Here is a 72,089-nt window from a genome sequence, read left to right as displayed (position 1 = left end):
TTCTTCTTTTTTTTTCCTTTCTCCTCCATTCATTCACAGTATAACCACAGGAGATTCTGATACAGCTGGTCCAGTGATCCCAGTGTGAGAAGCACTGTTTTAGGCCATTATGTCCCCAACCCACCAGTTCAGACCTGCCTAGAGTATAATTTTACTGGTGAAACAAAGTCAGCTCTCCTTTTGGGGCTGGGCAGCTCTCCCCTGGGGAGAGGGACACAGCAAGGCTGAGCAACTGTGATTTCTTCCCTTGCTTTTAAGCTAAGGAAGTCACCCAAATCCAGCTAAAATCCATCTACTTTTCCCCTAGTTTATCTTAAAAATGCTTCTTTTCTTTGTTTTGTTTCCATTAATTCTTTTCAGCTGATTTTATTCGGGTACATAATACAAAGCAAGGATCTAACTTGTCCCCTACACTATTTCACCATTGATTTGTGATATTTCCTTTATCCTATTTTGAGCATTTAAAAATTTTTTTCAGTTTCTTCCAGTACTCATTGTTTTATTGATCTGTTTGTTAGGTTTTTGACCAATGCAACACTACTTTAATTCTTGTTGCTGTTCAATTTATTTTTAAATTAGGAGGAACACATTACCCTCCCCGTTCTTTCTCTTTAAGAATATTCCGGCTATTTTTTACCAATTACTTTTTTTTCTTCCAGATGAATTTGTGGAATGAATCTATATTGACTTTCCTTCCCTTTATTTATTCTTTAAAACTACTCCAAATAGGCTTCTCAGACTCTTCATTTATTTCTTTTTGCCTTTTAGTAATCTCTCTTTCCTTCCTTTATACTGAGAATTAACCACTCATGACATATATAATGAATAGATTTTTTTCTTTTTGTCTTGAAAACTGTCTTCAGCAGTCATATTTTTCTCAAAAAAGACTGACTTTCTCTTGTGTCTCTCAACCTCTCTAAATTTTTCTATCTCTTTGACCTTGAAATAAGGGCAATATAAGTAAACCTTGATCCTTAGAGATATTTTTAATCACTTTTGAAAATTCTATCTTTTCCCTTACCCTCTTAAAACAAAGGTTATTTGTTTTGTCTTCAGTACAATAGATCTAAATTTATCTTCCCAACACCATTTAAATCATGCCTTCCTCTGCCTCATATTAACATTGCTTAAATATTCAAACGCAGCTCTCTTTGCTGTAAACACAAATCACCAGGCTTTTCCAGCACTCCGCAACCCATAAATCACCCATAAGCTAAACAAATTGCAATAAAACAAATTGAAAGTTGTCCAGATTGAGCTGGGCCATCGACATTGTCTGTGCAGACACCAAAGTCATACACAAAGATGCAGTGGTGTGCTTCGGCACGTGTGTGCAGTTCTTGAACTTACACTCTGTTTATAGCAGGCAAAGCCACAACCGCCACCATAACCCAGAGTCATAGGTATTTGGGTTCAAGTTTACCAGTGAAACCAAACTGGGCCAATATGTAGTCTCACTCGTAAGAATTTGGAACTGGAATTCAGAGATGCCACAATCCCTACTGAAGATTTGGTCCCAGGGTATCAGCTGTGACATGTTCACCATTAGCCATGAACACGGAGAGTCGGAGAGAAGATGTCTGCAGAGAAATAAAGTGAAGCAGACAGGCTAAGAAGAGACGTGAGGGAGGGAGAGAGAATTAGGGAGAGAGCCAACCAGCTGGCTTGCTCCTGAGACACTCCCCTCTGGGCCCTGTGACACCTGTCCGCTCTTCCTGAAAACAATCCATTAAGTTGCACTTCAATTATCCTTCCTTCGCTGTCCGTGTAAGAAAACTTGAACAATATAAGCTAAACCTCAGTAGTAGAATGATCCCCTAAAGCAATTCAGACTCCAAATATTCAAGTGTGTTCTTTTATCATACCCTACTGATAAATACACAAAACTCATCCATTTTTTTTTATGATCTAGCTTTTGGCATAAAACATAACAATAATCTGAGGTGAAACATGACAGAATTTCCAACACGCCAATTGCCTCAAGAGTGTTCCCTAACAGCAAACACAATTTGCCCACACCTGTATACCGTGACTGTTATTTTTGTTTTTAAGATTTTTTTTATTTATTCATGAGAGACACAGAGAGAGAGACAGAGACACAGGCAGAGAGAGGAGCAGGCCCCATGCAGGGAGCCTGATGTGGGACTCGATCCTGGGTCTCCAGGATCAGGCCCTGGGCTGAAGGCAGAGCTAAACCGCTGAGCCACCCGGGCTGCCCGTGACTGTTGTATCTTTATGTTTATGGTGTTAGTTGATTTTTTGGTGGTTAGTTTTGTTTCCAAAATAACACATAAATATGGCTAACATGTGAAAGTAGCAGAGAAGGGTCAAACTGCAAACCAGGGGTTTCCTGCCTCATCACTTCCCACTCCTCCCACCGTAGAATCCATAACCTTTCATTCTTTATCTTCTTGGCCCAACAGTGATTCTCTCCATGCTTTAAATGAAGTGATTATGTTGCCTTCATGATTCATCTTTTTTTTTTAAGATTTTATTTATTTATTTAGTTAGTTAGTTAGTTAGTTATTTGAGAGAGAAAGAGTGCAAGTGCAAGCAGAGGGAGGAGCAGAGCGGGAAGGAGAGGAAGGTGATGAATCTCAAGTAGACTACTCAGCTGAGTGCAGATTCCCAATGCCGGGCTCCATCTCATGACTCTGGGATCATGACCTGAGCTGAAATGAAACCAAGAGTTTGACGAGCCACTCAGGCGCCTCTTGATTCATCATCTTTTGACAGCAATCACTGAATTCCAGCTAAGAAGAATGACCTAGGTCACATGTCAACCACGCATCCTCCTTCTTTCCAATTTTTTATACTTACCTAACTGTAGTAGCATAATGATTGTTTAGCCTTCGTTACTGCATACCTTCCCTCATGGGAGGAGTTTGATGTGATTTTTGAGCTCATCAAGCAATTGCCTATTTGTTCTCCATTCATACTCCCACCCACCTGTCTTTGCTGAATATTGCAGATCCTTCCAACCACAATTGCTAGACTCTCTTCCTGCTGGCTTTCAGAGAGTTTTTGGTAGTGAGAAATAGTGGCAGGTTACTGGAAGCAGCTGGAGAAAATAAACTCTCTTCCTCATTCCAGTTTCAGGCTATATCTCTGGCCACAAGAATGACATTAGTGTTAATAGTGACAATATCAATCGAACAGTGGTGATGACAACAATGAGGGCCACAACAAGCTGAGATTCTAAGACACAGGGTTCCTAACCACCCAGTGACTTCCAATAGCAAAAACCTTTGCAGTACTATGCTGCTCTGGATGATTCTCTCAGGGCTCTTTTCCAATTAACCAATTTTCTCTTTCACTATTTGTAATATGTTGGTTAACTCATCTATTGGCTTCCTTTTACCTTGAAATTATTGTCTTGTTGACAGATAAACTAGATTTTTCCCCCTTACCCAAAGGTATACTTCTTCAAAAGTCCTGGCCATGTGAGAGTCTAGGATCAAAGTCTCCAAAGAGGAGACTAACACTAGGGATCATCTGAGTCTCTCATAGCCATTAAAATATAATTGCTTCGATACGCTAATACCAGTGAGGTTTCACTTCCCACTAAGCATCTTGGTTTTCAGTTTCCCTATTTTATCTTGTTCCCTGCATGTTTTTCTTACACTTTCTTGGGGAAATCATAAATGCATTGAAAAAGATATTTGATATATTTTTTCTAGGATTTCTAGGTATTTGGTAAATTATCCCCAAACTATATTTCCAGATGAGTTATGAAAACAAAAACAAAATCAACAATGTTTCCATCATTTTTGGCTAAGATTTAATTATCAGATTCCAACCCTATTAGAGCAGGAATATAAATAAATGTACTTCTTTCTCACTACTTGCATGTGTGAGTCAAGATTCTTGATCATGTTTACTTTGAAGCTAAAAATAAAAAACAAACATACAGAATTTATCTCAAAATAGTACTTCCTCTTAAAGAAAGCTACAGCTGGGCAGCCAGGGTGGCTCAGTGGTTTAGCGCCACCTTCTGCCCAGGGCCTGATCCTGGAGACCTGGGATCAAGTCCCACGCCAGGCTCCCTGCATAGAGCCTACTTCTCCCTCTGCCCGTGTCTCTGCCTCTGTCTGTCTCTGTGTCTCTCATGAATAAATAAGTAAAATCTTAAAAAAAAAAAGAAAAGAAAGCTACAGCTAACTTTTTTTTTAAAGAATAGGATTTTTATTTATTTTTATAAAATGATCTCCAAAATATATTTGTGAAGCAGGGTTACAACTGTTATATAAAGTATGCTATAATTTATGTAAAAAAGCCTGAGAGAGAAGTATATCTATATGTATTTGCATATAGATAATCTCAAAACAAAATAAAACAAGAGAAGAAATCTTTCTATCTACTGCCTAAGAATAACTTTTTTAACTTAATGATTTAAGAGTACAGTACAGTATTTTTAACTATATGCACATTCTTTTGCATTCTTTTGCATGTGGCTATCCAGGTTTCCCAGCATCATTTGTTGAAGAAACTATCCTTTCCCTATCGTACAGTCTCAGAACCTTTGTCAAAGATTATTTGGCCCTCTATATGTGGCTTTATTTCTGGGTTCTCTGTTCTGTTCCATTGTTCTATATTTCTGTCCTTATTTCAGTACCATATTGTTTTGATTACTACATTTTTGTCATTTGTAAAAAATATCTATTTTTAGAGAGAGAGAGCACAAACAGGGGGAGGGGAAGAGGGAAAGGGAGAGAGAGAATCCTCAAGTGGACTCCTTGCTGACTGCAGACCTCTATGTGGGGCTCGATCCCAAGGTCCCAAGATCATGACTTGAGTCAAAAATCAAGAGTCAGACACTTAACCAACTGAGCCACACAGGCGCCCCTATGTTTTAAAGTCAGAAAGTGTGAAACCTCCATTTTTTCCTTCCTTCTCAAGATTGTTTTGGTTCTCTGGGGTCCTCTGTGGTTCCATATGAATTTTAAGATGGATTTTTCTATTACTGTGAAAAATTCCATTGGAATTTTGATAGGAAGTACATTGAATCTCTAGACGGCCTCAGATAGCATGGACATTTTAACAATATTAATTCTTCCAACCCTTAAACACGGGATATCTTACCATTTGCTTGTGTCTTCTTCAATTTCTTTCATCAAAGACCTTTAGTTTCCAGTGTACAGTTCTTTTACCTCCTTGGTTACATTTATTTCTAACTATTTTATTATTTTTGATGCTACTATGAGCGGGATAGTTTTTCCTTTATTTCTTTTTCAGATAGTTTGTTAGCTGATTTATGAATGTTGATTTTGTATCTTGCAACTTTACTGAATTTGTTAATCAGTTCTAATGTTTTGGTGAAGTCTTTAGTACTTTCTTCATATATAATCATATCATCTGCAAACAAAGACAATTTTACTTCTTCCTGTCCAATTTGGATGCCCTTTACTTTTTTTTCTTGTCGGATGCCCTGGCTAGAACTTCTAGTATCATGTTGAATGGGAGTGGTGTATAAGAGTGGGCATGGACACCCTAGTCTTGTTTCTGATCTTAGAGAAAAAGCTTTCAGCCTTTTACCTCTAAGGGAGATAGCTGTGGGCTTGTTATATGGCTTTTATTATGTTGAGTTATGCTCCTTATATAACCAATTTATTGAATGTGTTGTGAAAGGATGTTGTATTTTGTCAGATGCATTTTCTGTATCTATTGAGATGATCACATGATTTTTATCTTTCATTCTCTTAATGTGGCACATCACATTTATTGATTTGGTATGTTGAACCATCTTTGCATCCCAAGGATAAATCCCACTCTATCATTGTGTCTGATCTTTTTAACATGCTGTTCAGTTGGTTTGTTAAAATTTTGGTAAGAATTTTTGTATCTATGCTTATCAGGAATATCAGTCTGTAGTTTTCTTTTCTTATAGTATCCTTACTGGGTTTTGGTATCAGGGTGTTGTTGGCCTCCTAAAATGAGGTTGGGAGTATTCCCTCCTCTTCAACTTTTTTTTTAAGATTTTATTTATTTATTCATGAGAGACAGAGATAGAGAGAGAGAGAAAGAGGGAGAGAGAGAGAGACAGAGACAGAGACAGAGACACAGGCTCCATGCAGGTAGCCTGACATGGGACTCGATCCCGGGTCTCCAGGATCACACCCTGGGCTGAAGGCAGTGCTAAACTGCTGAGCCACCCAGGCTGCCCCCTCTCTTCTTCAATTTTGAGAAGAGTTTAAAAAGAACTAGTATTAATTCTTCTTTAAATGTTTAGTAGAGGGCAGCCTGAGTGGCTCAGCGGTTTATCGGTTTATCGCTGCCTTCAGCCTGGGGCATGATCCTGGAGACCCAGGATCGTGTCCCACGTCGGGCTCCCTCCATGGAGCCTGCTTCTCCCTCTGCCTGTGTCTCTGCCTCTCTATGTGTTTCTCATGAATAAATAAATAAAATCTTTTAAAAAAAAAGATAAAAACCTAGAGAGGGAGGCAAACCATATGAGACTCATAACTACAGAAAACAAACTGACAATTGCTGGAGGGGAGGTGGGTGGAGGGCTGAGTTAAATGGGTGAGCTTTAAGGAGGGCACTTGTGATGAGCACTGGGTATTGTATGTAAGTGATGAATCACTAATTCTACTCCTGAAACTAGTACTACACTATATGTTAATGAATTTGAAATTTAAAATCTTGAAAGAAAATAAATAAATATAGCTACCTCAGCTTTCTACTATTTTGCTGATATCAAGTCAACTCATTATTATTGATTCAGCATTTTATTATTGACTCATCCTCAAGACAGCCAGCTTAATCTGAGAGGAATTACTTATCATGTGTATATTTTTATAAATTAACTTGATTTATTTTTATTATATTTTTTATTTTAAATTTTATTTTTAAACTAAGCCAACTTACTGCCATTATAAAAAAAAAAAACTCCTATTCATGGCAAAAATACTGGTTTTTCCTGTTTAACAGTGCTATTAAAATTACATGTTTAAGTAAAAAATGATGGCAAATAACAGAAAATTCAAGTAAATAATAATACAGGTTGCTTAAGATATGGCAAAACTCATATGAGTAAAGTTAATGGAATAGATTTGTCACCTGATACCTGAAAGAGCATTTTCTTATTTTATACACCTTCAAAAGTATGCCTTGACTTTTCTCTGGTAAAAGATGAGAGTATGAGGGCCCATTTTACTTCTTTCCACTGTCTTTCTTTTTCTGATTTCCAAATCCATTACCTATAGCTTTGCACTTTCAAGATTGATGAGATTTACATTCTGTTTTTTGCCTTAATTAATTTCCACTCATTTTACATACTTCATTCTAAAAATGTGTAACTACAAGTGTTTATATTATTATGTTTTTATTCCATCACACAGCCATGTAGCATACCATCTTTATTTTTCCTATTTTACAACTGTTTCAGCCAGAGAACACAGCTGTCAAGATTTAATGAATTATTTTATTACATCCTAATATTTTTAACATTATAGCAAATTTCAGCTTCCTGCATACTTGGACCATGACTTTCTTTTACAGTTTTCTGTATATTTTTCTAAAGTTTCTCAATACTCTTCTGCTTTTAAATTGTTCATACACACATTTCATAAATATCATTGAGCATACCAAGTACCAGGCAAGGAACAAATAGTTAATAATCCCTGACCTCATGGAGCTTACATTCTATAGGGGAAGAAGGTAATAAACAATAAACAATCAATTGATAAATTAATCAATCATATCACATGCTAGTAGAGCAGAAAAGGAGAGATTGGAAGAGCTGGCATGAAAGACAATTTCCAATTTTAAATATGATTATCTGGATAAGCTTCACTTAGATGACATCTGCACAAAAACTTAAAGGAGATATGGGAGTTAAGTGTATGGACTCCTGGAGTAAATGCATTTATGTCAGAGGAACAGCTGATGCAAAAGCTCTAAGGTGGGGGTGTGTTTGTTGTCTTTTGAGATGTTAAGGAAGCTGAGGTGGTTGGATCTGAGCGAATGAAGGAGAGAGAAGTAGGAGATGGGTATCCAAATGCCAGATTAAGCAAAGCTTGTAAACCATCATAAGGATTGTGGGGTTTGCTGTGAATGAAATGGAGAGCTACTGGTAGGTTCTGAGCAGAGGAGTAACAGGATGTCTCTGAAGCACTGAGACTAGAATGTGAGGAGGAGAGTAGAAGCATACATGTCAGGAGGCCATCAAAGTGATCCACGTGACGGATAATGGTGATTCAGACCAGGTGGAATTAGTAGAGGTGATGGGAACTATTCCAACTCTGGGTATGTTGTGAGGAACAACCAATGAGATTTCTGGCAGGCTGGATGCAGGGTGAGAAGGAAGACTCAAGGACAACTGCAAGACGTTCAGCCTAGAGATTAGAAGGCTGGTGTTGCCAACAACTGAGGAGACAAGCTGGCCGTTGAGCAGGTTTCCGCGTGGGTACAGTGGATACCAGACTTCAGTTTGGGACACGTTGCATTTGAGATATCTGATACTTCCCAAGGAAAGAATGATTACATGTCCTAAGGAAGAACATTCCTAGAACATTGCAGTTTAAATGTCAAAATCTCACTCATTATTGCTAGAAAAAGTTTTATTAGATCCTTCTACTTTCCTGTTCTAATTTAGACAAATTTCATGCTGACCCATAATAACTATCATCCTGGGATACATTTTCTTTTCATTTTTAGGATGAATTTCTGGTTTACATGTACCACATCCTCCTCTGTCTTGGTATTTACCATCTCCTTGAAACAAATAGTCAGGTAACTTCCTCAGAAAAGATACACAAAACTTTGTAAAACTATATGTATCTGAAAATTAATTTAATTTGACTAAATTCAATAATTACTTTAACTGTGAATAGAAATCTATATCTTTCAGAACTTTAAAGTTTTTGCATCATGCTCTTCTAGAATCCATTGTTGGAGATGAGAAGTCTGCTGACAGTCTAGGTTTTATTCTTTTATTGTAACCCTCCCTCCAAGATTTTACCTCTATCCTGTGTGTTCTGACATTTCACAGCAATGTGACTAGGACTAGGACTATAATTCTTTATTCTGCTCATTATCCAGTGGAACTCCTCTGCTTAAAGAATGTGTCTCTGATCAGCTCTGGGAAACTTTCTTCTGTTGTGTTTCTTCTAGATTGGCGCTCTATGCTCTTACCTTTCCTTTTATATTTTATTCTCTGTATTCTGAGTGATGCTCTGAACTATTCTTACAAACTTCTAAATATATGCTTTCTAAAAATATCAACAACCATATGTTTAATTTTCAGAAGTAATTTATTCTTTTCTGTTCCATTTTCATAGCATCCTGTTCCTGTTCTATGGATGAAATGTTGTCTCTGATTTCTTTCACAGTAATAGTTTGTTTTACCATCTCTTCAGTTTTTATAATTACCTTTCTTCTCCTATTAAGAGCTCCTCTATTACTTTCCATAATTCTCTTGCATGCCACAGGTTTTCTTCCAATGTCTACTTATGTTTGGATTTTGTTAATATTTTAAAATAAAGGAAAATTGGCTGGTAGTTCAGTGAATACGTGTGAGATTGATTATCCACTAAACCCTGGAGTGAAAATAATAAATAACTATGTTTAGGTGCCCCCCCCACGATGCCACAATAGGTATATATTTATTCTGAGATATGAACACCTGCCCCAGCTCTCCTAGTGTCTTTACACTTAATGTTCAATTCCTTTTGAGAGAAACCTAATTATATGCCTGGGGTGAGGGAGGGTAAACACGGGGATGTCTGAACTCTGAATTGGTGAGGGAGAGAGAGGGGAGTGAAGGCTGGACTCTTTGTGTTGCAATTGTTAATTAGTCCTCTTATTTTATCCCTGCTTCTCCACCTTCACATTCTCTGGTGCCCACCATCTCTGCATATAGAACCTATCCAGGTTTCCAGGCAACCTCTTTCCATTTATTCTGGTTGTGATTTTATCCACTCAGTTTTCTCCTCCACCTTGCATCCAACATATAGAAATTTACATCATTTATTAACTGCTGGCCAGACTCGTATTCTCTTTTATAACTGTCTAATATTATAATGGGTATCTCAGACTGAAGAAAGATACAGGAGAGGGCTCAGTCTTCTATGGTGAGATAGAAACTCTGATACATTAATTTGAAGGGATCCTGATCTCAGGAAGCTGCTCCTCCTCCAGCCTCCACACTATCTTACACAGGACTGGAGAGAACACTCACAGGTCTGTGTGCTCCCAGGTAAGAGCATCTGTTTTAGACTGCCTTAATCAGGTGGCCACAAAATACAGTAGCTTAACAACATAGGAGCTTATTTCTTTTACAAAAAAGAAGCATCCAGATAAGAGATTCAGAGCTGTCAGGGCACCCCAATAATGACAGAAATCTGGCCATTCTCAAGTTCCAGTTTTTATATTGTGCTCTGGGTTATGGTATCTCGTCTGCATTTAGCTGATAGGAAAGGAGAATGGGGGAAAGGGATGGAGGATGGAGGGCATGGCTCTTGCATTTTAAAAGTAAACTAAAAAGCTGCACACATCAAATATACTCACACATCAAATTTACTAAGTCTAGGACTTAGTCATGTGGCTACAACTGATTGCAAAGAGGCTGGGAAATATGATTCACTGAATGCTCACATTTCTAATTTCTCCAATTAAAAATTCTATTACTATGTAAGAAAGGTGAATAGATATTAGCCACATAATCATTCCTTCATCTCCACACCCTGCTACTACCCCTCCACCAGTCTTGGCATTATCCACAGCACTGTTCAAGGACTGCAATCTCTAGAACCACTTTCCTTCCCCACTCCACCCCCAACAAAAGTAGCTCCCTTACTACCACAAAGTTGTGTAGATTTCAGCCCATGAAGAAGAAGCTATACTTGAACTGACCATCTCTTTCCTCTTACATAGCTCATAACATGAGACCAAACATAATAATCATATTCATAAATGTAAATGAGCTTAACTCCTAATTAAAAGAGATTTAGATGAACTACCAAAAACAACAATCCCATAATATATACAAGAAACACACTTGGGGAGCCGGCGTGGCAGAGTTGATTGAGCATCCAACTCTTTCTGCTCAGGTGTGATCTCAGGGTGGTGAGACTGAGTTCCACGTCGAGCTCTGCGCTCAGCACAGAGTCTGCTTAAGATTCTCTCTCCTTCAAAGGGGAAGCTTCTTACACAGCTGTGGGAATGTAAGCTGGTGCAGCAACTCTAGAAAACAGTATGTAGGTTCCTCGAGAAGTTAAAAATAGAGCTATCCTATGCCCCGGCAATTGCACTAGTAGGTATTTGCCTAAAGGATACAAACACTGTGATCTGAAGGGGCACCTGCACCCCAATATTTATAGCAGCCATGTCCACAATAGCCAAACTATGGAAAGAGCCCAGATGTCCATCAACAGATGAATGAATAAAGAAGATGTGGTGTATGTACACAATGGAATATTAGCCATCAAAAAGGATGAAATCTTACCATTTTCATTGACATGGATGGAACTGGAAGGTATTATGCTGAGCGAAATAAGCCAGAGAAAGACAATTATCATACAGTTTCACTCATATGTGGAATTTAAGAAACAAAATAGGATCATAGGGGAAGAGAGGGAAAAATGAAATAAGATGAAAACAGAGAGGGAGACAAACCATAAGAGACTCAGCTCTAGAAAACAAACTGAGGTTTGCTGGAGGAGGAGTGGGTGGAAGGATGGGGTAACTGGGTGATGGGCATTAAGGAGAGCATGTGATCTGATGAGCATTGGGTGTTATATGCAACTGATGAATCACTGAACTCCACATCTGAAACTAATAATACACTATGTGTTAGCCATTGAATTTAAATAAAATAAGCTAAAAAAAGACTCTCTTTCCTTCTTCCTCTGCCCCTCCCCTCTTTCTCTAAAATAAATAAATCTTAAAAAAAAAATAAGACACACACTTAAAATGCAAAGATTCAAAGTAAAATGATAAGCAGATACACCAAGCAAGGAGACATAAAAAAGAAGGGGATTTAAGAGTGATATCTGATAAAGTAAAATTAAGACCCAAAAACGTCTATGAAAGGTTTTTCTATAAGCTACAAATCATGAAAGAATACATAAGAATTATTAATATCTATACCCCAACACACCCCGTATCATAAAGTAGAAACTATCAGAAGATATGAGTAAAAACACACAGAAACCTAGGATAATAGGAATGTTAAACACACCTCTCTCTAATGAAGACTGAGCAGGAGAACCAATAAAACTTAAGATGGATCCAGAAGTTCTAAATATCATCTCATCAATAACATAGAAGTGACAGATGTATATTGAACTCTGAACTCCATAATAGAGAACATACCTTTTCAAATGTCATGGAAGACATAAAATTTGACCATCTCTTGAATCATAAAAGAATCTTTAATAAATTCCCCCATACAGAAATAATATAAGCAGTGATCTCTGACCACAATGCAATAAAACTAGAAATTAATAACAAGCCAAAAAACCTCACTCCACCTGAAAATTTTGAAAAGCTACACAATGCTTGGGTCAAAGCTGAAAAGTGGGGAGCCTGCTTCTCCCTCCCTCTGTGCGCCGCCCTGCCTACTTATACACTCACTCGCTCACTCTCTCTCTCTCTCTCTCTGTCAAATAAATAAAGAAATAAAATCTTTTTTTAAGAAAATAATACTTTCTGGGGCTCCTGGGTAGCTCTGTGGTTGAGCATCTGCCATCAGCTCAGGTCATGATCCTGGGGCCCCGGGAACAAGTCCCACTTCAGGCTCCCCACAGGGAGCTTGCTTCTCCTTCTGCCTATGTCTCTGCCCCTCTCATGAATAAATAAATAAAATCTTTAAAAAAAAAAGAATAATTTCTAATGGCATGAAAATCTATACAATATAGCTAAAACAGCTATCAGAAAAAATATTAAATATGTCCAAAAAATGGAAAAAAGTAAAACAAATTAACTAAACACCCAACATAAAAACCTAGGAAGGGTAAACTAAAGAAGCAGATGGAAACAATTAATAGTTATATAACTATCAAATTAATTAATTTAAAACAAATGTAATAGAAGATTTTGAGTGGGAGTGGCTTGATTTATGTGTTTTTTCTCTAATGCTTTAAAAAGTATTTTAAGAAAATGTACAAAGAGGGGCACCTGAGTGGCTAAGTTGGTTAAGCAGCTGACACTTGTTTTCTGCTCAGGGTTGTGAGACCAAGACCCCCAAGCACCGCCCCCCCAGGCTCTGCACTTAGCATGGAGCCTGCTTTTCCCTCTTCCTGACCCTTCCTTTCCCCCTTCTTATGCACTCACACACCCGTGCGCTCTCTGACTCAAGTAAATAAATAAAATCTTTTAAAAAAGAAAATCTATAAAGATACACAATAGTAAAGAAATGATGAACTCTCATTCAATTATCTACACCTGACTATTCTTGTTTCATCCTTACCTCTACTCACTTTTCCCTTTCCATCCTCTCACTGAATAATTTTGAAGCCAATCCCATCTCACACAGAATGAAATCCAGAAATCTTACCCTGGTCTACAAGGTGGCATGATCCAGTTCCACATAGTTACGCATCTCCTTGCCACTGATGCTCTACCTTCTGCCCTCCAGCCACAGCCAGCAGGATTTCTTCTCCAGGTGTACCCTTGCTTTGTCTTCTGCCTTGAAGATACTTGTGTAGCCGATTCCAATGCTTTTGTTCAAATAGCAGTGAAAGTTTTCAGAGACTATTTCTTGACTACTCACAGGCATTTTCTACTATTCCCTTGTCGCTTTTTTTTTCTTCAAATGCTCACTGCTTCCTGACTTGAAATCAGGAAATATTTGAAATATTTAACATTTCTTTATTACCTGTGTCTCATCTTTAGAAGGGAAGCTCCATGAGGACAAAGGCTCTCTCTTCTTTGCTGTTGTACCCCTGGGTCCTGAACAGTATCTGGCATGTAATAGATTCTCAGTAAATATACTCTGAATTTGTTCAAGAAGTATTTATTTTTGAAAGATTTTCAAATAAGACCTCGCTATTTAGTTGACTGGCGTGCCTATTACAGGAGCATCTCCGTTAACTCAGGCTTTAGCAATAACTGTAGCAAACATTTTATAAACTAATGAAAGGAATGAATTCTCACACCCCAGTTCCTCAGCAGAAACAATACTCGAGATCACAAAATTCAGGAGGTATAAGAATCCATTTCAAGACAGCACAGAGGGGATTGTGGGAATGAAAATATTAAGTGTTGCTAAAGTCATGTCAAAGGTGCTAGAAGACATAAAATAGGATTTTCATATAATCCTTAACAATTAACTTTTAAAAAATCTTCTGCACAAAGGAATAAAACTTGAAACAATGCATAAATGCTATGGCTTTTTTTTTCCTAAAGACTTGCTAGTACATGTTAGCAAAATAGCGAACAAGTGCCTGGGTGCATCCATGCACAGTGTGGTAGAGGGTCTAGTGTGCACCTTGTGCAGCCAGAGACAGATGGTGGCTGCAAATGTAACTCTCTCCTGGCAGATTATGTTCTTCTCCTTAACTTTATTTCTGATGCCCCAAATCATACCCAAATTAAATTTTTTGTTGAGGATAAATGACAATGAAGACTAAGGCAAACTTTAAAATGTGCCTCATAAGAAAATGTGTTATGTATTTCATCATGTAGCTAAAAAGTAATCAAAGAATTAAAAGCCAAAAGAGAACCAGCAGATACCAACGTGTCTACCATGTGTTCACTAACCTATGTTTAGGAGGATGAGGATGGTTAGAAGAGAATGTTTCTCCACCCCTGCCTGAGTGCTGCCTTCTATCTTCCCACTGCCCACCATCTCTCTCCAGTTCCTTGCTCCTGCTCCAGGCAGCCCAGCAGCAGATCTGGAGCACATCCAAACATACAATTGGGGGGAAAAATCCAATGAACTAACAGAGCAGGGAAATGTACAGCATTCTCCACAAAGGCTGAGAACCACCTACTCTAGTCATTTTTTCTCTCTACCAACTGTTCTAGCCCAATGCTGCCCAACTTCATGTAATGAACTTCATGTAATGCCACAATGTAGTCAGTGCACTGAAAAGCTGAACTTGCTGAATTGTACTTGATTTTAATTAATTTACATTTAAGGGGCTGCATGTTGCTAGTAGCTACCATTTTGGTTTTTTTTTTTCAGATTTTATTTATTCATGAGAGACACACGAGAGAGAGAGAGAGAGAGAGAGAGAGAGGCAGAGACACAGGCAGAGGGAGAAGCAGGCCCCATTCAGGGAGCCCGATGTGGGACTCGATCCCAGGTTTCCAGGATCACTTCCTGGGCCAAAGGCAGCACTAAACCACTGAGCCACCCGGGATGCCCAGTAGCTACCATTTTGAACAGTCCCTAAAAAGGGATGAGATGATGGCCACCCCATAACGCTGGCTTACCCACCTCTTATGGTGGCTCTCTGGGGATGTGTCTGGTAGCTTTTGTTAAATGATCCTTAGATTTAAGGCTGTTTCTGTTTTTGCTGAATTCAGAGACAAAAGGAACATCTCCTTCTTAACATCTTGATATCCAATGGATGAATTGCTCATTCTTCAACCTCAGGCAGTTCTCAACTTGGATACTAACCTTCTTCATAAACCTCCCTATTGAGTTATACCTTCAGCATACTAAATGCTGCACAATCCTTCATCTTTTAAAACATTTTCTGCTGACTTCATATTTTCCTGTAAGTCTCATTTCTCTGTTCACTTTTATAGTAAACTACTCCTGAAGAGTGGCCTGCTTCTCCCCACTTCCTCAGCTTCTATACATCCTCAAACCCACTCTAACTGGGCTTTTACCCTCAGAATTCCACTAATGCCTCCATGTTACCAATCCCAGTGATCAATTCTCAACTTTCATCATCCTTATAGCACCTTTGACGTACACAGTTGATCACATATTTCTTCTTGAAATACATTTTCTTTTGTTTTTGGTTCACTATCCATTCATTGAACAAATATTTATTAACAGTTACTTGAGACATAATCCCTCTGAATATATATTAGCACTCCTTTCTTTTCTCAGCTGCGTTAATAGAGACAATATGGTATAAAATAGTAATTCTAACAACATATCATTAAGTTTGTAACATTTTATAGATGAATACTTGTAATAATAACAGCACATAAGAAAGCAGGGAGATACAGAACTATTTAGGAGAAATATTTCTATGTGTTATACTAACATAAGTTAGTATAAAACTAAATTAGATTTTGATAAGTTAAAATGTATATGGTTAAGTGATAGAATAATTACTAAGAATACTCCTGAAATACATATAGTGAAAAATTCTTGGAGAAATTAGGATGCTACACTAGAAAGTATTTCCTTCATGAAAAGAAAGCAGTTAAAGAGAAATAGAAGAACAAAAAAAAAAAAGAGAGTAATACAGAAAACAAAAAGTAAAATAGCAGACATAAATCCAACTGTATCAATAATATTGATTGTGAATGGATTAAACAATCCAATAAAGAAAACAGAGGCTAACAGAATGGATTAAAAGACATGATTTAACGTGTGTTGTCTACAAGAGACATACTGTATTTTTTTTAATTGAAGCATAATTAACATAGAGTGTTATATTAGTTTTGATGTCAGGAGATCTGCTTTAAATTCAAAGATACAAATAGGTTGAAGGTAAAAGGATGCAAAAAAGTATGAGCAAATAACAGCCATAAGAGACATGTGATGGCTATACTAATACAAGATAAAATAGACTTTAAAAGAAAAATATGTTACCATATCTATATAAGGATAAATTCATAAAGAAGTTATAGTGATTACAAATACATATGCACCTAACAACAGAGCTTCAAAATAGGTGAAACAAACAGTGACAAATTTTTTTTAAGATTTTATTTATTTATTCATGAGAGACACAGAAATAGAGGCAGAGACATAGGCAGAGGGAGAAGCAGGCTCCCTGAGGGGAGCTAGTTCAGGACTTGATTCCAGGAGCCCAGGATCATGACCTGAGCCAAAGGCAGATGCTCAACCACTGAGCCACCCACGTGCCCCAAAGACTGACAGAATTGAGGGGAGGAATAAGAAATTCAACAGTCCTAGTTGGATGCTTCGTGCCCCATTTTCAATAACGGACAGAATTGCCTACAGAAGATAAACAAGGAAATAGAAGACTTAACCAACACTATTAACAGCCTCAACCTACCTGACAACCCTCTAGCCCAAAACATAAGAATAATAAATTCTTCTCAAGCAGTGAAACATTCTCCAGGATAGGCCACAAATTAGGCCATAAAACAAGCTTCAGTAAATTTAAAAGAATCGAAATCACACAAGTTATTTTCTTTGATTACAATGGATTGAAATTAAAAATCAAAAATAGAGAGGAACCTGAGAAATTGACAAATACAGACGAATTAAATGATACATTCCTAAGTAATCAGTGAGTCAAAAAAGAAATCACAAAAGAAATTAGAAAATGCTCTCAGATGAATGAAAATGAAGGCATAACACAGCATCAGGGATGCAGTTAAGCAGTTTTTACAGGGAAATTTACGGCTATAAAAGCCTACATCAAGAAAGAAGAGATACCTCAAATTAATATTATACCTTAAAAACCAGAAAGGGAAGAGTAAACTAAATTCAAAAAAAGCAGAAGGAAGGTAACAATTAAGATTAGAATGAAGATGAATGAAAGAGAGAACAGAAAAACACTAGAGTGAATCGGTAAAATCAAACATTGGTTCTTTAAAAAGAGCAAGAGAACTGACAAAACTGGCTATATGACTAAAGGTGTGGGGGGGGTTCAAACTACTAAAATGTTAAAAGAAATTGGGAATGTTATTACCATCCTTACAGAGATAAAGAAGATTATAAGAGAATACCATGAACAATTCTATGCCAACAAATTAAATCACCTAAATGAAATGGATAAATTCCAAGACTAACCAAAGAAGGCATTTAAAATCCAAATAGATCTACAATTGGTATAGTGATTGAATCATTTAACAAAACAAAACTTCCAACAAAGAAAAGCTCAGGACCAGATGGCTACATTGGTGAATGCTATTATTTAAAGAAGAATGAACCTCAATTCTTACAATCTTCTAAAAAATATAAGAGGAAGAAACATTTTTTTAAAGATTTTATTTATTTATTCATGAGAGACATAGAGAGAGAGAGAGAGAGAGAGAGAGGCAGAGACACAGGCAGAGGGAGAAGCAGGCTCCATGCAGGGAGCCTGATGTGGGACTCGATCCTGGGCCTCCAGGATCACGCCCTGGGCTGAAGGCGGCACTAAACCGCTGAGCCACCCAGGAAGAAACATTTCTTAATTCAGTCTATGAAGCCTGTATTACACTGACACCATAGAAAAAGTCACCACAAGTAAAGAAAACTACAACCAATACCCTTTATAAATATAGATGCAAAAAATCTTTAAAAAAATGCTAGCAAACTGAATTCAACCGCATATGAAGATAATGATGGAATAAAATTGAGAGTCCAGAAATAAACTCCATATCTATAGCCAATTGATTTATAAGAGTGCCAAGATCATCCAGTGGGGAAAATATATTATTTTCAACAAATAGTTGAAATACTGCTTCATATATATTAGGATGGCCATAATAAATAATAATAATAATAGGCGTTGGAAAGGATATGGAGGAATTGAAACACTAATACATTGCTGGTCAGAAAGTAAAATGGTACAGTCACTACAAAAAAACATTTTAACTGTTGTCAAAAAGTTAAATATAGTATGATTATAACAAGATCTATGTATATGCCCAAGAGAAATGACAGCACATGTCCACATTTACATGAATATTCATATAAGCATTATTCATAATAGCCCAAAAGTGGTAACAACCTAAATGTCCATTCACTAATCAATAGATAAATAAAATGCAGTTTATCTCCGTACAATAGAATACTACACAGCATAAAAAAATAAATAAAATACTATACCATGCTAAAACATGGACAAACCCTGAAAATATTGTGCTAAGTAAAAAATCCAGACAACAAAAGGCCACATATATAATTCCACTTAAAGAAAATGTCCAGAATAGGAAAACCCATAGAGACAGAAAGTAGACTGGTGTTTGCCAAAAACTGTGGGCAGGTGGGTTTGGGAATAACTGCTTCACAGGGATTCTTTCTGGGTGATATACTCCAAAATCAGATCATAATCATGATTGCACAACATTGTGAATGTGCTAACTGCCTCTGAATTATACACATTAAAATGGTTAATATAGTGAATTTTAGGTTATGTGAATTCATATTTCAATTAAGAAAGAAGCCAAGAAAAATGAATATGGCAGAGAGGAGAAAACAATTAATGAAGGCCGGTGTGTGGACCCGTGCCCTCAGCTGCAGCAAGCCCAGATGGGCCCAATGGCACATCACAAGTGCCTGCAGCAGGAATCTTTTTTCTGAGTGATCTGTGCACTGCTATGATTCAGGAACTTGCTACCAAAGGAAGAAGGAGAAAATAGATTTGGGAAATCAATTGGTGGTCTCTGTCAGATATCCCTTGACTTTTATCTTGAATTGTTTCTCAACAAAGCCACCAACAGGGAAAGTAAAACCAGGGCCATTTAAAGGTCGGGGCCAGAACCACAGGCAGTATTTCTGCCAATCAACCCCACAAAGTCAGGCCTGACGGAGGCTTTGTTAAGACCCAGAGTGTCGCCTTCCCATATTCACTTGGATCTGCTAATATGTTGGTAGACTCTGTCCCTTCGGATACATTCTCTGTCACGAGTGATATCTGAGCAACTCTTGTTAGCACTACACTCCGAAGAATTGCTGCATAGCAAACTGCTCCTAAACTTAGTGTTTTAAAATAACATTTTTTTGCCCATGAGCCTGCAGTTTGGAAAGTTCTCGATAAGGACAGCTCATCTCTGCATCATATGGATCCCCTGGAGCAGCTCAAAGGCTCACAGTTGGCATCTTCTGAAGCTTCACTCATTCCCATGTCTGCTGATTATAATACTGACGATGGCTGGTCAATGCTGACCATCAGCTAGGTTTGTGGGCAGAACATCTACAGTGGCCTTTCCATGTGGCTGGTGGCAGGATTTCCAGGTCAAAGACCCTGGGAGGGCCAGCGAAAGTTGCATCGCCTTATATGACTTATCCCTCCATCATAGTCACAGACCCACCAGGTGCAAAGTGGGGAAGAGACACCCCACACACATACCTCCTGATGGGAAAAGAAGAATAAAAGAAGAATATGTTGATGGGACCATCTTTGGAAATTATAATCTGCCACAGCAGGCATGAGATTCAGACATAGTGCTCCTACCAACTACCCATATCGTGTGTGTTTGTGTGTGTGTGTGTGTGTGTGTGTTGTGTTTCTTCTTTAACCAACTCATATCCATGGGCTCCCTGCTGCCTGCAGTCTGACCTTGGCAAAAACCCCTTATCTCTCCATATCCTGGGCTATGGGACACCTTGAGAGGTGCCAGGCTTTATTTAGTACTTTGTAATGAAATCCACAGAGCTCTGAAGGCTATAAATCACATTCTGAGAGCTTTGGCTTTGTGCTTAATGGCAAAGCTAAGACGAAATGCCTTCCTCTTGGGTTTCCAGCAAGTTATTAACTTGGGTTAGAAATATTACCACTCAGCAGTTTCCAAAGTTTTCTTTCTAATAACCCTTTCATCCCGTGAGTACATGTTATGGATCGTTCTTCTCTCTCTCTCTCTCTCTCCTTCTTTTCCAAAATGAAGAGATTCAAATTATCCTTCTCAGACTACCCTGAAGTACTTACTTTGTCAAAGATTCTCCTCTTTATGATTCTTTCCTCTAATCAAGCCAGGCTTCTTAGTCTCCTTCCTTTAGACCACATGCCCAAGTTGTTACTCGGATAACTGAGTGTAGGCCACACACATGGCATGGTCCTGGAAATAGCGCACTTATCAGTGGGGAATTCACTGAGCTGCAAGTAAGCAAATTCTCAGCAGCTTAAAGGGTGATTTATCTGTCTCACATGAAAAGTGCAATAGTAGTGTCTAGGAGCTAGCTAGACTAGCTTGTCAAACAGTATTACTCTCTCTGTCAGGATGGAGCAGAATCCTGAGGGCAAATGCAGTTTTAGGCATTAATGAACCTTCTAACTGTTGGAGATCCTGGTGATCCCAGAGGAAGACCTTGAGAGATAGGATGTCAGGGAAGGGACACTTGAGGGGTTACAGGAAGTACTTACCAATCAATAAAGCAGTATTTCCAAAAACATAACTAGTACCAATGAATCTTGAAGAAGTTAACTAACTACCTACCATAAATCTCAGACAGGCAGAACCACCTGTCAAAGCTAGGTACATCAGAGTGCCACTTTTATACCACGTGGTGAGTCCAACAGGTTTCAGAGAGGGTTTGATTAGATCGAATGATGAGCAAAGCTACTGGGGATGCTATGGGAGGGCATGGCCAAGGCTTGGGAAAGCACCACACAGCAACCGCACCTCATCATTCACTTGATTATGAAATAAGGATGCATGGTCTGGAGCCTGATCCAAGTATGGGCAATCTCCTACATGTGGGGCTATAGGAAAATTGGGGAGTTTCTCAACCCTGCGTATTCTCCCCAGAGACCTGCTGGTCTCTGTAATCACTTCCTCTAGCCAAAGGGCCCTGCACTGCTGGCACCTGTGCAATGTCAAGTATCTGGCCCATAACAGATTCAAGAATAACTACCTTGGGGCACCTGGGTGGCTTGGTCAGGTGAGTATCTGACTCTAGATTTCGGCTCAGGTCATGATCTCAGGGTCATGGGATCAAGCCCCGTGTCAGCATGGCGCTTGCTTAACATTCTCTCTCCCCCTTTCCTGCTGTCCCTTTCCCCACCATTCGTACTCTCTCACTGTCTTTAAAAAAAAAAAAAAAAAGTAGCTACTGTAGTCCCCAGTCCACCTGTCCCTTTGGGAAATGGGACCCTGGGCCTAACCATCCAGAACATCAGAGCACCTGGAAAGCAGGTGTCATGAAGAAGCAAAGCACTTGGTTGGGTGGTGTTGGGAAAGGGGGTGTTGGCACCCCCAATACTTGGTCACTTCCTCCTGCTTAAATTTGTGCCTGCACTTCCTCAATTACCCATTTGTTTCAGAGAACAACTGTGTTTCTAAAACTGACTGTGAATCATTGAAACTTTGAAAGCAAAAGCAAGTCTCTACTTAGAACCAGTCTCCCTTTAAAAAAAAGGGGGGGGGGATCCCTGGATGGCTCAGCAGTTTGGTGCCTGCCTTCAGCCCAGGGATTGAGTCCCACATCGGGCTCCCTGCACGGAGCTTGCTTCTCCCTCTGCCTGTGTCTGGGCCTCTCTCCGTCTTTGTGTCTCTCATGAATAAATAAATAAAATCCTTTTTTTTTAAAAAAAAATAGATTTATTTATTTATTTATTTATTTATTTATTTATTTATTTATTTATTTATGATAGACAGAGAGAGAGGCAGAGACACAGGAGGAGGGAGAAGCAGGCTCTATGCTGGGAGCCTGATGTGGGACTTGATCCCGGGACTCCAGGATCATGCCCTGGGCCAAAGGCAGGCGCTAAACCGCTGAGCACCCAGGGATCCCCAATAAATAAAATCTTTGAAGAAGAAGAAGAAGAAGAAGAAGAAGAAGAAGAAGAAGAAGCAGCCTATTTCCAACTGTTTTCATCTTTCCCATTATATTTTGGGTTGACCTTTAAGTGAAGGCCTGTCTTAGCCTGGCGGCCGTCTTCCTCAGCTTCCAGAGGAAATACTCCCCAGCCGGTTGAGGACTGAAGCGTTGAGCAAATGTGTGCCTGACCTTTGCTTCGAGCATAATCTTACCTTTTAATAAAATACACCCGGAAGGCGGCACTACAAGATTTTCGCAGCCCTGAGTCGTGTTGCTACCGGGAGGGGCACGAAAGGGAGCGCGGCTTTGTTTGAACAGTTAAGTCCTGGCGTGACGGACCTGAGAGCGAGCGGTGGCCGGGAACGGCACACGAAGCTTCGAACATAAAATAGAGACAAATCGGATTCTGTCCCCCTGCCCGGATGGGAGCTCGGGGGAGTGCCCAGCACAGGCAGCTTAACCTGCCACACTGATGTGGGCCCAGCCAGGGACAAACCCGAGCGGGTTCAAAGTGAATCTTTCGCTTCTGGCTTCTGGCTTTTCTCTCAGGGCTGGGCCGGCTGGACACTGAGGGAAATCCCAAATTTGCACCACTCTGCCTCCCACCATCTCTTCCCCAAGGAGGAAGGAATTGTAAATCTTCTGGGTCAGACTCCCAGACACTCAGTGTGCCAGGCTCTGCTAGCGGTTGGGTACCCCTGGGCCTAGGCCTATGGCCCGGCCTCATCACTTCCTGCCCCTCTGCGTGCCAGGCCCCCTGCCCACGTCCTGTTCTGCTTCCAGCTCCCCTGAGTGAGGCCTGCCTGCTAAGGACAGAACCGGACACATGTTTTTTTGTTTTTTGTTATTTGTTTTTGTTTTTTATTGGAGTTCAATTTGCCAACATATAGCATAATACCCAGTGCTCATCCCATCATGTGCCCCCATCAGTGCCCAACACCCAGTCACCCCCACCCTCCGTCCACCTCCCTTTCCATCACCCCTAGTTCGTTTCCCAGACTTAGGAGTCTCTCATGTTCTGGACACATGTTTTGTCTTGATTCAGAAACAGGCCCTGAAACAGGGATACGAGCAGAAGTAATTCCTTGGGGAGATGATTCCAGAGATCAGAGTCAGGGTGTGGGAAAGTGAGGTGAGTGACAAGACAGGCACTGAGGGTGTTGGATCAAGAAAGTCATCACTGGGGGCACCTGGAACTCAGTTTCGTTTGGCTAGTCTGAGAGACGAGCTCTTCTTCCTCTCCATCGTTGTAGCTTCTCCATCTATACCAGAGTGGCCTAAGCTATTTGTCCCATGGCTAGTTGCGTCCCCTGCTACAGACTGGGTGACAGACTCGGAGGGGCAGGAACCAAGAAACTTTATGCAGGCCTGCCAGTCTGAGCCACACTCTCATGCAGCCTGTGCCACAGAAGCCCCAAGTCAGGAGTTGGGGGCATCTTCTGATGCTTGCCCAACGTTAATTAAGCTCATATCTCACAACTCACTCAGTTCTTTCACCCTCCTTCTCAGGAGCCTCAGGGATGTGGCATCCGGAGCACCCAAATCCAAATTCCAACCCCTAGTGTGTATTCTAGCCATCGTATACCTTCCCGTTGCTCAGAGTGTCCATTTTGAAAAATAATCATAAAAAAGAAAAAAGAAAAAAAAGCAATACTATGTCACATGAGGGCAGGAGGTTTTGAAGAGAAGGACAGGAATGTTTCCTTTCTTTTAAACTTAAATTCATCAGCAACTTCAAAAAATAGTTATCACAGAAGCCCCATTCAAGCTTGTGAGCCATAACAAACAGGAGTTAAATTCAGTCTTCTTTCCAAAGTCTACATTCTCTTACGTTTCTGGAATGAGATAAAGTAACACATTTCCAATTAGGCTTTAGGTCTCCAATTACATGTCTCTTTTCAACAAACCCACAGTTCTAATAGATGAGAGAGCTGCACGGTATCTTTCTCCTCTTCTCAGGACTGAAGTATGCACTGAAAAGTACATCACACATATAGTTTTTAATGTTTAAGTAAATTCTTGCTTCCAGAAATGAGAAATGTCAACATTAGACAAAATGGAGAGTGTTTAAATTTTAATTGTGTGGGGGAGGGAAACATTTCCCTTCTTACCTTCTAGGTTCTTTGGCTGGCCTAATAATTGAATTGACGTAAATCAGATTAACAGGAGAAAAACAGATTTAGTCTCATATACACAGGAACTCATAGAGGCATGAGACTCAGAGAAGTGACCAAAGCTGGCAGCTTTTTGCCTTTTAGACAAAGAAGCAATAATTTGCGAAAATTTGACAAAACAAAGGGGTTTGGGGTCGGGGTTGCTAGTTAGGGAAGTGGCAGCCAGGTTCGTTTATGCAGACTTCTCCATCCTGAATTCTCTATCTCTGGTGATCAGGATGCCTCCTCCCTGCCAGGTGCTGGGAGAGTATCCTTCACACAGGGAATTTATTTCCTGCTTTCAGGGGGACAGAGGAGGGTCAGTGTCCTTCTTACAATGGCTTCTTCTTAAGCAACTTTAATTCAAAATAATCGATATGCCAGGTGGCATATTTTGGGGTGATATATTCTGCTCCCCATCAATTGCATCCACAAATGTACAGATACTCCATAAATATATCTGTGTGCTTCAGAAGCTCTTCCGAGAAAGGTTAAAGAGGATGACAATAGCAAAGGAGGGGAATAAAGGGAAAAAAGAGATTCATGTTGGGGAAAGACAGCCGATGCTATTGAAATTGACGGTGCATACATTACTGAGGGGTAAGGAAGCACTATTTTGGCTTGAAAAATAATAGGACATTGTAATCATCTTCTGGAAGAAGCTGTAAAGCTAGGAGGACATGATAGCTGTTTGAAAAGCAATTAAGCAATCTCCTAGAGGAGACTGAAAGGAATGTAGGAAGAAATGCAAAATAGCCTTCAGTGCCCATCACATCACGTGTCAGCCCTTCACTCGCCCTGAGCCTTCCTGGAGCTGATAAAGGGCGTTTTGTGAAATGTGACATCAGGAGCGAGGACGTGCACAGTCAGAGCATGAAGCAAAAAGACGGTGTTTCAGATTATGAAGAAAGGGAATTGCTGATGCTCATTTGTAACAAGCTGATTGCAGAATGGAGGTTCTCTCTGTACAAGCACAGCTCCAGAAGGTGTGGTGCTTGTGTGTCAGGATGATCCAGCTCTGTCTAATGGTTCATTACAATTCAGAAAATAGGGTGTCTGGCTGGATCAGTCCATAGAGCATGGGACTCTTGATCTTGGGGTCGTGAGTTTAAGCTCTATGTTGAGAGTAGAGATTACATAAGGAAAAAAAAGATTAATAAGAAAAACAGAGAGAGAGAGAGAGAGAGCAAGATAATTGCTCAGGCCTTCTTAGCATTTGTCACTCATTCAAAATTCACCTACTGATTAATATCCGGGGCTGCGGACTCAAGTTTGGAAACGTCTCTCCGTGTGCCAGATCCCAAGCTCTCCACTGGGTGTCACCCTGATCCCACCAAAGTTCCCCACGACCGCTGACGTGCACATCAAGTTTCAGGACCCGTGGAAGCTGATCAAGGAGGAAAGCCAAGATGAGATGAACCCCACCACTGACCTTAATCAACAGTGAACCATGGGACGCCTGGGTGCCTCAGTAGTTGAGTATCTGCCTTTGGCTCAGGGCGTGACCCCTGGCGTCCTGGGATCAAGTTCGGCATCAGGCTCCCTGCAGGGAGCCTGCTTCTCCCTCTGCCTATGTCTCTGCCTCTCTCTGTGTCTCCATGAATAAATAAATAAAATCTTTAAAAACAAAAACAGTGAGCCAAAAGAGAGCTCAGCTTTCTGGATGGGTCCAGACCACCTCTGAGGCACCTCCTGCCGCCCACTGAGGCCCTAGTAGGATTAGGCAGGAGCTGGACACCACAGGACCCTGCTGGAGGTTATTACACCCTTGTTGAACTCGTTCCCTATCCTGCTACCTTCTCCCTTTTCCCCTGAATAGTCACTCCCCCATAGATCACTGTAAACCAGTCCTCAGGTCAGGGTCTGCTTCTAAAGAGCCTCATAGGAGACACTGGTATACAGGTGGCGCTCAAGAAATAGTGATTCTCTTCTCCTGTGATCATCTATCTGCCTGCTTCGGGTAATAGCAGGCTCGGGGGACACATCTCACCTAGAGTGGCCTTCTCCTGCAGGACAGACCAGCATTGCCAACCCACTGTTCCTTCTCTTGCCTGCTGCCCCCGGTGGGCCCAGCTGAGGCTGGTGGCGGAACCAGCATGCCTGCGTGCAACCCCTGGGAGTCAAGGCTCAAGTTTTTTCTGCTAATCCGTGTGTGGCAGTATTAATCATTACTAGGATCCTAGGCTCAGGGAAAGATCTAGGGGCAGACAAAAAGAGCCTTAAATCATTTTGTCACCAGAGGGGCTGGCGAGAGAGGAGGGAACTGTGAACCCCTGTGACTGGGGTCCAGGCAGGTGGGTGGATGGCCAGCTAGGGACTACACATCAGGGGTTCTGCTTTTGGTTTGTAGAAATCTCAAAGCTGACCTGGGTTCCCCCTACCTCTCCCACACCCTTACCACTCAGCCCCCAACACCTCCCTACCCCAGTCCCCAAGCTTGACATAGAATTGCTCAAAGGGGTTAATATTCCCAACCCAACTGAAGCATTCAGGCAGGATAAATTCACCTGCTGAAGCAAATAGGAAAAGGGGGAACAGAGGATAAGAAGAGATGAGAGGCAGAGAACGTGGGTATTACCATCACCATCTCATCTTTACCTCCCAAACACACTCACTTGAGCACAGCTTGCAAAGAAATGATTAAAACAATTGCTCACGGGTGACAGAAAAGTCATTTCCATTTAGAAAAATATTTAAATCACAGCTTGGGGAGCATTCTCTGTCTTTGTTAATGATGGGTTAGAAGGTGGATTCTCTGAAGCGTGTGGATCAATATACTCTTTTCCCGATTAAATTACTGATAGACGGTGGTATTTGCAGGCGATGCAGTCAGACATTGTAACATGAGAAGGCCTTTAAAGTCTCCAAAATTGTATTTCAAGGATAGAACATGGAATAGTATTAGCTTGTGTAATTTCTTTCTTACTTTTTCCCCCCCTCATCATTTCAGATAGATGAGGCTGATTGTTGAAGAAATGAGATTTTCTTCCTGGTGCTCACTCCTATTTCTTCTCTCCACTCAGAGCTGAAATACTCGCTGCCTCCAGAGATTTTTTTAAATACTACATGAAAGTGCTTAATATCTCCCTGTATTAAATCGGATCCATGGGGGCACAAGCATCTCCTCAAGCCAATAAACACAAGAAGCAATAAATGCCCCCATTTATCTAGGGTCAGGAGTGGGTGATGCTAAAGGCACTGCCACCTTGACTTATCTTTCTCCTAAGCTTATGAAATCCACTAGAGTGTTCTAAAACTTGACTGCACAAAAACTGCTGCTGAATTTAGTCATGCTGCGGACAATGAGCTAAGTCAGCTGTGACTCCAATATTTTTCACACAAACTGTCTTCACAAAAGCATCTGGGGCAAGAGGCAAGGGCCCCAATAACTTAGTTGTTTCTGGCAAAGTTAACTTGAGGCCTGACATTCCAACAATCACCCCAGTTACTCCATTTCCCATGGCAAGTCTGAAAAATCTTGCCAGGCCTGGTTAGGAAAGAGTCTTATAAACTCATGGTCAAGGGGACACCTGGGTGGCTCAGTGGTTGAGCGTCTGCCTTTGGCTCAGGGTGTGATCCCGGGGTCCTGGGATCGAGTCCCACATCGGGCTCCCTGCATGGAGCCTGCTTCTTCCTCTGCCTATGTGTCCGCCTCTCTCTCTGTGTCTCTGGTGAATAAATAAATAAAATCCTAAAAAAAGAAACACACAACTCAAGGTCAGGAATGGAAAGGATAGGTCTCTGATTTTAATACCTGCTGTGGATTCTGATTAACCTCTTACAGGTTTGCAGAAAGGAAAAGTAGCATTCCCAACCACTTTCCTCCTTGAACAAAAGGTATGACTTTTAACAAAAAGACTTGCTGTTAGCAGCGATATGCTGCCTGACTTGCAGGGAGGAGTTCCTAGTGCTTTCCTGGGATGATCAAAACCCTGCCTTAAATTGTCCTTTCTTGCCATTTGCTGATATTTGTTCTGGGGAAGTGGCCAAGAAAGGGAATTCAAAAGCTTGTACTCTGAAAATGAGGTGTCCTCCAAATCTATAGACTGGATAATTAGGTCAATGTTCATAGTTTCTGCAGTACTGCAAGGGTTTTACTCAAAAGGGCTCCTGGCCACTTATTTATTAGTCATCTCCAGCATATATCACAATCACAAACACTCAGGAGTCAAGTCAAGTCACTATTGGCTGGGCACCAGATAGGGCAGAGAATCCCATGGCCAGCTGCCATTTGCAACATTCTCCAAGGATAAAAGAGGGTGTAGGGGGGAACAGCTGGAAATTGGAGAGCACTAGGGCTCTGTTTTGCCAGGTGTTTTTTAAATGTCTCTTTGACAGAGCACCAGAGACGCTCCGCTGATAACGAAGGCAGGGGAGATGTGCCATCGCACACATTAGATAGAGCATCCGCCAAGTTTTGCATGTGTGTATGTGTGCATGTGTGTTCGTATCTTCATGCTCAGTATTTGCAGGATGCCTTGTATACAACTTCCAAAAGCCAAGGAAAATTAAGAAAGTATTCTAGAAAGAAAAGATGCTAAAGATATACTTTTGATTCACTAGACAAAAGAAGTACAGTTCTTCAAATTTTCAAAAACGCTTTAAAATCCTCTCATTTTGAAGTGAATTTTACTACCATTGACTACACACCCACTGTGTACGGGCTGGGTGATTTTGCATACTGTATCTCATTTAATTTAATCCATAGTTACCCCCCAAAGTTAGTTATTATTATCCTCAAAGGCATTATTATTCCTATGTGTAGATGACTTAAATGGGAGGCAAGAGGTTCAGTGACATGAACATGGCCACACAAATGACAGAAGCCTGAGCCATCATGCCACATGGCGCGCAAGAGCCCCAAGGGGTCTCAAGTCTACAACAATTCACATTACAGTCAGTCCTTTGGTTTCAACATAATATAGGGAAACCACCACATATAGCCAAAACAACTTATATTTATAAAAATCACTTGTATTTATTGTAGGATCGTTTATCATAACAAAGATGTAGCCAATAAGAAATCTCATACTCTGTGGCACCTGAGTGGCTTAGTTGGTTGGGTGACTGACTCTTGATTTTGGCTTAGGTTGTAATTTTGGGGTTGTGAGATGGAGCCCTGCCTGGGGCTGTGCCCTCAGCACACGGAGTCTGCTCAGGATTCTCTCTCTCCCTCTCCCTCCGCCCCTCCTCCCCTCCAAAATAATAATAGTTTCCCCAAAAGATGTTGTTATTGACATCCTTGCCAGGCTGGCTTTATGCAAATGAGACAATGCAACCTTGTTGAGCCTAAATATGATTAATCTACATACTGATACCCATCTGGCTGTAGGTCTCAAAGGTAAAAAATATAGAGAGAACCCAATATATTGATTCTTATAAGGTGTGGTGGGATCCCTAGTGGGATGCGAGTGACCCTCACACATCGGGGTGAATGAGGGCCTGTGGACCACTCATCAAAATTACACTCATATACTCTGTACCATGTCACCAAATTGCTAATGGATTATTTCAGGTAATTTCAGGTTTATTTTTTTTTAATAAACTAAACAACAAAAAAAGTATGCAATCTGGAAATATCTTTGATTTAGAAATTCCAGATGGCCTGAATGGGAAATTATAATTTTTTACCAGTGAAGCATCTGGCAGATTACAGCACAGCTCCTTGAGGGAAGTCCATCCTCCCTCCAACCCCCCGGGTCAGATATTACTGGCTGCCATTTAGGGGTCCCACTCCCAGAGCCCCCTGTATTCTATTTTACACCCCACATTATATATGTATATATTTGTATATGTATATATATTTATAAATTTTATTTATTTATTCATGAGAGACACAGAGAGAGAGAGAGAGAGAGAGAGGCAGAGACACAGGCAGAGGGAGAAGCAGGCCCCATGCAAGGAGCCGGACGTGGGGCTCGATCCCAGGTCTCCAGAATCATACCCTGGGGTGAAGGCTGTGCTAAACTTCTGAGCCACCCAGGCTGCCCCCTTTTTTTTTCACCCCACATTATATTTATGCCTCGCAGAGACCCAGCAAGAAAGATGCTGTTTACCTCATTGATAGGCAAGAAAACCGAGCTCCAGCAAGGTCAGAACCTTACTCAAGCATGCACGGCCTGCCTAGGAGCAACAGCCCACCTTACCTTGCTCCGGAGTGCCCCGGGCTCTGTCGCCTGGACGCCTCTGAGCCACCAATTACACAGTTCCCTCAAACAAGATTACATTTCTTTTTACTGCCTGCTGGTGTCTACTATGCCCCGACTCTTCTCACCTCTGATGGGCCTCACCGCTTCTCTCATCTTGCTCTGCTAACCCCATCGAGCAGATCTGCTTGAGGCCAACTCTCACGATTCGCACTAAATTGGCTCCTGAAATCTACCTGCCTCGACTACCTGTGGCCACTGTGCATATTGTCTCCCATGTTCTGTGAGGTCAGGGATGAGGAAATACTATTTTTTTTAAATTAGTTTCAGGTGTACAGCATAGTGCTTCAACAGCTGTGTACATCACTCAGGGTGCGTCACGGTAAGCGTCCTCTCAATCCCCAGCACCTACTTCCCCCACCTCCCACCACCTCCCCTCTGGCAACCACCAGTTTGATTCTCTATAGTTAAGAATCTTTTGAAAAAGGCTTTAAAAGTCCTTTTAAAAAAGGAGCCTGTGTTTTGGGTTGTCTCCTTTATCTTTGTTTCTTTGTTTCGTAAATTCCACATAAGTGAAATCATATTGGTGTTCGCCTTCCCCTGACTTATCTTACTCAGCATAATGCTCCATGCGTGTGGTTGCAAATGTCAAGATTGCATTCTTTTATGTAGCTGAGGAATGTTCCATTGTATATACATAAAGGACGGTGAAATCCTTATTTCTCTCCCAAGAGGAAACAGGACAACTATATAGAAAAATTTAAACACCACAGGACACACACACACACACACACACACACACACACACCCCTTCAGCTTGGGAGTACAGAGGAAACCTACAAGTTGGAATTCCCTCAGGAATCCCTAGGCCCAGTTGTTTGGGGTTTTTTGTTTTCTTTAATGTCTGTTGGGGGAGGTCCTAGAGAGGACGTGACCAACAGTTGACCCTCAAAGTGGGCCCGAACAGCCTTGCAGCCGCCACAACAAACCTCGTGTTATGTCCCTTGCTTCAGGAAACTGCCACCTACCCATCTGGAGTGCTCTACCTCTTTCCCTGTCTCCCCATGCCCTCCCAGGGCCTAGTCTCAGATTTCTTGAGCTCCTGAGGTTGCCAAGCAGCAATGTCAGTGATTGAGAACCTCTTCGAGGGATAAGATACCCTTGCTCCTTGAGGGAGGGAAGGAAGATTCTCCAAGTGGGAATGGGTCCTAGAAGGCCTCATTGTCCCCCAGATTCTCACTTCTCCACCCCAAGGTTGCCTTTCCTCTAACATAGAGACGAGCAGACTACTGAGCCAGTGCCTGCAACATGGGGTAGGGATACCGGGTTAGGAATGTTGAAATCCTGGGACACCTGGGTGGCTCAGTGGTTGAGCATCTGCCTTTGGCTCAGGTCATCATCCTGGGGTCCTGGGATCGAGTTCCGCATCAGGCTCCTCACAGGGAGCCTGATTCTCCCTAAGCATGTGTCTCTGCCTCTCTGTGTGTCTCTCATGAATAAATAAATAAAATCCTTAAAAAAAAAAAAAAAAAAAAGGAATGTTGAAACCCTGCCTGTTTAACCTTGGGAGAGCTGCATCAACTCTCAGGTACTCAAGCTTTTTTCATTTATTTATGTGTCAGATGAGAGGAGAGAACTAAAATCAGTGTTTCTCATAACCTCTCATGTCAGAGCACGCTACCCCAAAAGATGTCACTGTGGCATATTGATTCAGGGATTCAGAGCACGCTACCCCAAAAGATGTCACTGTGGCATATTGATCATTTTGAGCTGAATGCGGTTGAGAAAGCACAGATGCCAGAAGGGCTCTCTGACCTCCCCCTTTCTGCCCTAAAACAGGCCATAAAATTTCCCACGAGGAAGGTGCCCTTCGTGTGCTGGGAAGAGAATGCTCTTATCACTGGGCACTGGGAGTTGGCCCTGGGATGGGCCTGTACAAACAAACCTGCTGAAATCACCTTTATCTTCCACAGGTCTCCTTGTACATTCCTAGTCACTGGGCCACAATTTACTGTCCTGAGTCCGAGCCACTTTGTCTTGTCATGTACACAACTTATTATTCATTGTCTGAAAAGGTATATAGCCATGTGGCTCTGATGGCTTCTTTGTGTCTTCATTTTCTCTTTGAAGATTCCCATCTCCATGTAAAAATATTAAATTCAACACACATGCTTTTCTCCTGATAATCTGTCTATGTCAGTTTAATTCTGAGGCCCCGCCAGAGATCCAAGGAGGGTAGAAGGAGGTTTCTCTTGCCCTACAATGCATACATGGATCTCGAGTCTGGGGTCTTGTTAAAATGCAGATTGTGATTCAGAGAGTCTGCAGCGTGCCCCTTACATTCTAACCAGCTCCCAGGAGAGGCCCAAGCTGCCTCTGGGTCCGGGGTGGCACTTTATCTTCGAATGGTTAGACGGTGTTTTAAAAGTCCCTGCAGGTGCTTTCATTCTGTGGATGCAGCTAGGCCCCCAGGAGATGGAAACCAATCAGTGACCTCAAAAGTCCTGGATGAGACTGGTTCTGGTGCGTGGGAGCCAGGTGCTTCCAGGAGGGACTGTGGCCCAGAGCCCTGTGCCTGGGGAGGAAGGCTGGAAGCATGAGGCCAGATGCATGGGGGCTTTGGCCATGGGAGTGCCATGGGGGTGCTGGGTGTCTCGAGGGATAATGGGGTACCTGGAATAGAGAAGCCAGCAAGTGAGAGGCAGATGAAACAGAGGTAGACCAAATGCCTCTTACCTTAAAATTGTGCTGACCATCCTATATGCTTCCTGAAACATTGTATGGAGTACAGTAAGACAGAGACAGTGGACTGGTAGGTTTGGGTTTGAGGGGGCTTCTTTTGGAGTACCATTTCACATGGTGGAATCCCATAGGAATTTGGCAAAAATATATTCACCCCAAACCACAGTAGACAGCACTGGGAAAATGACCCCGGGTGGTCCCAGTCTCCAACTTGTCCTAAATGCCCACCTCCTCATGCTGGTGGGATGAACAGACCACAGAAAACTGAAGACTAACCCCACTTCCAAGCTTCTCCATGACTTTTGACACCCCGAGGTGAAAACTGTCTTAAAACAATTTTTTTAAGTCAGAAATTAGGAATTGTTTTGAGCATAGGCATTTTAATTACATGTAAACAAAGACTCATGACTACATAAAAAGAATTATACGAGGAATACACAATCAAAGCAAATATCCAATTAAATGTAGAAAAATTTATACATCCATTGGGACCACCAATCCCCTTACCAGATTGCTTCACACATTATCCTTGACTGGGGGAATTTGCACAGGAAGAGGATATTCAAAGTTGAAAGAGAAGTAGAGAAACAACCCATAGACTTTCTGTGCCACCCCCCACACCTAGTCTTTGAACTTGAAACTCGAATGTTTGCAGTAACAGCACATATGAAGGGGAAACTATTCCATTAGAAATATTTCATAAGCTGCTCCATCCTTATTACATACACACATATTTAAAATTTGGGGAGAGGTAAATTGGTCATTAGAAGATAAATTTCAATTGAAATAATTTGTGATTTATTTTTTAAAAACAAAAGGCATACTCTAAATATCTATGAGTCCAAACAGCCCCTCTACTGCCACTAGTTTCACAACCCAAAGGCATCAAATATTAAAAGTAACAACAATCCTAGAGTACTCCTTGAGGATTTAGCCCCTTTGGGTACATTATAACACTCCAAATGATGACCAGTGAGACAAATAATTACAAAACAGCATGTCCAAAGGGAAGACCTGTGACCTACCAAGTTTGTATAAGGAGCCAAAGAGCTGGCAAGAACGATTTAGAAGTCATACAAATGTACTATCATCTGTATGCAGCCCTGTGGAAGAGAAGATTCTCTAGGCTGAAACATAATTTCTGCTTTCAGTTCTCCCACTTGAGTTGAACGTCACCCTGCCCAGGTGGTGGGAAGACCAGGCCAGCAGAAAACTGAGTGGAACCCCCTCTGCCATCTGCCACCTCTGACGCTGAAGGCCCAGCCGGCCTGTAAGGTAACACAGCCTTGAAACAAAAGTCAGGAATTAGGGACTTTTTTTTTTTTTTTTTTTTTTTTTTAGTTTTTCCTTTCTATTTGCAGGTTTGTCTAATTTCTTACTCACAGAAGAAGTCAATGTCCTGGAAAAAAAACAAACAAGATTAAACTGAGCGACAGGGCCTGAAAACAAAGGTAGTTTCTTTATTTAAAAATCATAGGTAATCAAAGGGAAACTTGGAATTTAAATAAGGTTGAACCCCAAAGAATATGATCTAATTATCACTTTAAGTCAAAAACTACTTAAAAATGAAGGTTCTCAAATACACTTTTAATTTGTGATTATTGGACACCTTCAAGCTCAATGCTGAGAAGTAATGACAGGCGAGTCCCGTTTGTGTGGGCTGGGCAATGTTTTGCATCATGTCACGCAGCAATTAGTTCTAGGAGAAGCTCTTCAAAACAACCACCCTGCAAAGTAGCTCAAAGGGGATCTTTTATTTCTCTTCTGGGGTTCATAAGACCCCAGGGCATTGGAAACAGCATAATTTCTTTTTCAAACGTAAGTAGAATCTACCACAGAAATAAAGTATCTAAAGATTTTTTTTTCTAGGATGTTTTGAGTCAATTAAATACAGGTACCATTTTTTTTCCCAGCCCAAGTGTTTTAGTAAATAAATGCAACATCAATTAAGAGTCCATTAACACTTTTTAGTTTTTTTCTTTGTGATGTGGACTCTTTAACAGGATAATTTGGATCTAAAAACAAAAGGGGGCCAGTGGAGAAAGTTCAGTAACCTTTCAACCCTAGAGTAGTGGTAAATGCTCTCCCAAAGCTCCCAGTCTCAGGGAAGCACCCACTGCAAGGTGAGGGGTTTGCTCCATACATCTTGTAAGTGACATGATGCACTGTTGACACCTGCATGACCCCAGAGTCTGAGGCCTCCTCTGGCCTGCTCTGAGACACTTACCGTGGTGGGGACTTCCTTGGTGGCTTCTTGGTACACGTGTTGCTCCTCCACCAAGCTGCTGGGGAAATAGCCCACGGTTCCCATCTCATCCTCGTGGTCATCTCCATAAACCTGAGCACCCAGAAGAGTAACAGTCAGGGCATTGCTGATGGGAGTCCACTTCTAGAAACCCTCTGGCATCACATGTGCTGTTAATGAGAATTACATAATGGCAATGCCTCACTTTTCTACTCTGGGCTCCAGGGGCCTCAGACCCGAATTTGAAGTTCACTCACAGCAATTAAATCAACCCACAGAAAGTGTGTATCTGCTCTTCTGCGGCCTGTTCTTCCCAGTCTCACTGAGCATTTATTTTATGCAATCTTGTGAGCCACCCAAAATCTTTTTGGAACCCATAGACAAAGTAGGTAGATTTAAAAAAAAAAGAAAGAAACTAAATAGATACTTGTATTTTAAAGAACTGGCATTTCTCAGTCGTTAAAAATTCAAGGGCACAGATACTGGAGTGAATTTAAGATTTAATTCTTCATTACTTGAGAATCTATCTGTGGATCTGCAAATGCAGACAGGAAATCAGCCCTGCCTCGTCCCTCCGGAGGGCCTACCCCAGCAGGTTCTCACTGAAGAAAGCAGATTCTCTGGAACTGAAGAGGGTGTTAGTTTCCTTTAAAATATTGAAGTGGAGACTGGCTGCCAACACGCATGCCTTTACTTGGCAAACCTGTTCAAACATTTGAGTAAGTTTCAAACTCTTTGGGATGTTCGAGTCCCCACGTGATTGCCTAGTTCTTGCCAACACATCACATAAACCTGTGTTTGGTCTTGTTAGGAAATTTTGTTTTTTCAACGTGCAAGAAAAGCAAATACATGTGAATTTGTGCAACTTGCATTTACAACTTCTACATTGTTCTTAAGAGCTAGTTTTAAAGACTAAAATGTATTGAAGGTAGGTCATAGAGAAAAAATTAAGAGCAACATATGTCAAGATGTGTGCATATTTGTAAGGATCTCATCTTACACTGCCAGCCCAAAATTCTCCAGCTCCATTTTCTTTTACCAGCTTCGAGTAAACGTAAATCTGCTGTCCTTTTTTCACATTAATGAACCTACAGTCTGGGGCATTGTAATCTTCTTGAGCTCTGGCCAGAGAAATAGTATCTGGAAGGAAAAAAAAAAAACACATTGAAATGACTACATTTTAGTCTCCTAGCTTTTCTAACAGTAAAAAGGCCAAGCATATCAGAAAACTAGGAAATCAGAGTGAGTAATAACTCTCAGTTTACAGCTCCTGTTCAGTTGAAGAAGAGTGCCATAGCCATGGTATGAGAGCTGCACCCAACAGGATCTTAACCAAGAGAATTCTTCGTAGTAAGATAGAGGTACAGACCAGGAGAAGCAATGCGAACGACATAGACGTTAGAGAAGATTCACTTAAAGCCCAACCAGATTTTTGACTATTAGCAGATTTTTTTTCAATTATATAAATAGAAAAATAACAAAAGGCATAAAAATGTCCTTACACACGCACTCATCATCTGCACAGAGCTTCTTGGAAGCAAGTCTGTCCATAAATATTCCACGCACGGCACATATGGCCACAAGACCTGGGAGAAAAAGTAATAATAGTCTTGCCATCTTCCTTTTTTTGCTGTTTTTGCTGTCGTCCTTTAACTGGAAGTGGAAACTGACTGCAATGGTTCCTATCTTTTATGTGGAAGCCAGACATCTGGGTAAATCCCCCCAGCCAATGGGAAGGAGCCCACCAGTCCTCTGCTTTCATAACAGCTGCTGGGCTCCAGGGGCTAATTTGCATCTGTTTTTCCAAGGAGACTCAAACTCGGTGTCTTTTTTTTAAAACACAAATGATATCCAAGACAGCCCACCACTGGTAAAGCCACTTCAGCTGTGGGCACTGTGGAAAGAAGTATCAGAATTTTGAATCATTTAAAACAATTTTTAAGCTCAATTTTCATTTCTTTCAACTTATGAGCAAAGATGTACTAACTGTAGGAATCTGCTGAAACTGTGAGATTGATATCCTTAGGACACATAATTTTCCTTGAAACGAATCCAATTAATAAACATGTGGATTTGTTTAATAGCTAAATCAAGGATGCTTAAGCTTACAAATCAGCCATGATAGGATATTTGGAAGTCGAGTCTGTTCTGAGGCAGACATGGTTTGTAACACATGAGCTGTTACACACATCTAGACCCTATCAATGCGGAAAGGAAGAGATAGGTGAGTTGGAAAGAATGGAACAATCTTTTTTTCATCTCTGGAACATTTGAAATTCAATCTCAAAATGCTCCTGGGTAGGAGCCTCTCCCTGCTTCCAGGAATCTTTCCGATGGACAGAGGGGCGCTGCTAGAAATCACTTCACGTGCCAATATGCAGCTCTGTCGATTCAACAAATATTTATTGAGCACCTACTGTGTGCCAGGCACTGTTCTAGGCACTAGAGATGCAGCGATGAATAAAAAAATTCCCTGCCCCCAAAGATTTCCTTTCTATGAGGAAAGACAGAAAATAGGCTGCTGCTTTTTCTAGTGTTTGGGGCTGGTATTTCTTTCATAAGATTCACAACTCCCATCCCCCTCATTGTTTCTAGAATAGAGGTCTCTGTCAGGATGCTCTGTAAACTTGGTGATGATGAGATTTCAGAGCCGAACCTCCTCCTCCCTCCCTGCAAAATACAGTCACCTCCCAAGATGAGGACAAGCATTCAACTTACAAAATAATTTTGTACAAAACTGAGGATAAACCGGTAAAGCCAAATATAGTACTATTTTAAAAAAAGGTTTTATTTGGAGGTGGGGGTGTGACTATGTGTGTGTAATTTCAGGGGACAATCTTTTATACAGCTGGCCCGGATTTGGAAGCTTGTTTAATTCAATATCTTCATTATGGGTGAAGAAACTACAGCCCAGCAAAGGCCAGAGCCACCTTTCTTAAGCACCCTATCTAAAGGTTCTCCAGCAGGACTGGGTCCAGTGCTGCTAGGTCTTAGTCTAAGTCAGCAATGTTTAATAGAAGTATACTACAAGCCACATAGTAGGGATTTAAAATTTTCTAATAACCACATTAAAAAAATAAAAAGATATAGCTGAAATTAATTTTAACACTACCCTGTATTTAAACTATTATATAAAAAATTACCACTTTGACATAATCAATATAAAAATTATTACCAAAGTATTTTATATTCTTTATTTTTTATTTATTTTTTAAATTTTGGAAGAGGGTGCTTGTTTTTTTTTTTTCTCTTTAAAGATTTTATTCATCCATTCATGCAAGACACACACACACAGAGAGAGAGAGAGAGAGAGGCAGAGACACAGGCAGAGGAAGAAGCAGGCTCCATGCAGGGAACCTGATGTGGGACTTGATCCTGGGTCTTCAGGATCATGCCCCGGGCCGAAGGCAGGCACTAAACCACTGAGCCACCCGTGCTGCCCTATACTCTATGAGTCCTTGACACTCATGAATTTTACATTTACAATGTATCTCAATTCAGATGCTAAATTTGTATAAGATACACTTGATCAGTGTTTTGATTTTATAAAATTTATAGTTGAAAAATAGATTCTCATATTAACTATATTCCAAACACATTGAAAAGTTTTCCAGTATACCAATTGAGTATAGTTTAAAAATTTAAACCAATAAATTAAATAAAAATGAGAAGTTCCATGTTCCACTGCATTCACCACATTTCAAGTGTTTGGTAGCTGCATGCATGCTGCAATTTTATATATTTATTTTTTTAAGGCTTTACTTATTTGTTTATTTGACACAGAGAGAGAGATGGAGAACGCATGTACACACAAGCAGGGGAAGTGACAGGCAGAGGGAGAGGGAGAAGCAGGCTCCTAGCTGAATGGGGAGCCCGATGTGGGACTTGATCCCGGGACCTTAGGATCATGACTTGAGCTGAAGGCAGATGCTTAATCGACTGAGCCACCCAGGCACCCCGGAATTGAGATTTTAAATTCATCATTTCCTGTCTCACTTCGAGGAAAGGATAAATTAGAAATTATTTCTGAAAGCAGGCTGCCAGTGTGTTTTTCCTTCCTATAATCTAGGAACCTAAGAGGGTCTCTGGGAAAACTGAAGCATTGATTAAATGTTCTTAATCCTGATCAGGCAGCTGTTTTACAGATTGTGATGGTCTCAAGCCAGCCCTCAACACAGGAAAGTTAAAAGACAATTGCCATTTAAGAGGCACTTAGCAGAAATGGGGACTGCGCCAACTCAGATTGCCACACCGTGTCCAAGCCTCGCCCCCCCCCCCCCCCCCCCCAGGCAGAGTGAACCGTGGAATAAAGCCACCACCAAGCCATCAAAGCAACTTAGCAAGCTAAGGCTGGTGCTACACCAAGCCATTATTGGTTATTGGAAGGTGGAGAAGTAAAGAAAGAAAAGAGATGTTAAGCCATCTAAGAGCACCTGCAGCAGGCCTGGGATGTCCTAGCATTCTGCTGCGGGCAGAGATGCAGAGATGGGATGGAAACTAATGTTTTGCAATTTGGAACTTAAAGTTACAATAGTGAGCAGTTGGACCTGGAGCCCTGCAAGATATTGGGGGTCCGGGGAGGGGCTCAGTCCTGAGCAGGCTCACCTCCTTCCTCTGGATTTTCCAGTGCATTCTCTGAGCCTTTAATCCCCAAATGACATTTTTTCTGCTCTCCTTCCTGAATTAGTTCTCGATCTGTAGTTCTTAAAACGGGGGTAGGGGCTCCTTTAAGGTTTGAACAATGGGTTTAGGCAGGGGATAGGGTGGAAGCTGTGACCTACAAGGCCCTGCGTGATCTGGTCCCTCTGCTCCTTCAAGTCACCTCCTTGTCACTCTCTGCCTCACCCAGTTCCTGCCATACCAGCTGCTCCTGTCTTTGGAAGACTCGAAGCTCATTTCTACCTCCGGCCCTCCGGAGTTTATTTAATGCCGGGGAAGCTCTTGCTCCATAGCCTGGGACTCAGGGCTCTGGACAAAATGTCTCCTCAGACAGACTGGTTTCTTGCACTCCTCAGCTCAATCTGTCCATCGTGTGACCGCGGTGCCCTGCCTCGTCACTTGTCACTACCTGACAGGCCTTGTTTGTTTACATGGTGACGATTTGTCTCCAGACACCACAATGAAAGCTCCAGGAGGTGGAGACTTGTCTAACTTGTCTAGTTTTCTCTTTGCTCTATCATTATTCACACCTAGAAAAACCCTTAGTACTCAAAAATAGATATTCATTGAAATTGTATGCTTAGGTGTATACATGAATGCTTTTGGTTTTATTTTTGTTTTCCCTGAGGAAGGCCGTTAGGTTTTACCAGATTTCAAGAGGTTCATAACACGTCCTAATCAAGACTGACTAAGCCATCAGGGCAGAGACTGAGGTTTTGCCTCCAAAGCATGGTCCCCAACCCAGCACCCTCAGCGTCACTTTACAAAGCCTCTCAAACCCCACCCCTCCCCCCAGTCCTACTAGGATCAATCTACAGTTTAACAAACTACACAAGTGATTTGGAAGAACAGGACAGTTTGAGAAGGACAGCTCAAGGGCAAATCAATTACAGCACACGCTTTAAGCCAGGGCTTCACAGTCTTCATTAGATCTTTACTGGGATACAATATTCCCAAGGACAAAATGCTTGCTAAATACCCAACAGACTATACTTAAAGCCTTAAAGTTGAAAATGGAGATGTGAGCCTCTTGCAACACTTTCCTTTTTTTTTTTTTTTAAGATTATTTATATATTTATTTGAGAGAGAGTGAGTGTGAGTAAGAGGGAGAGAATCTGAGGCAGACTCTGCAGAGCAGAGCCTGATGCAGGGGCTCGATCCCACAACCACAAGATCATGACCTGTGCTGAAACCAAGAGTCAAGACACAAGCAACTGAACCACCCAGGCATCCTGCACACTTTCCATTCCTGCACCATCTTCTACTTATTAATGTCCTGCCTTTGAAAAATACAATTTGAACTAATCATTATAACCTATTTTGAAACATAGAAATCTGCTTTGTTAGTTCTTAGCTCACACTGGAATCACTTAAGGACCTTAAAAATATTGCTGACTGGGTTTCACACCTAGAGATTGGGATTTAATTGATACAGGGTGTAGATGAGATGTGGGCACTTGGAAACAATCTGCAGCCTTAAAGTGAGAAGTTGAGAACCACTACATGAGATGGGCACATTGTCTACTTCGTTGGAAACTCCTGGCAACTCCCAGACTGGGAAGGGGAGGAAGGGCTGAAGATCATAGCTTCATCCCACCATCTTCAAAGTGGACTTAGCTCCTTTTCTCTTACCCCTCTTCCCTCTTGAAGCCTTGCTTTCCAGAGTTTGATTACATTCCAGGAGATTTAAGCAAATAAGTAAACGCATCCATCACTGGGAGCAGAGGAGTTACAAGGAAGGAAAGGGGGAAGCCCAGAATAAACTGTGTTGTCCGATTGCAGCTTAGAGGTACTGCTATACATTCTTTAATTATATAGATGCAGCCACAAATGCAGACATAGAGATATCTCTACATACCAGTAAGATCATGAAAAGTAAGGACAGGCCAAGGCACAGACAGGACACTGAAGAGACAATGCATGTGGTATGATCCTGGATTGGAATTGTGGGTCATTTTTGAGACATGAGCAAAATATAAGATTGAATGCTGGCTGAATATTAAGGGATAACAGAGGATCAAGGCAGCAGAATTCCTGAATGGTTCAGAAACATTCGTGGGAGCTGCATACGATTTCTGCATTTTTGATATGAATTGAAAATTGTATCAAAATAAAAAGCTTTCAGAAGTAATCAGGTGTCACTCCTGTGATCAAAATCTTCTGACAGAACACGTCCATAGATTTGCATGTAAATGTTCATAAGCTCTTTATACAGCCCCAAATTAAAAGAACCCAAATGCCTGTCCATCATTACAACTGTTCTGTTGCACACAATAGAGATGAACTTCAAAAGCATTCTAACGATGTTTTTAAAATCTAAGTAATCTACACCCAATATGGGGCTCAAACCCACAACCCTGAGATCAAGAGTTGTGTGCTCCAGACTGAGCCAGCCAGACACCCCCAAAAGCATTCTAGACAGGGTACAACTATAGTGAAAGAAAACAGAACGTGGTTGCCTAGGTTCAGGGGTGGGGTTGGGGGCTGGTGAACAGATGATTGCAAAGGGAGCCTTCCTTTCAGACAGGTGATGGAATACTCTGTATCTTCATTATGGTTATTACACAACTGTATACAATTGTCAAAACTCATGAAATTGGGTCACTCACCAAAAACCACTAAAAATGAATTTTACTGTAATCTCAAGTAATTTTTAAAAATCTCGAGTTTCCCATTTCAGAGTTTATGTTACAAGTCCTTAAAAAGACCTATATATCCCCCTCTCACTCTCCTCTCCCCACTCCACCCACATTGACCTTTCTACTTCCTCTCATAACACTCAAAGCAGGGGCATCTGTGAAATCTTTTCAGAGACATAGTAAGGAGAGTCCCTGAGAGTAAGGAAGTAGAAAATGCAATAGCCAACTGGCATTGCTCTAACATCCCAAGAGCACAGTCCTCTTTCTAGTAATTTTACAGGAGTAAATGAACTTGACAACTAAGTTAAAGTTATACAAATAAGAGTCAGATTCTAAATGTGACAGCTTTAGGGAAAAAAACTATTTTGCTTTTTCCTCCTTATGTATTCATAAGAGTGATGGGACAAAAATCTACATTAGTCTAAAGGTAGTCTTCCCATTAAGTATACAATGAATACAAATTCAAACTTCTGTTCAAGGAAATACTGAAACAGAAAAATGATCAATTTACTGTACATGCAAAAAATTGTCCATTTCTAAAGATGCCTGAATCATAGCCTTAGGTATAAATTAAAATTTAGATACTGCCCAGGTCTCATTTCCCCCTAACACCTAGGGCATTGTTTTTACCAGTAATACAACTCAAAAAAAAAAAAAAAAAAAAAAAAGGAAAGGAAAGGAAAAAAAAAAAAAAGAAAAACCAACAACAACAAAAACAACAACAAAAAACCCTACAGGGTAGTAGTTTATTTGAATAAAAAAATTAAATAACTACAGAAAATGTAATCAAGAGCTTGATCTAATTCTCTTTTATTAAAAGGATTCAATGGGGGCACGTGGGGGGCTCAGTACGTTAAGCATCTGATTTTGACTAAGGTCATGATCCCAGGGTCCTGGGATGGAGCCCTACATTGGGCTCCCTGCTCAGCAAGAACTCTGCTTGAGGATTCGCTCTCTCCCTCTCCGTTTGTCTCTCCCCCCTACCCATGCTCTCTAATAAATAAAATCTTAAAAAAAAAAAAAAAAAAAGTTTCTGCCATTAGCTGCTCCAAAATAATACTAGGAAAGCATCTTACTAGTTTTATATATCTTAAGAGGTGCTCTAGACTAGCATAAACATTTGGTGATAGGACGATGGAATAAATGTAGAATTATGTACAGAATACAAATAAAAGTTTATTGTACAAAATTGAGGCCTTCATAGTTCATAGCTCAATAAGGCTAAACAAAAGCTAAGTTATTTTTTAAAATTCACAAGAATTTCTTTCACTCACCCACAACCCAACTATTAAAATGGCCTGACCAAATGTTATCAAAACAAACACTTTAAATAACACCAAGTCCTTTAAAGACAACTATGCCATATGTTATTTTTTGGCATATGTGATCTTCATGGCATGAGACGGTGTGATTTTAAATCCCTGTAAAGCATCCCTGGCAGCTCCAGCCTGTCCATCATTTTCAAATTCAACAAAAGCAATGTCATGCCTTCCAGGTACCAAACGTACTTCTTTGAAGCCCGGAAACCTGTAAGAGGAGAAATAATTTATATATGTAAATATATAAAGGATATCAAATACATAAGTGTCTATTCTGTGTTTAAATTTGTTAAGCAACTTTCTGATACTAGTCTAGGAAAAGTATCATATCCTACCAAGAATCCTGAATAGGGTGAAAGAGTCTAAAATATAAATAATACCATGAAAAAAATGTAGGTATAATATAAGCTAGTTCAATCTTGTCATTGTATCTAACCTTTATTTCTTGTTTTACTTACCAATTAGAATTATTCAAACATCAGAGGTAATTTAGCTTTTTATTTGCTAAATCTGCAGATTGGCTTCAACTCACATGATTAATCCTAGACCAAATCAAGGAACCTATAGGAATTACTGCTGTGTGATACACAAACGGATTTAACCCATAGAAGTGCTATTTGTCCTGTTGGGAGGCTTTCACAACACAGACTGGTTTCTGAAAAAACTTACTGATTAAACAGCATAGACAACATCATCTCATTAGTCTCTTCTGGTAAATTGTTGAGGAATAAAATATAGTTTGGAGGGTAATCAGGGACCTATTATAAAGAAAAAAGGCAGTTAGCTTTTAAGTATAAAAAGTATAGTAAGCCATTTAGCTCTTACATTAAAATCTGAACTTCAGAGAGCGACATTCCAGTTTATTAAGGACTATGAAATTGTAGCACTACATCAAACACTAAAGTCGAAAAACAAGGACACCAGAGAAATAAACATAAACTGAACAGTAACTCAGCAGACACTCAAATCACCTGATACAAATCTGGACAATTACAAAACTAATTAACTTGAAAGTATTTAATAGTATTTAAAACAATAAGTTTTAAGCATCAGGAGTCAGTTGTAATGGGAGAACTCTGTCAGCTGGGTTACATAACTGAAAGATCCTAACAAAACTAGAGAAGGCAGTAGCATAGCCCATATTCAGCTGGTTACCTGAATAATAACACTCAGATTTCTTTTCTTTTTATTTATTCATTTATTTTATTTATTTATTTATGATAGTCACCCAGAGAGAGAGGCAGAGACACAGGCAGAGGGAGAAGCAGGCTCCATGCACCGGGAGCCCGACGTGGGATTCGATTCCAGGTCTCCAGGATCGCGCCCTGGGCCAAAGACAGGCGCCAAACCGCTGCGCCACCCAGGGATCCCAACACTCAGATTTCAATCCTCTGCATTATTGTTTACAGTCTCCCAGCATTTAACAAAATTTGGAACTACCATTTAAGGCCACTACTTGGTGACTTTTAACGTTTTCTCCAAGTAAATGAGATATACAGAGCATCTAGTTATACCCAAATAAGTAGAAACAAACATTATCAGATGTTAAACTAATTATTTGATATCCTGACCTGGGGTCATGTGGAACTATAGGGACAGGGTCGTCCTGTACCTAAGCGGCTCTCTGTCTTTCATAAAGAGAAAAGATGATGTGTAAAAAATAACTTAAGGCTTAGAGAATTAAGTGCTAGCATTTGTAAACTGTACTATAATTGCTGAAAGATTCCAAAGGAGGAAAAGGTAGATAATTAGGAAAATACACATAACTTCAAATTGAAGAAGGAAAGCTCTGAGGTGCAAGGAATTCTCTGGCCTTAAGGATCTTGTTGAGCATCCCAGGAACCAAGAGGAACCACACTAAATCTTTCTCCTTGAGGCCTTGAGCAAGGAGATTTGCTAAGAGATTTCTAAAAACTCTATATAAAGAGACATATATTTGTTCTCAGAAACCAGATCAATGGTAGTTATAAAACAACGCTGCTCTATTAGAAAAGATGGTTCACTGCTTTAGGCAAACCGGTATGGAAAGAGAGCACGTCTACCTGGCCAATTCCCCCCACCTGTACATCTGTAAAGCCCTGGGCTTTGCAGGTACTTTAGGGAAAATAAAAATGTTCACTCCCTGCCTTCACAGAGTTCAAAATCTGTCATTTTGATTCCATCACTGAAACATTATGGAAAGCAAGGAACAGAGTCAGGTTTCATTTTTCCCTCCCTCAAAAAAATTAAAATGTTTTGAAAAGTGAGTTTCTATATTAAAGTGTAATATAATTTAATGTCTTATAAAAGGAATTATTTTCAGTTTTTGGTGACAAGTTGTTGTATATTATTCTCGCTGGTTTATAATTTTATTTTAAAAAGTAAGCACCACATAGATACAAAGATTACCTGAGGATTTGGTGTTGAATTTCCTTGGGTATTTGCTGCATTTGGTGTTCCCTAAAAAAAATAGAAAAGAGTTAAGGTTTCTGACTGCTCTAAAAAAGCAGGTTTATAATTTTAGTAACTGCATAAAAATAACATTAATTTTTAAAAGACCAACAAAATGGGAGAAGATATTTGCAAATGACATAACCGATAAAGGGTTAAGTATCCAAAGTATATTACAAACAGACAAAACACCCAAAAAACACACAATCCAACTAAAAATGGACAGAAGACATGAACAGACATTTCTCCAAAGACATACAGATGGCCAAAAGACACAAGAAAAGATGACAAACATTACCCATCATCAGGCAAATGCCAATCAAAACTACAATGAGATGTCACCACACACCTGTCAGAATGGCTGACATGATGTGTAAAATCAGAAACATAAGAAACCACAAGCGTTGGGGAGAATGCAGAGGAAAAGGAACCTCATGCACTGTTGGTGGGAATCCAAACTGGTCCAGCCACTGTGGAAAACAGTATGGAGGGTCCCTAAAATATTAAAAATAGAACTACCTTATGATCCAGTAACTGCACTACTGAATGTTTAACCAAAGAATACAAAAACACTAATTCTAAAGGATGTATGCACCCTTAAGTTTATAACAGCATTATTTACAATAGCCACCCAAGTGTCCATCGATAGATAATCACTATGGAGAGTTATTCAGCCATTTAAAAAAAAAAGAGAAAAAGAAATCTTGTCTTTTGCAAAAACATGGATGGAACTAGGCGGTATAATGCTGGTGAAATAAGTCAGAGACAAATACCATACGACTTCACTTATATACGGAATTTAAGAAAACCAACAAACAAAGGAAAAACAGAAAGAAAGAGAGAGACAAACCAAGAAACAGACCCTTAACTACAGAGAGCAAACTGATGGTTACCAGATAGGAGATGGTAGGAGGATGAGTCAAATAGGTGTGAAGGATTAAGAAGGGCACTTATCGTGATGAGCATGAAGTAATGTACAGGACTGTTGAACCACTATACTGTACACCTGAAACTAATGTTAACACTTATGCTAACTATAGTGGAATTAAAATAAAAAACTTAAAAAAAAACCATATTATTTTTGAAACGTTTCTTATTCCTTTTAATTTTACGTTAAGAATTTACATCGTTACTGACTCAAACTTTTTCAGATAATTTTGAAAGATCCCGTCTAAATTTTAAAGACTGTGTCATAAAATTTAACCTGTAATCTCTAAAATTATGGAGAAATACATAAAACTATTTATAATATGCAAATATAAAATTATAGAGAAATATACATACACAAAACCCAAGAACCAGTCTTTTTTTTTTTTCTTTTAAAACAATTAGACAAAAGTCAAATTTTAGAACTGTATTTCTAATCACTTTCAATCTAGAAGTAGCTATTTTTTGGATGATAATTTCACTGTTACCTGTTATTTTAAATTAGATTTTTAAATTTCTGAATTGTTCAAAGAAAGCAGCTTTGTGTGTAGCACTCAAAATTAAAGATAATACCTACAACATTATTTATGGGCAGTAGAACTTGAGAAATAAGCCTGAAGATATTAAAACATATTTTGAAGAATGACGGAACTAAAAGGTTATACAGATTCAAATAAAATTGTTTAATATGGATCTGCATATATAAAAGTTTGTATTTTAATTTGGTGCTTAAATATAAATATTGGAATTTTCTTTTCTTTTCAAGGTTTTATGTATTTATTAATGAGAGACACAGAGAGAGAGAGGCAGAGACACAGGCAGAGGAGAAGCAGGCTCCATGCAGGGAGCCCGACGTAGGACTTGATCCCGGGTCTCCAGGATCACACCCTGGGCCAAAGGCGGTACTAAACTGCTCAGCCACCTGGGCTGCCCAGTATTGGAATTTTTGAACTCCACCGATTCCAGCTTCTTACAAGTGCACCTTTTAAACAAACACACATAGGCACCATACACACACCTCAAAGACCATCCCTAAGTGGAAAACAGACATCTCCATCATGTTCTTAACACCAACAAACCTAGGAACTTTGTCCATCTCACCTGACCAGGCTTTTTGCTTGCAGTGGTTGCAGTCTGTTCCACAGTTTTTGCTTTTTTCTTTTCCTTCTTCTTTTCTTTGTCAGCAAAAGTGCCACGCATTTTAGATATTATATCCGAATCTGTTTTTGCATACTGGATTCGCTGTTTTAATTACATGGAAACAGGTTACTATTCATTATGCTGAAGGCTGTTTACACTCTTCATTAATATTTCAAATTTCATTACACAAATACACGACAGGCTGGTTTTAAACATATCCCTAAGGAAATCTGTCAAATACACTGAGCACCAAATGAAAATAAATTGTGCTATGCTTATTAGAAGAAAACCCATAGATTCTCATATGGGAAAAATAGAACTTTGAAACATCTGTACCAATGTTGCTCTCAATTTCATAAAACAGAAAAATGCACGGGAAAGTTGTCTACTCTTTAGCTTGGACGCTCAATGAGAGTCAAGATGTGTTGATCAGTTGTGGAATGTATCATACGGAATTTATTATTTCCACAGTTAAAGTACTAAAGAGTCAGAATGATTTTCCTCTGAACCCCATCTATAATTTGTAAACGCAATGACTAATAGTGGCAACAACTTAAACTTTAAAAAGCTTTGAAAAGAAACAAAGGATGGCATTGCAGCTAGTGCAACCAGGCCACCTGCTGCTTCTTCCTGCCAGCCAGCAGGAACAATATGCCAGCATAAACTTTAGCGTGCATCCGAACTTCACGGAGAGTTTGTAAGACTACAGATTCTGATGCAGGTCTGAGTGAAGCCTGAGATTCTGTACTTCTTACAAGCAGAAAGTGGATGGTGGAACCTACACCCTGAATACCATGGCCCTGGTCTAAAGCATTATTACACAGCTAGATTCAAGCACCCATCCCCAAATTTTTGCTAGGAGTTAAACTATTTTCTAGGGTGTATCTATTTGCAAACTGCAACTTCCATTTCTAGGAAGCTTCTCTGGAGCTGAATGAGCTGAAACAATCTCTCTGACCATATCAAAACACAAGAGTCCTACAAATTACTATCTAAAATTGCCTTACAGAATATTAATTTCCTCTCAGTCTGAAAGGAAAGAAGTGACCTTCTAAAGTAGCATGGGTTTGAAAGCAGTAAATCTGTCAAAACCAAAAGTAAGTCTTTCTCTTCAGCTAGAAGACGAGTGTACTGGGGAAACAGAGAGGAGCATGCTGTCCTTCACATCAATACCCAAAGCTCAGTACCCCTGGCTGCCCTGGACCGTTATACCTTACGGTCCCTAAGTGGACTTACCCCAGCAAGCAACTGCTGGTTTTGCATGTCACCATCTGACCAGAAGGAACAGACTTAGACTAATTCTGACTTGGTCCCAAGGACTCCCTCTCATCTCCCCTAGGTCTTCAACCTTCTCCCTGACCTGAACGGATCTTAAGTGATCTGTCCTTAACACATAGTCACTTGTGAAAATCTCTGATCTCAATCATCATTCTTAAATGGCTGGTCTACACTACTGGTTCTGAACCCCAGGTGATTTTGCCCACAGGGGATAACTAGTGCTATTGAATGGAGATGCTCTGGGTTGTTATGCTACTGGCATGTGGTAGTGACCAGGGATGCTGTTAAACACTACAATGAACAAGACGGCCCCCTACAACAAGAATTATTCAGGTCAAAATGTCAAAAGTACCAATGCTGAAAAAAAGTGGTCTAGACTAAACACCCATAAGGGATAAAAAAAAAGTACACTCGCAGCTTAGAAAAGGAGCAAGGCTTACATTTATGTCAAAGGTTTCATAACAGGAAGATGGTTCTATATTACTAAGGTGTTTTTGGCATTAAAAAACCAAATATCCTTGAATTACGATAACTTTGTTATAAGTTCCAAGTTATAGCAAATTTTGCTTGTTTCTGATCTGGTATGTTGGGAGTTAAAACATAAGAGCAACTAACCACCTAAAATAAACACAAAACAAGACAGCTCAGAGAATATTCTTCCTCTTCTTCCAGGATGCTGGAAATTTGGCAGTATCTGCTATCTTCCTGAAGGCAGAAAATGGAACTCAAAAATACTTTCAATGCATTATCAGTCTATTGGACTTTTTCCATTGATTTAAAATAATTAGTTGGCAAAGTGAAGCCAGCACCAAACACAGCAAACAATCTCTAGCTTTCCTTTATCTGAGAAACAGGCACATTCAAACTTGTCATTTCAACTCAACAAAACAACCCTAAAATCCTCTACAGGAAATCGTTCCTCCGTATTAACGTAATTTTAAATTTAAACTAAAACCCAGTCTTATGTTCCTGCCAACTGCAATCTCCATTATGCCTTTTCTTCTTACTTACTAAGAAAGACAAACTGGTTTCAGAAAACTCCAACTTATTAAAAAGAGTGCATGTAGGCTTTCCACACAGCTGGTACCCATCAGATGGGAAGTGATGGGAAAAAGGGAATTGGATAGAAAGGAAAAGAAAACTTGCTCCAGTAACAGAGAAAAAGTGCCCACTCCCGAACTAAACAATGTACTATATATAAAGGTCCTCCAACCACTGACCACAGCAACACTGCCTGTTTTTGTAAATTAGGTCTTGCTAATTTGACCTTGCTAAAACAGCCACAATGATTCATTTACACACATCTATGGCTGCTTTTGCTGTCATAAAGGTAGAGTTACACAGCTGCAGGAGAAATCATTTGGCTCACAAAGCCTAAAATACCATTTGGCCCTTTAGGACAGATTGCCAACTCCTAGTTTCAAGGTGGGGGAAAACCATAATACTGGGTGTCAGGTTAGCTTTCAAGGCCTTCTACTGCCATAGGTTATATTATTATAACCTAGTCTGGCAATTAACCTTGCTGAGCCTGATTCTTCATTTCTAAAATAAAGGGATTAGATCAGTTATCGGCACTACACTCCAGCCAGCCCATGGCCTGTTTTTGTATGGTCTATAAATCAAGGACTTTTTTTTTTTTTTTTTTACACTTTTAAAGAGTTGTTAACATGCACAGACACAAGAATATGCGACAGAAACTGTACGTGGACCACAAAGCCTCAAATATTTACTACTCAGTCCTATATAGTTTTTGCTGACCTCTGATTAGCTCAAGGACAGCCAATTTGCTTACATTTTATAGGCAGTGAAAGATGAACACAGGCAAACAGCCAGTTAATGGCAGAATCAGAATGAGGATGCACGGCCTGGGAAACTGCGCCGTGGCTCTTTCCTCAAGGTTTCTTCTCATCCCATTCCAAGTCTCAGGAAAAAGCACTAGGAATCCATAACCAAGGTACCCCGAACTCACAGATGTAGAACCCCTTGCTTTACACTGTTTCCGCCCTAATCCAATCTTTTACCATCTCTGCCTACACCAATGGCCTCCTGAGTTCCCAAGTGCCTCCCAGCCTTCCCATAATTCAGTCTTCACCCAGCAGCTAAATGTGAATCTCACTATGTCATTCCTGAGGTTAAAATTTTCTATGCATAACTATTTCAATGCTGCTCATTGTTTATTCGTCAATAAAACCTATGAATTTAAAACTATGAATTTTTCTTAGATCACTGCTTTTTCTAGGCCACACGGCTTCTGATATGTGGTATTTCACTATGCGATTTTCTGAAACTTCAAATTGATTTCCTCTTTGACCCATAATTTCTGTGTTTTGTATTGTTTTACAAGTTTACAAAGATTTCTTTTCAATCTTCTGAGTTAATTTCTAGTTCCTGAGATGAGAATATTGCCTATACTGCCACTATTTTTTTAAACATCGTATACTTCAATATATTTTGCTATTGCCTATCTGAACTAACATAAACTAGTGAATTATAAACTCTACAACTTTTCTATAAACCCAAATGTGTAAATAAAATAAACCTAAACTTGCTTTAACACTTAATGAAAAGCGAAAAGAAATGGCCAAAGTTTCAAGTGTGTATCTACAAACTTTAACATATTATTAATAGTGATCAAACCAAAATAATATCATCTTACCATTGGTTTGCCATAAAATGGAAATCCTTGTAACTGTCTCAAGGCATTTGTGGATGAGCCCAGCTCCTTAAAAATAACAAAGGCTTGCCCCCTCATCTTCATGGTCTTTAAAGCTACAATATCTACCACATGGCCAAACTGAGAAAACAGGGCGTATAGGGATCTCTTCAATTCTGAGCAAAAATAGAGGGGAAAACAATTTATTTGTGAAAGAAACGACAGATCTCTTTATACAATGACACTGCACCTAGTGCCCCCCACCATACTTATTTATACAAAGTTACATATTTTAATAAAATCACATTATACTAATTTTAAGTTGTTTCAAGCCATTTTATCTATGAGTGAAAACATATTCACCAGATTTTCAGTCCCTACCTATTTTTGTTTTTAAAAAGCCTTAAAATCCTTACAAAAAAAGGAAGAAGACATTATTTCAGGTACTGACAAAGATTACTACATCAGAAGTTTTCAAGGAGCACAATTTTTAAGATGCTAGTAATTAAATGCACTTTGGTTGTAAACAAATGTTTTTTTAAAAGCACTTACCTTCTTTTTTAATTTTGTCATTCATATTGTTAATGTAAATTGTATGATTTGGTCTGATATCCATGTTTGCAGTTAAACTGTTCAAACTGCCTAAAAAGACAGTAAATACTGTTATAAGCAGAGCATTCACTCACACTATGTAAGGATACAACACAGGGATCCACACAATTTCCTTTCAATCCCAAATGTCAGAAAATTCCACTTTGTTAGTAGTCTTTAAAACCTCTCCAGCACTTGCTACCCCTCCTTCTTAAACAAAACAGTTCTCAGGTTCAAAACATGGGTGGAGCCCAAGTACCTAGGCAGATTTTAAAAACATTATTTCATCCAATACATTTATTTTCATATTTATTTTTCACTTGCAACAAGCAACAGTTTCTTCACCTGCTTAACAAAATAACGTTTTTAATGAAATTATTTAATTCACTTATTTTTTAGGTAGGCGGAGCCCACCTTGGGGCTTGAACTCACCACCCTGAGATCAAGATCTGAGCTGAGATTCCAGAGTCCAATGCTCCACCGACTGGGCCACCCAGGTGCCCCATTTAATGAAATTATTTTAAAATGCCGTCTTTGGATTTTAAGAAAAATGAGAAACAAACTAGCAAATCTGCGCCCAGTAAAAATCACTAAGACAGAATATTAACGAAGTTTACCAAGCAATACTTAATGGGTCCACACTTAGAAAGTGTTTTCACCCCTACTAAATGTACATACACCATCACCAGCTGTCCTGACTCTAAGGTCAACTGTAACCCACTTGAAATCATGGGGCTCAGATAGAGCGGTATTGCATGACGGTTACAGAGCTCAGATTCTAGTCCGACCTCATCTGAATTCAAATGCTATCTATGTTTATTCCTAGCAGCTTGACAGCAGGCAAGTTCCTTAAACTCTCAGGCCCAAAGCTGTAAAATGGGGCTGGTTTAACAGCATTTACCTACTAGAACTCGGAGACAAAACGACAGACGTCGCAGCAAAGCTCTCATGTGGGCAGTGAGCACTTGGAGTAGCTGTCATCAACGGCTGGCGCGGAGGGCCTGTCTACGTCAGACAGCTAAGAAACAGCGGGGCTGGGAATTCCGCCCGCGTCTCTTCGTTTGCACTTTTCTTTCACACACACACTTTGCTGTTTCATTTTTTACCTTGTTTTTAGTTGCAAACCGTGACTCCGCTTTATTTCCTTGGGTGCCCCACATATTCCTTCATTTCACCATTTTAAACCCACCGTCTGTGAAGAGTATAGAAAACCTACAGGGGGGCGGCCCGGGTGGCTCAGAGGTTTAGTTAGGGCCGCCTTCCGCCCAGGGCGTGACCCTAGAGACCTGAGATCGAGTCCCACGTCGGGCTCCCGGCATGAAGCCTCCTCCTCCCTCTGCCTGTGTCTCTGCCCCCCTCTCTCTCTGTCTCTCATGAATACATAAATAAAATATGTTTTTAAAAAAAGGAAACCCATAGGGAAGAAGCCTACAGATCGGCACTGCATTTGTTCGGGAACAAGGGAAAGGTAACGCTTCTCAGGCTTGCGACCCTCTTACCTGAAACCTGGAAAGGCTGGGGTCACGGAAACAAGCGAAATGTCAAACTGACGGCAAGGTTCTCAAAGGGGCGGCTCTGAAAGACCTCGCGCGAGGTTCAGGGGCGGTGTGCACCAGATAAAGGGCACCCGGAGCCCGAAGGGGGCCTCCTGCCTCCCCGGCCACAGGCACGGCCGGCCGAAGCCCAGGGAGCGGCCACGCGGCCACCTATCCCAACCCCCCCACCAGAGACCAGACTTCTGAATCCGAGGGCCTCACAGGACCAGCGCGTCGGGTTCCCACTGCCCCCACCCTCTCGCCAACCCCTCCGCGAACCCAGGAGGGGACGCCTGGAGCCCCACCACCGCGCCGCGTCCACTCCCTGATCCCGCGAGCGGGCGTCAGGCCGAGGGGCGGCCAGCAACCAGGAGGACGGAAACAGCGAACCAGAGAACACGTTCCAACTCACCTGAGGCCCGCGCTGGTCCCGGACGAACCGAAAACCGGAAACGGCGCCGCTACCGGAAGTTACGCTCCCCGCGCCTCGATCGAGCGCCGACAAGTCGAGCAGTCGAGCTCAGAGCCGATCGATGCGCTCCCGCTCCAGGGGCGGCAGCTGGGAATCTCCTTGCGCATGCGCGGGCGGGAGGGGTGGATGGGGACTGGGAAGAAGCTTAAACCGGCGCCCGGGGGTCCTGCAGCGAGGCGGGAGGGGGGCGGTGACTCCTTAGCCAGCCACGACTTCGTGCACCTTTACCCCACGCAAAGGAGAGCTCCTGATTAGTTGTACAGGCAGCCCCTCCTGCCAGCCGCCCGGGAAGCTCCGTGGGTTTCGCCCTCAGGGCTCCGGGGGCCTCGGGGTTAGCTTCCCTTGGAGAGCGGCGGGTTCCTCCCCATTCGGGGGCTGAGCTCGAACCCCGGCCGGCTCCGGGGCGGTCTCCCTCGCGCGCTCACCGCCGCGGGAACCACCTCCCACCTCCCGGAGCACACAGCACCCAAGTCCCGTGCTGCCCTCGCCGGGTGAAGAGCCAAGCCCCTTGCCACCCTCCCCATCTTCACTCCCCACAAAAGGCCTAGATTGTTCCAGGATAATGCAAGTTGTTGATGCTTAACTAAATGGGGATCCAAAAGGTGCATGAGCCATTCATTCCCCTACTCACCGAATGCATGCAAAGTATTACCTGAGGTTTGGAACGGCTGTTGTAAGCCCAGGGAAATCTAACCCCGTGTCTTCTGATGGACTTTTTTGAAAACGAAATTCATTTTACTAGCAGAGAAGTGGATTTAGTGGGGGATGGCAGGGGATTGTAAAATTCCAGACAAGCAAGGTACAGTCAAACCATTGGTGAACCCCACAAACACAGCCAGGGAAAGTTGTCTTTATGGAGCAGAAGGAGGAAATTGGAAGGGGTCGTTTTGAAAGATAGTCCATTGGAAAGAAGCAAGAGCTCAGAGCGATGAGGGTTTCTCATTGGCTGACTGGCAGAGGTCATGAATTTCTTGGAGGAGATGCAGGGTACATCTTTTTTTCTGTTGGGCCCTGTAATTGAGGATTCTTCACCAGGGGGGATTCTGTAGTTGGGTCTGTAACTGGAGTTTGTAACTGGCAGTTCTTGCTGTCATTGACATAGTGGTACTCCCCTCTCTAACCTCCCCAGTCCACTTTAGTGAGGTTTCTCTTTATTAATTTTCCTGCTTCTCCTTAAGTGCTCTCTCTGAGCCTCCTCTCCTCATCTGTAAACTAAGGAGCATAGTAGTACCTCCTTTTGGAGCTATTGTGAGGATTAAGTGAGCTAGCTAAATGTAAGGTGGTGAACACACTGTCGGACACAAAATAAATGTTTCATGTTATATCTAAATTCTGGTTTATGATTTGTGCATATGAATGAAGGAGCCAAATAGGTTGGGTTTTTAAATGGGGATTTTTTTTTTAAGGTTTTATTTACTTATTCATGAGAGACACAGAGGGAGAGGAAGAGACACAGGCAGAGGGAGAAGCAGGCTCCCTGCAGGGAGCCTGACCTGGGACTTGATGCCTGGACCTGGGATCACACGCTAAGACGAAGGCAGACGTTCAGCCCCTGAGCCACCCAGGCGTCCTGGGGATTTTTATTTTTTAAAAGATCACCTGAAGTTGCAACAACTTGAAAATAATGTACACTTCTTAAAGGTGGAGATTTCTGTCTACTTCAGTCACTCAAGTACCCTAAGTAACTGATACTCAATAAACATGTATTGAATCCCCTAATGAATGAAGCTTCATGGAAAATTAGGCAGCACTAAACAAATGTGATAGTCTACAAAGATGCACTTAAGTGTAGGACATGATGATACACGATCACAGAAAAGCATTATTTTCATATATATATATATTAGAAGAAATGTAAGTAGTTCTGTCTTAGTTAAGGAAATATGAGTGAATATAAAGGGCATATTCTTAACACATTAAAAGAGAATATAAACTAAGTAAAATGAAAATAATTTCTGAATAACAAAGGAAGAGCTGCCTTGCACATTAACATGGGCATCTGAACAATTAATTCATTCCATTTAATGCTACTGAAGATGACCAAACTATTTCTCTGAAAATAAGCTGTAACCTGACAGTATTATGCAACTGTTTCTGGCCAAGAACTCATCATAACTATTGAAAGAGAATGAGGTAGGACTTTGCAAAGATGAGAAGAAAATACCACAGAAAACACAGAGGCCTAAAGACAGACTACGCAGCACATTTCATTAACAACTAAATAATAGCTACTATACATTACTCCGTAAGAAAGAAATCATCTAATGCCAACTCAGTGACAATGATTTGCAGGCTATTTCCCAGGTTCTTTTAAAAAGAATTAGTGCATTTTGCCTGTCCTTGGGCAGTTGCTCTGGGCTTTCCAATAGCCTATTAACGGTCCTCCATAGTTTCCTGAATGATTTTGAGAAACCAGTAATTGAAAACAGGAGTGAGAGAGGAATGACGGGGAGAGAGGAGCTTTTCTGGTTTTGTGAGAAGCCTTGGATGGCCTGGTTATAGAACTATGTTAAGAGCATTAGAATATCTAAACCTTGGTCAGATGTATTATAAGGCAGCTGAGGCTGGACACCTGGTTCCTGGACCTACTTTAAAAGCATAAGCAGAACTATAGTTGCATTAGTTGCATTATTAGCTCCATGTTCCATTTTGTTCCCTACTTATTTATCTTTTCTGTGCCTCTTATCAACCATTAACTTTGCTGTTTCCACTCCCACCCCCTGTTTACCCACTGATTGTAGTAACCCAACGGGGACCCTATGATGTTAACATTTGTGTTGAACTTAACTGCTTACCTGATTGTCAGGTCCCAAAGGGGGCTTCATTGTCTGAAAGAAGGCATATCTCCAGATTGTTTCAAGGCCCCACCCCCCAGTCAAGTTTTCAAGAAACCTTCACCCTCCTCTGTGTATTCACCTCCTTCCCCAAGCATACAAAAGCTGTCCCTGGGCTCAACAGTACAAGGCAGCTTTGGGAATGGTCCCCTGCCTTCTCCTTGAGCTGCCCTTCTGATAACAAAGCTCTCCTTGCTTCAGAGTTGGTGTCTCAGACATCGGCTGGCTGCGCATTGGGTGCCTGGACAAGTTTGAGTTCTGTATCACAACTGTCATTCCTTTAGAGCTAAATTCACCTCTTGAGGGTCAGATCAGGAATCAGTGTCAAAATCTTACATGTTTTTCTAAAATAATAGAAGAGCAAATGGTATTCCTCGGAGTTCTGCTCAGTCTAGTCTCTCACATTCCAGTTAAGCAACATGATTTACATTCCTGTGGAACAGGTTTTTTATCAAACCAAACCCAGAGGCAGCGCTATAACACCTTAGCCAGGCTTTACGTGTCTACTAATGATGAAATTCACTTATTTTAGCAGTAGCAGAAGAATATCTACAAACAATTGGGAATAAAACTGTGTCAAGACATCTAACTTACAAGGATGATAACTGAGGTGTCTCTTAGTGACTCAGAATACACAAATATTTACTTACCTTATCTGTACATGTTTTATGTCTCTCATTAAATGTTTTCAGTGTCTTGCTGCAGTAGTTCTGAGATGAAGCCATGTTTACAGGAAAATGCATCATAAAACTGGTGGATAAATTTTAGCTTATTTATGTGAGATGGAGCCAAAAAGTGTACGACGATTTGTTTGTAGCTTCTTTCTCTCCCCAGGTGGCGATTATATTAAGAAATTTATGTAGAGTGAAATTATTTTCACAACAAGCATTAAACAAACCTAGACATTATTGTTGAGTACTAAATTAGGTTTACCTTTTCCTAGCTGGTTGAGATTGTTTGCTAAAACTTCCTAAAAAGCACCCCACCCTTGCAATTTGGGGAGGAAATCATTTTGTATGATTATTTCAGTTCACTTCAGCCTTTACATTTTATTCTTTTTGGAAATATTCTTGTTTTCAGGGAAAAAAAAAACAGAAGTGACTATCACTTCTGATATGTACTACTGTGCTAATATTAATAACGAGGTGTCATTCACATCCACAAGAATAATAGCATCTCCCCGACAGGTGGAATCTGAGATAAGCTATGATAATATATGCATTCATTAAAGTTTGGAAGGAGTAGTTTGCCTTTGAAGACCTGATAATTAATCCAAAGAAATGTGTGGGGATGGGGTGGGAGGGGGACCTGAACTTCTCACTGCTCAGTATTATGATATGTGCAAGTTGTGCTCACCATGGTGTCATCTGACCTCCCTTGAGGTAATAATGTCACACAACTGCCATTCTCTTTGAGACTGGAAAAATAAGATGCCAGACTTATTAGGGCCACCTAACAAGCAAAACGTTATGCAGAGAGCAATTTTTAAGTAGAGCACGTTTTGCCTCTATGATTTAAAACCGTAAATTTTTTGAGTCTCAGCCCTATGACAATTGGAAAAATCCAAATTTAAAAAAGGAAAGTTCTTTTTTAAAAGTTGGACTTCAGCTATGGAATTTCACACATGGTATATCATCGATTTCATGGACATACCCCAGATACCTTAATCCAGCGCTTCTCAAACATTAGTGTACACATGGATCACCTAAGGGTTTTGTTAAAATCAAATTTTGATTGAGTAAATCTGGGATACAGCCTAAGAATCTACAATTATATCAAGTTTCCAGGTGATGCTGATGCTGATGGTCCCTTATGATAGTTTGACTAGTAAGATCCAAAGCATTTCCTCTTTAAGAGAATTAATCCACAGATTATCCGGTATCTCACAATAATTAGCTCTGAAGTCACGGAGCTACTATCAGATACAGAATACTGTCTTCTTTTTTTTTTTTTTTCAGAATACTATCTTCCTATGCAAACACAAATCAACTATTTCTTTCAAAGGAAGTACTATTTCTCTGAAGCTTTAGAGAAAAGCTAGGCAGTTAATGCCTTCCACTGGCCACTTAGAAATAAATCTTAGGTGAGAGTGGCAAAGTCTGGAATTTATATGCCATACTGAAGAGAGAGATTGCTTCACCGTTCGTGAGCCTCAGAGTCACCTTGTTCATGGTAACCATTATATCGGTGCACAAACATTCTGGTTCTTATTTCTTGCCAGGCTCATGGAGAGCTTGCACTTCTCCACACCCTTTGAAAATTGTCACAGTACTGTAACTTGTTTTGGCTACTGAAGTCTGAGGACATGAGATACACATCACCCCTAGGCAGGAACATTTAGAGCTAGTGTACAATTTGTCAAGTACCCTTTTTCCTGGCTTTGTGATCTTGGAAACACATCCCAAGATGGGATCTCTGTCAAGCTTAGGTGACTGAGTGATTTCAATGGATAGAAACGCCCCCTACACACATATGCCACTCCAAATTGTTCATGTAACATAAGCAAGAAATAATTAACTGAGACTTAGGGGTTATTTGTTAAGGTGACATAGCATAACCAATCCTGCCTTATATAATAATTGAAACCATCTCTGAGAAATAATTCTTAGAAAGTTTAAGAGTTGGGATGCCTGGCTGGCTCAGTTGGTGGAGCATGTAACTCTTGATCTCAGGGTTGTGGGTTTGAATCCCATGTTGAGTGCAGAGATTAGTTAATAAAATAAAATACTTTTTTAAAAAAAGAAAGTCCAAGAGTTTTACATGAGTAGTTCCACAATTTGGGACTGTCTCTGAGTGCATAAGAGGTTATGTAGCTGAGATGGCTCATTACTTTTGATGGGAAATCAATTGGCTCTTGGACAACGCAAGTTTATACCATGTGGATCCATGTATACACAGATTACTTTTAATAAATTCAGTACAACACTGTAAATGTATTTTCTCTTCCTTATTTTCTTAATAGCTTTCTCTAGTTTACTTTATTGTAAGAATACCATATATCATGCATATAACATAAAAATATGTTTATCAACTGTGTTATCAGTAAATCTTCTGATCAACAGTAGTAGTTAAATTTGGGGGAAGTTGAAAGTTAAATGTGCATTTTCGACTGCAAGAAGGAACCTAACCTCCACATTAGGGTCAACTGTAGCCATGTTTTGAATGACATTTATGTAGTAACTTAATCCTAGACTTATTGGGCACATATATTAGATGACTATATAAGAAAATATCTTGAGGCCTAGCTGAGAGAAGAATCTGTGGTTGGTAGCATTTCCACATATCTTAAGAGATGGGCTCTAAAAAAATAAAGATTTGTCATGCTCATACTCTAATTTTAGAGTGGTCAGAATCATCTTGCAACAAGAGACCAAGATATGTATAAAACAGTTCAGGCAAGATTTAACAACATCAGACAGTTTAGATTCTTATCACAAAGAAGTTGAAAAGAAAAAAATGAAGCCTCTAGTTTGAATTGCAGATTATTTTTGGACATGACAACCCTGGAAATTATTTCTGTCTAGGGAATCCAAAACAATTATGTAAATGAGGCTAGTACTTCCTACTCTATTTTGTTTAAAGTGAATGGGGATCAGTTCAACTATTGTAAATTTCCCTAATATCCACTGGCAGAAACATCATATCACATAGGTTAATGAGTTTATTAAAATGGATGTTGAAAAATAAGAAATAATATTTATCTCTTATTGCTATGGAAAAGTCTCTCCTTAATCAGGCTTTTATTTTTCCACTTTTAATAGGAAGGTGCTTTCTAACATTTAATGTTACCAAATTACTTCAGCCTCGGAAAGATATTAATATAACATAATACATTTTGTCAGTTAAGTAGAAGATTCTAAGTCAGACTGGTCAGTTTAGAAGTCTGAAAGAAATTAGTTATAAGTTATTTCCTCATGACTGAAATTGCAAATGTCAGATTTCATTACAGGTGACTGAGAGTGGACGAGCTCCCCCTTTGCTTCATTCAGCAGAGGGTATCCCAGAAATCTTTGTACAATGATAAGCTTTAAATAGCTTAAAACAGGAGTAAAACTTTGGGGGTAATCTTATCTTTATTGAATGGCTAGAAAATTCTGTGCTAGCTACTGAAGATGTGATTGTAAGCAGCACAGATGTGCTAGCGGGTCTCATGGAGCTTCCGATCTCTTAGAAGTGTGAGACCAATAAATAAATGCTTGTGAAAAGCTACTATGGGGATATTCCCATTACCATTGCTGCGTAACAAACTGCATGAGACTATGTCTCATCGGCTCTGTTTTTTTGTTTTTTGTTTTTTTTTTTTTCATCGGCTCTGTTGGTTAAGAATTCAGGCAGAGTGTGGCTAGGTGATTCTTCTACTCCTCCTGGAGTGACTGTAGTCACTCAGTGGGACTCTGCTGGTGGTTGGCCTGATGTAGAGGATCCAACCAGCTTCATTCATACATTTGGTGTTAGGAGTAGCTAAAAGACTGAGCTCACATGGAACTGGAAACTGGAGCATCCATGCATGGTGTTTCCAGCCTGGTGGTCTCAGGGGAGTTGGATTGTTTATATAGGGGCCAGGTTCCTCCAGACCATACGTCTCAAGGAAATTAGCAGAAGCTTCATGACATTTTTTAACCTAGCCTGGAAAGTCACACGACAAAACTTTAAACAATTTCTTGTTGGTTAATGAGGGAGTCCTAAGGCCAGCCCAGATTCAAGAAAAAGGAAATTGGATTCCATTTCTTGGTGTGGGAATAGCAAATTCACACTGTAGAAAGCTTGTGGGAAGGGAGATATTATTATAGTCATATATATATGACTATATATATTTTTTTTAATGGTGAAAGCTTGTGGGAAGGGAGATATTATTATAGTCATATATATATGACTATATATATATTTTTTTTAATGGTGAAAAACTTTTTACTTAGATTTAGCCAGCTGGACTCAGTTTAGATGATCTCACTTTTGTTGGCAACATCCAAAGCATCATAGTCAGGAGCTAGTTGAACATATGCCTTATTCTCTTCATCAGGCTTGACCAAGGGTGTTAACCTTGACCATATCAATGTCATAGAGCTTCAACGCCTGTTTGATCTGGTGCTTGTTGGTTTTGACATCCACAACAAGTAGAAGTGTGTTGTTGTCTTCTGTCTTCTTCATGGCTGACCCGGTGGTCAGGGGGCTTGATGATGGCATAGGGGTTAAACTTGTTTCCCCTGAGGGTACTCTTCTGAGGATATTTGGGCTGTCTTCAGAGCCACAGTGTCTTGGGCCCTCAGAAGGTAGGTGATATGCAGATCTTATTTATGACTATCATCAAAAATGCAATCTTCCATAGAAAGAAAGAAAGGAAAAACACAAAGTTGGAGGGAAAGACTTTATAGAACTGAAGGTAATAAAGAGCAGGCAGTTAGAAAGGTAGTAAGTGGGAGGGGGACAATGGAGACCTCCCTAGGCAGAGTAAATACTTCCTGCAAAGGGATTTGCCAAATTTGAGGAACTAAAAACAACAACAACAAAACAGCTGGAGCTGGAGTAGGGAGAGTGAGGGGGAGGGGGAGTTTCAAAGATCAGGTATTATTTTATAATCCATGGTAAGACATCCAAACACTATACTAAGAGCAGTGGAAATCACATGTTTAAGAAGAGAGTAACATGATTTGAGGCTTTGAATGGATCTTTCTGAATGAATTGGAGGAGTCAAGTCTGGACCAGGTAGGAAATGGTAGTAGTAGCCATGCTGACGATGAGGGTGGCCTAAATTAATATGGTAACAGAGAAGAAGACAGATTTGAGTTTTATTTAGAGATGTAACTGAGAGATCTTGCTGGTAGATTGAACATGGAGAGGGTTGAGATTGTGAGATGTATTGATTTCCTATGGCTGCTGTAATAATTGTGAAAAGTGAAATAAAATGGAGGCAGCTATATCAAGGGGTTTTAAAATGGAACCAGGAGGCCATTAAGGAAATGGGCTCTTTGCACGTTCTCACTGGGTAGAACCATGAACTTTTGAATGGGGCCAAATCCTAAATATTCCAAGGACTCTGCAACTTGCGTCAGTAACAGACTTTTGCTTAGTGACTGCCTTAGCAACCATTTATGTCTAGCGAGATGTTTTCTGCCACCAACACGAATCAAAATCTTCATAAACAACCTATATAAGCATTCCATTTCGTCTTTAAAAACTCCTAACTTCTGTTCCCTAGTGCAACATAATGTGAGTTTACTACCTGAATCTCTGCTCCCCGAACTGTAATTCTGAGACCCCAAATAAATGCTTTCGTTTTATTTCAGTTCTGCTTCTCCTCTTGGTTGACACAAACTACCACTAATAAAGTGGCTTAAAACCACAGAAACTTATTCTCTCATAGTTTTGGAGGAGAGACATCTGAAATCAAGATGTCACAGGGCCATGCTTTTGCTAAATGTTCTAGAGGAGAATCTACTCCATGTCTTTCTCTTACCTCCTGGTGATGCCAGTGATCCTCGATGTCCCTTAGCTTGTAGCTACATTGTTCTGCCTCAGCCATCATATGGTAGCCTCCCTGGGTCTTTCTCTGTGTCTCTCCTCCTCTTCTTATAAGGACACCAGTCAGATTAGATGAAGGGCCCACCCTGTTCCAATGTGACCTCATCTTAGTTAATTACATCTGCAAAGGCCTGATTTCCAAACAAGGTCACACTCACAGGTACCAGGGGTAAAGACTTCAGCTCACATTTTGGGGGGCATAATTGAATCCCACAGTATGAAGGGAAAAAAAAAGGAATAACCAAGGATGCTTCCCAGGTTCCAATGCACATCTTTGGAGGAGTAGTGAATGGTGTTGAGGCATAAGCCGACTGGAGAAAGCAGCTGGAGAATCGAGTGACCTATTTATTTAATAGGTCAAGTTTCATATGATAGTGAGATGCCCAGGTGGGGATGTCAAGCAGATAGTTGAATAGACAAGTCTAGAGATTTTTGAGGGGAAATCTGGACAGGAAGCCCTATGATGAAGGAATCATTCAAGCAAAGTGAGAAGCAAGGGAGTGCAGGATAACTGGCTGATGAGAACAGCCTAGAGCCTAAGAAGCTTCCATTCAATGTCTCAAGACATAGGAAAGAAAATCAAGGCCAATGCTGCTCTAGTAAATGTCTAACAATTAGCTCTCCAGGGGGAGGAGAGAAGAAAGCCAATTCCTGTGGTGTAAATACTCCTACCATGGTCACAGGCTTGAAAAATTCTTGCAGATGTAACAACTGATTTCTTACAAGCTGGAACAAGCTGGCTACAGCACATCCCTGAAGTCAAGGCCCTGGTTCAGGCTACTGGCTATGTATGCTGAACAATGAGCTTATCCTTGCTGGGCTTTAGTGTCTTTATCTATGAAATGAATGGCTACCCCTAATGGTTTCTTCAATGCTCCTTCCTGTTCTCACATAGCATAATCCCAGCAGTAAAGTTTGGTTCCATCCTGATGGTCATGGACCCTTTGAACAGAGTATGTGGTATTTTCCAATGAAAAGAGCTGAATGGATGAGGTATAAGTGGTATAAGTAGTGACGCTCCTATTCTGTGACTAGCAGCTCCTAGCTTTCAGATGTATATGTACACACATAAAGGAGGAAGACTGGAAAATGCTCTCTCACTCTGGAGTCCTGTTGGCAAGTCTAAGCTCTATTCTTCTCTCCTTAATTTGCCCTTGCCCTTTCCCCAAGAAGTCACCTACAGGCTACCCCTTGGACAAGGTCTGTGCTTGGGTGTGAAGAGGTCTGTGGAAGCCCTAAACAGGGGACCCAGGCCATTTAGACAGAGGATTCTGATGTCCCTGGATCCAGAGCATAATCTATGAAGGAAAGGGATATAGGCTCTGGTGGTTACAACTACTAGGCCCCGTGGACTGGGAGGGGCTTCTCTTGCCCCTCCTGCCTAAGGAGGATGCTGTCAAAGCATATGGATTATATGAAATAAAGTAAAGGAAATAACCTACTACAAGTTTAATGCATAGTAGGTGCTTAAAAAGGTGGATTCCATTTCTCCTCAGGTTGTATTTGACTCAGAAAGGTTCTTTCTATTGGAATAAAAAATATGTATTAAGCGTATGCTTTCTATGGTGGGGACAGCAGGCATGTGCAATACACTATCTCCACTCTCACAGGCATGACAAACTTGTTGAACAGAGAAGACACTTCAAAAGCGTAACTGATCCAAGAGGTGCTTTATGAAATGTACAAAATGGTACATGCCCTGGCTCTGTGGAATGCAGAGAAGTGGGAGAATTTGAGCTTGGAAGCTCAAAGAAAACCACATAGAAGAAGCTCTGGGAATAAATAGACAAGTAAGGCATTCATAGGTTATATTCAGGAACAATGAGTGGACTATAGCAGAATGTTAGAGTTGGAAAGCAATGTTAAATAAACTGGAATAAAGAGTGCTGATCAGCTTCTTTTTATCTTTGATGCTAGAAAATGAAAAGCCAGACTGACTTTCTTTTAATGCTAAAAAAAGTAAAAAAAAAAAAATTATTCAGATATATTTAGGTTTTTTTTCATGCAAATTGACCCTTTGCCAGGGAGATGATCCAAAGCTGTTAATAAACCAAGACAGGAAGAGGATTTATGAGGGAAAGGAGAAAGGAAAGAGAAAAACTATGGACAGTCTGGAAACAGTGAATCTTAGTTTACTTGTTTTGGTTAAACTGATTTTCTGGGAGCTGGCCAAAGGTTAGATGATCCAGCTGACCTTGAGCAGGCTGACTGGGCATGAATACAATCATTTTATATCTTTGTGGATGTAGGGAAAGCCTTTGAGAGCTAAAGTGAGGCACATACATATGGTAGGCAGGACATCTCTTCAGCATTAGCATCTCTGCCTTCCTTAGGCCACAACACACCATGTTCTTCTTTGGAGGTTATTTATTTATTTATTTATTTATTTATTTATTTATTTATTTATTTTTCTTTGGAGGTAATTTAATGATAGTATAGGAAACTTTGAAAATCAAGCAGAAAATCACACTTCTAATATAATGTTTCTATGGAGGGGTATTACTTCATGGTCTATTTTATATACTTATATTGCATAATTATAATTCTAGTGAATACATAATATTCATATAAAATCTTGATTTTTATCTTCTATTACATCACTGCCCTTTGAAGATTTCCTTACAGAGAGTTTTTGTCTCTCATCACTTCTTCTCCTAGCTCCTTAGGGGCTTTGGGGAAACAGTTAGACACACACCGAAAAGGAAAGAAAAAAAGCAAAATTTAGAGAAACAAAAATTCATAAGAAGAAAGAAAGAGGTCTTTATATAATTGAAAGTTTGCTTGTGGAGGGGGAACCTGGCTTGCTCTGAACAGTCCCAGTGCTCTCAGTTAAGAGGAGGTAGAGGGGCACCTGGGTGGTTCAGCTTGTTAGGTAGCTGCCTTTGGCTTGGGACACGATCTTGTGGTCCTGGGATTGAGCCCCACATCCAGCTCCCTACTCAGTAAGGAGCCTGCTTTTTCTTCCCTCACTCCCCACTCATGCTCTCTCACTCTCTCTCAAATAAATAAATAAAATCTTAAAAAAAAAAAAAAGACCAGGAGGTAGAATTCACAGGGAGATAGGTTTCACTTTGTAGAGCTCACTGAGAATCAGGCTGGCTGTTTCAGGGTGGTGAGTCCTCATCCTTGGGGGAGTTCAGGTGAAATGGGAAGGACCAGGGACACCTCTGCAGGTATCTAAGCCTGGAATGTGGGGCAGGAATGAATGGCACCTCAGAGCCTGACCTACAGCTGTTAGGCTGCTCTGGTTTTCTACAGTCATGAAAAATCATCTTAAAAATTAGTTGCTTGAGACTGCAATAATCATTTGACTATTCTCTCTCACAGCTCTCTAGGGTTGACTAGGCTCAGCTAGACAGCTCTTTGAGAGGTACCTCACATCAGACAGTGGCAGGGTTGGAATCATCTCGAAGACTTCCTCACTCCTATGTCCCCTACCTGGGTTGGCAAGACGCAAACAGCTGCAGGACTGGAGTGCCTGACATTCTTGGGCATCTCTGTCTCCTTGTGTGTGGTCTGTTCAGCACTGTGATTTCAGGAGAGTGGACCTCTTGCATGGCAGCTCAGAACTAGAAATGCATGTGGCAGGAGAATGAGAGAGAGAGCATATGTGCCAGACAGAAGTTGTGTTACCATTATGATTCAGCCTTCAAAGTCACATAGAATCTCTTCTGTCGTCATCCGTTAATTGAGACAGTCACAAAGACCTGACCAGGTTCAAAGGAAGAGGACGTAGACTCTACTCTTGATGAGAGAAGTGGAAAATTTCTTTTTTTTTAAAGATAATATTTATTTAAGAGAGAGTACACATGAGTGGAGGAGAAGCCGAGGGAGGAACAGAGGGTGAGGGACAAGCAGATTCCATGCTGAGTGCAGAGCCCAACGTGGGGCTCGACCTATGACCCTGAGATCATGAACTGAGCCAAAATCAAGAGAGGGACGCTTAGCCAACTGAGTCACTCAAGCACCCCAGAAGCAGAAAATATCTTGAAATTCACGTGGGACCAGAGGTATTCCTGTGTTCACTTTGGAAAATACAAACTTCCACCTGAACTTTCTAGAGGAAAAGTTTTCTCACATTTCTGGATAACTCTCTCAAAGGCCAGGAGCGTCTCTAATACAAAGGTCATAACAGAGGTCTGCAGTCTTATGTGAGGAGATATTTCTTATTTTCCCCAGTTCCTGAGATCAATCCTGAACTGAAGAGATAGTGACATTCATGAGTAGTGCAGGGAGCCAAACATGGGGCTAGGTGCATATCCCTCTCCACTGGGATTCCTATGGAGAGAGAACACCATCAGGACCCACTGATTAGCCTTAATCTATAGGTTGGGAAAGATGGATCGCACATTTCTCTCCATCTGCATCAGTGGGGAATCGTGTTCTACTGCTAACAGCAGAGATTCATTTGTGGTAGCTTGAACTCACAGAGATGTATTATATAAAATACAACTGAAAAACAGCTGAGTAGGGCAGGTCCACAAAGTCTTCATGGCTCAGTGTTCCCTCTATTGTTTTGCTCTATCTTCTTGCTCTATTTTTCCATTTCCATTCAAAAGATCACCTCATGATTTAAAGTGGCTGCTGGAGTTCCAGCTATTATATCCACATTCCTGGCAGCAGAAAGGAAGGAGAGGAGGTGTATCTCACTGTCTCTTAAGTAGGCTTCTCAAAAGTCTCAAACTATACTTCTATCTACATCTTTTTGAACAGAACTTAGTTTTATGGGCTCACCTAGTCACAAGCAAGGCCCAGGAAATGTAGTTTCTCTGTAGGAGATGTCTGGAAGGTCTTGTTTCCTAAACACAAAAAGTGAAAATTAATATTTGCCTTATCTGTCAGATTTCAACTTAAGAGGTTAGAAGAGATACCCACCCAGTTAAATTAATCTTAGAGACCTTTCCAGTGACATGTAATTGTGCTAACATTTCTACTTTTTGAGTGCCTTCAAGAAATGAGAGATTTAATTCAATATTTCAAAATCTGAGATGGGGACTAGATTCGGTGGAATCCATTTCCACTCTGAACAGTGGATGACAGTATATGAATCATTTTTTCAATACAGCCCCTCCCTCCTGCCATTTCCCCAATTTGCCCTTTCGGTCTAAATGACTGAAGTCACAGCTAAAGCAAGATATAAGAGGACAATCTGAAACCTAAAGGATGGCACTAACTCTCTGAAGCATTCAATGAGCTGATCCCTGAGACTCTCTTCGAGGTGCTGGCAATTTCGGGAAGTGTCGCTATTAAGACATTTACTCAGGGTTATATACACACGAGTGTACATGCCCATCTGCCCGGAAAATGTTAGGAAATATTTTCCTAGCTTTCTCCACCTGCAAATATCTTACACTTAAAGGCCCAGCTGAAGTCCCATTTCATTCCTGAAGCTTCTCCCAACATATACACTTTCATGTCTCCCCTCTCTGTACTCAGGTACTGGTTCTACTGTTTGCATTTAATACTTAATACCCGATATTTAACAAACATTAAGAGAGGTCTAACATGAGTCCCAAACACTTTGGGACTTTGATGTGGCCTGTTAGTGTTATATGTGGGATTCTTATCTCCCCAGGTTGAGTGTGAGCTCATTGAAGGCCTCACACTTGTTTTGTAGCATTCCATTTTAGGCATTAAATAGTTCCCAGTTAATAGAGTCCTGTAGATGGCTCTGGCACTAGGCATCAGAAACCAAAGGCATATATACTAACCATGTATTGAATGTTTCCTCTAAGGAAAAAGAGTCTTACTCTAATTTTATTTATTTATTTTTTTTTTAGTTAAACTCCATGCCCGATGTGGGTTCAAACTCATAACCCTGGGATCAAGATGCACCATGTTCTACCAGCTGAGCCAGCCAGGTGCTTCCTTACTGCAAATCCTTGAATCTCAAAAGCAAACTATAACACACATTCCAGAAGAGCTAGAATGGAAAAGACAGACACCACCACATGTGGAATTACTGGAATGCTCAAATATTGTTGGTGGAAGTGAAAATTAGTACAGCCACTCCAGGAAGACTATTTGATTGTACCGACTGAAGTTGGAGATAGGCATATTTTATGACCCAGCAACTCCACCTATCTACATGCAAATTCAATAGTGATAGCAACACAGCAAACATGCTGTGTTGTTCAGAGTGCTATTTGTAATAGCCCCAAACTAGAAACGACCCATATGGCTTTCAAAAGTATAATGGATAAAGACATTGAATAAAATGTAAATTCACATAATGGAATATTACGTGATGACACATATGGACTACAGGCAACACCAGGGATACATCTTACAAACATAATGTGGAGTTAGAGAAGCCAACTATAAAAAAGGCCTCACTGTTTTATTTCATTTATATAAATTTCAAAAACAGGCAAATAGATCTATCGTATTAAAAATCAGGATAGAGATAACCTGGAGTAGGAAGGTGTCGCCCATGGAAAGGGGCTTAGCGAGGATTTTGAGGGTGTTGGGGATGTTGTGCTTCCTAATCTGGGTGCTCATGATGTCAGTACAATGAAACACAAACTGAGCTGTCCACCCATGATTTGTGCATTTTTATCTATGTTCTGTCTCAGTAAAAGCATACTAGAAAACAAACCCAGAAATGACAAGCTGTGGTATACCAGAAAACCCCCTAACTTGCTTGTGGCTCTAGCATCCCATGATTCTACAATCCTATTAGGACCCCATTGGAAAAAGACTAGAGGATAAGTTCTTTGATTCTAGGTCACAGAAGGAAATTCTAATTGGCAAAGGAGGAGCCCTGGGGCCAGTCATCCTCTGTACCTGAGCCCGCTGTTCTGTGTCCCAGGTTCTGGGAGTGATCCATGCATAGCAGGCAGAGCATCCTTGGCAGAAGAGGAAGGCTGGCTCCAGTGGCACTTTCTAGATGCCTTGCTCCCCTTCTCTGCCATCAGCCTCCATCTCCTTTATTTTGTCAGGGCTTTCCTCCCTGGCCCCCTGGTTTTCGGGTCTGACAGTTGGCTGGGAGAAATGCCCCCTTTTCTCTCCCTTTATTGGCATCCATCTTAGTTCTTCTTGTAATGGCTGCTCTTGTGAGCTCACACATCCCTTGTGTGGTGTGTTCCTCACCCACCGTACAGCTAAAATTATCCTATTAGCTTTTCCTGGTGGCACACAGCATTTCAAAGTTAAAAACATCAAACGTTCTCCCTGTCTGCTTACCTCTCAATGGCATACTTGTCTGTTTTGATGTGCTCCACTAGAGTGACAGCTC

General features: G+C 40.7%; 2 protein-coding genes across 4 annotated transcripts; both read right to left on the bottom strand.

Moving 5' to 3' along the window:
• Positions 1-34,986: 34,986 nt before the first annotated feature.
• OTOR (otoraplin) lies at positions 34,987-37,473 on the bottom strand. The gene is made up of 4 exons (XM_041732335.1): positions 37,359-37,473; positions 36,857-36,996; positions 35,839-35,949; positions 34,987-35,010 (listed from the first exon to the last, which is right to left on the bottom strand). The coding sequence occupies exons 1-4, from the start codon at positions 37,471-37,473 to the stop codon at positions 34,987-34,989; spliced, it is 390 nt and encodes a 129-aa protein (XP_041588269.1).
• A 6,840-nt stretch (positions 37,474-44,313) lies between these two features.
• Positions 44,314-55,507, bottom strand: SNRPB2 (small nuclear ribonucleoprotein polypeptide B2). 3 transcript variants are annotated; one of them, XM_041733547.1, is made up of 7 exons: positions 55,440-55,507; positions 53,454-53,543; positions 52,905-53,077; positions 48,932-49,072; positions 46,862-46,912; positions 45,143-45,231; positions 44,314-44,681 (listed from the first exon to the last, which is right to left on the bottom strand). In XM_041733547.1, exons 2-7 carry the CDS (start codon positions 53,515-53,517, stop codon positions 44,522-44,524), a joined length of 678 nt encoding a protein of 225 aa, XP_041589481.1. In that variant the 5' UTR covers positions 53,518-53,543; positions 55,440-55,507; the 3' UTR covers positions 44,314-44,521. The 3 variants fall into 3 exon arrangements, with proteins under 3 accessions (XP_041589481.1, XP_041589482.1, XP_041589480.1); XM_041733548.1 differs by lacking the exon at positions 55,440-55,507 and adding an exon at positions 54,599-54,619; XM_041733546.1 differs by lacking the exon at positions 55,440-55,507 and adding an exon at positions 54,394-54,566.
• Positions 55,508-72,089: the final 16,582 nt, after the last annotated feature.

Source organism: Vulpes lagopus, chromosome 18 (assembly GCF_018345385.1).
Source record: "Vulpes lagopus strain Blue_001 chromosome 18, ASM1834538v1, whole genome shotgun sequence".
NCBI classification, from domain to species: Eukaryota; Metazoa; Chordata; class Mammalia; order Carnivora; family Canidae; genus Vulpes; species Vulpes lagopus.
The sequence above is the reverse complement of the archived record's forward strand: the minus strand, read 5'-3'. Positions and strand labels throughout refer to the sequence as shown.

What these genes read in the sequence shown, in the direction of transcription:
- SNRPB2 (XM_041733546.1), bottom strand. Translation starts at nt 54,442, where the DNA reads ATGAGAGCTTTGCTGCGACGTCTGTCGTTTTGTCTCCGAGTTCTAGTA. An exon ending in ATTCAACACCAAATCCTCAG is followed by an intron (nt 45,232 to 46,861) that starts GTAATCTTTGTA and finishes TCTTTATAATAG; the next exon opens with GTCCCTGATTACCCTCCAAA. An exon ending in TTGTCTATGCTGTTTAATCA is followed by an intron (nt 44,682 to 45,142) that starts GTAAGTTTTTTC and finishes CTCCTCTTACAG; the next exon opens with GTTTCCGGGCTTCAAAGAAG.
- OTOR (XM_041732335.1), bottom strand. Translation starts at nt 37,473, where the DNA reads ATGGCAAGACTATTATTACTTTTTCTCCCAGGTCTTGTGGCCATATGT. An exon ending in TGCAGATGATGAGTGCGTGT is followed by an intron (nt 36,997 to 37,358) that starts GTAAGGACATTT and finishes TTTTCCTTCCAG; the next exon opens with ATACTATTTCTCTGGCCAGA. An exon ending in GAGAATTTTGGGCTGGCAGT is followed by an intron (nt 35,950 to 36,856) that starts GTAAGATGAGAT and finishes CTGGGTGCTCAG; the next exon opens with GTTTATGGAGATGACCACGA.